Source organism: Eschscholzia californica, unplaced genomic scaffold, assembly GCF_041429995.1.
Source record: "Eschscholzia californica isolate CP2 unplaced genomic scaffold, dmEscCali1.0.p SCAF_2, whole genome shotgun sequence".
NCBI lineage: Eukaryota > Viridiplantae > Streptophyta > Magnoliopsida > Ranunculales > Papaveraceae > Eschscholzia > Eschscholzia californica.
Window position 1 is genome coordinate 20,632,562 of NW_028238309.1, and position 70,430 is coordinate 20,702,991.

The 70,430-nt window shown below is 37.9% G+C and overlaps 5 protein-coding genes and 2 long non-coding RNA genes across 12 annotated transcripts in view; 2 read left to right on the forward strand and 5 right to left on the reverse strand.

The window, feature by feature from the left end:
- Positions 1-5,470: 5,470 nt before the first annotated feature.
- On the forward strand, positions 5,471-9,670 carry LOC147556812 (putative protein phosphatase 2C 6). 3 transcript variants are annotated; one of them, XM_086657773.1, is made up of 6 exons: positions 5,471-5,766; positions 6,269-7,195; positions 7,312-7,539; positions 8,019-8,339; positions 8,433-8,538; positions 8,835-9,670. In XM_086657773.1, the coding sequence occupies exons 2-6, from the start codon at positions 7,181-7,183 to the stop codon at positions 9,167-9,169; spliced, it is 1,005 nt and encodes a 334-aa protein (XP_086513899.1). In that variant the 5' UTR covers positions 5,471-5,766; positions 6,269-7,180; the 3' UTR covers positions 9,170-9,670. The 3 variants fall into 3 exon arrangements, with proteins under 3 accessions (XP_086513899.1, XP_086513897.1, XP_086513898.1); XM_086657771.1 differs by having other exon boundaries at positions 5,509-5,766; positions 6,269-7,539; XM_086657772.1 differs by lacking the exon at positions 5,471-5,766 and having other exon boundaries at positions 5,824-7,539.
- A 392-nt stretch (positions 9,671-10,062) lies between these two features.
- Positions 10,063-15,412, reverse strand: LOC147556813 (mitogen-activated protein kinase kinase SIPKK-like). Of its 2 annotated transcripts, none has more exons than XM_086657774.1 (9): positions 15,155-15,412; positions 14,964-15,048; positions 14,213-14,347; positions 12,842-13,066; positions 12,563-12,745; positions 12,211-12,431; positions 11,724-11,769; positions 11,464-11,562; positions 10,063-10,415 (listed from the first exon to the last, which is right to left on the reverse strand). In XM_086657774.1, exons 1-8 carry the CDS (start codon positions 15,232-15,234, stop codon positions 11,473-11,475), a joined length of 1,065 nt encoding a protein of 354 aa, XP_086513900.1. In that variant the 5' UTR covers positions 15,235-15,412; the 3' UTR covers positions 10,063-10,415; positions 11,464-11,472. The 2 variants fall into 2 exon arrangements, with proteins under 2 accessions (XP_086513900.1, XP_086513901.1); XM_086657775.1 differs by having other exon boundaries at positions 14,964-15,088; positions 15,199-15,315.
- Positions 15,413-22,678: 7,266 nt separating this feature from the next.
- LOC147556814 (uncharacterized) lies at positions 22,679-23,850 on the reverse strand. The gene is made up of 4 exons (XR_015233606.1): positions 23,764-23,850; positions 23,348-23,399; positions 23,130-23,207; positions 22,679-22,730 (listed from the first exon to the last, which is right to left on the reverse strand). It is a non-coding gene; the product is annotated as an uncharacterized LOC147556814 (long non-coding RNA).
- A 1,746-nt stretch (positions 23,851-25,596) lies between these two features.
- LOC147556815 (large ribosomal subunit protein eL20z-like) lies at positions 25,597-28,390 on the forward strand. 3 transcript variants are annotated; one of them, XM_086657777.1, is made up of 6 exons: positions 25,597-26,062; positions 26,636-26,699; positions 27,449-27,559; positions 27,646-27,760; positions 27,863-27,977; positions 28,063-28,390. In XM_086657777.1, exons 2-6 carry the CDS (start codon positions 26,690-26,692, stop codon positions 28,117-28,119), a joined length of 408 nt encoding a protein of 135 aa, XP_086513903.1. In that variant the 5' UTR covers positions 25,597-26,062; positions 26,636-26,689; the 3' UTR covers positions 28,120-28,390. The 3 variants fall into 3 exon arrangements, with proteins under 3 accessions (XP_086513903.1, XP_086513905.1, XP_086513904.1); XM_086657779.1 differs by lacking the exon at positions 25,597-26,062 and adding an exon at positions 26,159-26,433; XM_086657778.1 differs by lacking the exon at positions 25,597-26,062 and adding an exon at positions 26,165-26,523.
- Positions 28,391-28,619: 229 nt separating this feature from the next.
- LOC147556816 (zinc ion binding protein) lies at positions 28,620-33,263 on the reverse strand. The gene is made up of 6 exons (XM_086657776.1): positions 32,864-33,263; positions 32,688-32,762; positions 32,316-32,449; positions 29,465-29,993; positions 29,205-29,318; positions 28,620-28,943 (listed from the first exon to the last, which is right to left on the reverse strand). The coding sequence occupies exons 1-6, from the start codon at positions 32,948-32,950 to the stop codon at positions 28,866-28,868; spliced, it is 1,017 nt and encodes a 338-aa protein (XP_086513902.1). The 5' UTR covers positions 32,951-33,263; the 3' UTR covers positions 28,620-28,865.
- A 26,807-nt stretch (positions 33,264-60,070) lies between these two features.
- LOC147556817 (uncharacterized) lies at positions 60,071-61,165 on the reverse strand. Its single transcript, XM_086664263.1, has 5 exons — positions 60,952-61,165; positions 60,792-60,881; positions 60,601-60,708; positions 60,170-60,517; positions 60,071-60,109 (listed from the first exon to the last, which is right to left on the reverse strand). The coding sequence occupies exons 1-5, from the start codon at positions 60,988-60,990 to the stop codon at positions 60,071-60,073; spliced, it is 624 nt and encodes a 207-aa protein (XP_086520389.1). The 5' UTR covers positions 60,991-61,165.
- A 61-nt stretch (positions 61,166-61,226) lies between these two features.
- Positions 61,227-70,430, reverse strand: part of LOC147556818 (uncharacterized) — a 9,737-nt gene continuing 533 nt past the window's right edge. Inside the window, exons 2-3 of the long non-coding RNA XR_015235453.1 lie at positions 63,018-63,090; positions 61,227-61,282 (exon numbers count right to left, since the gene is read on the reverse strand). This is a non-coding gene — a long non-coding RNA (uncharacterized LOC147556818). The remainder of the gene's footprint in view (positions 61,283-63,017; positions 63,091-70,430) is intronic.

The following is a 70,430-nucleotide window of genomic DNA, read 5'->3' on the forward strand; positions in this document are numbered from 1 at the left end:
CATCAACTACTCCAAATCTACCATCTTCTTCTCAAAAAACACCCACCCCAAGTTCAAACGCATGATCATTCGCACTCTCAAAGTGCACCAATCCTCCAACTTGGACAAGTATTTAGGCACTCACCTTTTCATTGGAGCTAACAAAAAACAAATCTTCTCCTCCCTGATTTCTCAAATCCAGAGTAAACTTTCGAAGTGGCATACCAACCTCCTCTCCCAAGCGGGCCGCTCGGTTGTGGTTTCCACCATAGCGGCGGCCGTTCCCCGATACCAAATGCAATGCTTTGCCATTCCCAAGGGTATAAGCAACCGCATCGAGACCTTACAAAGGTCTTTCTGGTGGGGAAAAGCTAAATCCATTCATACGATCAAATGGTCTCGAATTTGCAAACCCAGGAAAGAAGGAGGCCTGGGCTTCCGTCTACCTACTATTGATAACCAAGCATTCCTCAGTAAATTAGTGTGGCGGGCATTGAAAAATCCAGAAACGCCTTGGGCGAAGCTTCTGAAGAGTAAGTACTTTCCAAAACAGCCCCAACCCAGAGCAGTCAATCAAACCCACTCCTGGTTATGGAAATCAATATTCAAACATTATCATCAGGTGTCAAAGCTGATTTTCTGGGAGGTCCATAAAGGTACTAAGGTGAATATTTGGAATGACTTCTGGATTCCAAACTATCCTCCGCCTATAGCGAATAACCATAATAGCAAGCTGGAGACGGTATCTCAATTAATAATTAACAACCAATGGAACAAAAACATTATTATGCAAACATTTGAACCTAATATATGTAATGCTATTTTCGGTATTAACTTACAGGAATCAAACGAGGATATGATGAGATGGACACTGACAAAAACAGGTAATTTCTCTATACGATCAATGTACCATTTTATACGACAAAAAAACCAAAACGACCAGGATATGGAATTGATAAAATGGAATTTCATTTGGGACCTTAAAACTATCCCCCGAATTAAATTATTCTTATGGAAATGCTGCACAAATAGCTTACCGGTAAGGGATAGAATTAGGAAATATATAGGCAACATCACTACATGTACCTACTGTGATGAAGTAGAAACGTTATCTCACATTCTACTGAAGTGTGACTATGCTAGACAAATATGGTGTCAATTCCATGTACACTCCGATAAGATTGACAACTTAGACGAATGGATCATTCAATGGAAAGACTTAGAAGAAGAACAAATTATACTATTTACGAAAATTATCTACTTTATCTGGAAGGCAAGATGCGAAAATTTTTTTGCAGGAAGGGACCAATCCCCATTACAGGTTGTAGCAGTGATAAAAAACACAGTAGCAATGATGAAGCCACTTCCAAACACTAAGTACAAGGTCATAGATCAGACAGAGGCAGAACTGGAAGGTAATTATATGACAGTCAAAGTAGATGCATCTTTCACTACGGCCCAGGAACCAGCAGGTTATGGATGCGTATTGACCGATGAATGTTCCAACTTAGTGATGGCTTTAGCGGACCATATTCGAGGACAGAATTCTGAGGAATGTGAATGCCTTGCCATACTCAAAGCAATTCAATGGACGGTACACCTTCGAGTTAAAAGGATTCTCATACAAAGTGACAACCAGAACCTAATCAACATTCTTAATAGCAAACGAGCAACGATTCACTGGCAGTCTGAGAAGCATCTCGAGGAAATTGGTAAGCTCAGAAATAATTTCGACTTCATAGCCTTCCGACACATCTCGAGAGACAATAACAAAGAGGCCGATAAGCTCGCAAAATGGGGTAGAAGGAAGATGGAAAGAACATCATGGTCGTCGATTACTTTGATGGAGCTGGCTCGGTTGTAGTTTCGTTTTTTTCTTCTCCTTTTCTTTCATGTTTTCTCAACAAAAAAAAAAAAAAAAAAAAAGAACAGTTTTGAATATGTTTATCATAAGTAATTATTAAATGCTTTATAAATAACACTGACAATTATTTTGGAACATCTATAAATAGAATACGACCTAAAAAAATGAGAAGGAGAAGTATGGTCTAATAGTTAGTAGGTCCAAAATAACCAAATGGTAGTTACGTCAAAAATATTTGATGCTTCATTTTTATCATAATACCTAAAATGCTCCTTCTTATGTAAAAGAACAAAATTATGTGTTTTTTTCGCCCTATCAGCAGCTTCATTTTTATCTCCTCCTTTAACCTCCTGTAGATTTATCTCTCTCTTCTTTTTATTTGTCTCTTCATCCATTATTCCTCTCTTCTTTTAGATTTGTATGGTATTTAGTTATGGCTCCGCGACAACAAGTGTTTATTTGTGTTTTGATCCATAATTTGGTTCCAATGGTTTGTTGTCTTGGTTTGTATGTTCGATTTTCAGATCTATTTATCAACTGTGGTTTTCAGCTGACGAATTTTGGACTTGTGTGTTCGAATTTTCGTTCAAATAGTTTGATATGTTCAATTGGTGTTTGATTTTCAAGAACAAAGTGGAAAAGTTTCAAATAAGTTGGATTTCAAATATAAGTCGAGCTTTTTATCAGGATTTTAAGTTATGATTTGTTCAATTTTTCTCTAATTTGTTTGGTTTTTTTTTTTTTTTTTGCTCAAATGGAAGTTTTGTGCTCTAATATGTTCCATTTCAAATCAAATGGTTGTTTATTGCTCTTCTATATTTGATTTTCATAACAAAATTAGGTTTCTTATTCATCCCATCAGCCGCTTCATTTCTCTCTCCTCATTCATTCTCTCGCGGATACATCTCTCGCATCCTTCATTCTCTCGTTGAATAATCTCTCTCATAGTTTTTTCTCTCTTTTCATCCATTCTTCCTCCTTATTTCGGATATGTATAGTATTTAGGTAATGGCTTTACAACAACGTGAGATGTTTTTTAATTCTGTTTCGATCTAGAATTTTTGTTCAAACCGTTTCTCATTTTCGATTTATACATCTGTTTATCCAAATGTGGTTTTCAGCTAATGAATTATTGCAACTATTGGTTAATGCAAAGGGACATAACAAACTTGTGGTTTTCAAATTTTGTTCATTCGATTTTTTGTTCGATTTTCCATCCAAATAGCTTGTTATACTCCTTTGGTGTTTGATTTTCAGGAAGAAAGTGCACAAGTTTCAAATCAGTTCGATTGATGCTCTAATTTGTTTTTTCTCTCAGATGGCAGTGTTGTGCTTTAATATGTTTGACATCTGATCGAATCGTAGTTGAGTGTTCTTCTCAGTTCGATTTTTGCTCTAATTTGTTTGCTTTAAACGAGACTTCTTTGTCTTTTGATTTGGATTTGTGTTCTGATTTGTTTGATTTGATGTTTTGGTAGTAACGCAAATCGAACCAAATAAAATCGTTGTGTGTTTTGATCTGATTCTGTGTTCTAATATGGATTTGTGATTTAATCCACTTTTATGTTTTGGTTTTGATTTATGTCCCAATTTGTTTGTTTAGATTTATTCTCATCTTGACTTGTGTTTTTGAACTTGATATGCTATGATTTGTTTTGCTTCAAATTATCTTTTGTGATCTGTTTTGCATAATTCTTTCAATCACTTTTGAACAAAATTACTTTTTTTTTTTACATAAAATAGCGTGTTTTAGACAAAAAAATAAGTGAACAAAATAAATGAATGTATGGTAGAAAGACACTACTAATTTTTTTTAACATAAAATAGTATAGAGAGATATTTAGTGTTAGGGTCAAAGAAAAGTACTAACATTAACATTTAGGTCAAGAGTTTGCCTGCTATAGGATTTAGGTCACAGACTAAACGTTGACCCAATTGACTAGAGACGGTCGTTCACAATCGTTAGTTTGTGACCCAAATACTAATGCCGGTAGTTTTTCATTGGACCTAATACTAACTTTACCTTTTAATCATTTGAACATGGGCGTCTTAAGGGAGATTGGTCGAAGATGTGTGAGCTTCAGAGGTGTACAGATTTCGATGGCGAACTTGTCAGACGTAGAGCGGAACCTAATCTTAAGCTAGCTCTTCCACCATCATTAGCGCTGCGAAAGACACGAATTTTGGCTGACGAACCCGTCATTAGAGAGTCATGGACACCGACGACTTACCGTTGGTAGAAAAACTTGTTGTGTTAGCATAGGTCACTCTAATGAATCTACTGATGAGCATAGCCCCCTTCACTGTATCAAGTAAATAGTGGTAAGAACTCGTCCGATGAGATTCTCAAAGGGCAACTGTATCAAACGTCCGGAAAGAAAATTAAGTCCATGTGATATTTGTGAAATATATTTTTGAAAGTATAGAGAGTTACACGATATGAAAGACGAGTGCCACGAGAACAAAGATAAAGTGATCTAAACAATTTGTAGAGATAAAAATCTCATATTTTGAGGCACTGGTACAACAATTTTGCAGCAGAAAGACGCATCAATTTGAGAATGTGCATTAAGTGAAGAATAAAGCATGTTCCCTCAATGATCGACATATTGAATTCGATGAACATTTATTTATTTGAATTACATTAGAGTATTTCTTTTTCTTTCTCTTATAATCTCTAATGTTTCCTTCTCCAATCTTCATAAAAGAAATTTAAACTTTTGTAACCCTCTCTAACTTGTTATCATCTCCTCTCTCTAACTTGTTATCCTCTGTCATCTCTTTTCTTTTTTCCTCTTTATTCTCTCTTATCTCATTTATATCCTCTTCTCTCACCTCTTGAATGTCTAACTTCATTCGCAAAAGAATTATTGTCGTTGACTTAAATCAGAGATAAAATAAAAAGAGTAGAAAGAATGCATCGAGTCAAAAGAAAGTTAATTGGAATATTTGAGAAAATGAAGATGAAGGTAAAAGAAATGAATGCAAAATAAATTAGGAATGAGTAATTTTGAAAAGTAAAAAGCTTAACAAACTTCGTATAGAGAAACAAAAGAAGAAAAAAGGTCGATATTACGGGAAAATAAAGAAATTTTCTGTGGTCAAAGTTTTAGGTGGAAACAAAAAAAAATTAGAACTTTTTGTTTCCTCCAAACACCACAACCTCTTCTTCTTCCCTCTTCATCTTCTTCCACTACCACCAACAACTCCAACAATGTCCACCTCCAATCCCGACGACATCTCCACCCATCAACTCGCCAACACTTCTTCTCTCCTCTTCCCTCTTTCTTTTTCTCTCTTGTCTCTCCTTCTCTCACTGTGTTCCGGCGAAGGGGCCCTTCCCTTCACCGGAACTTACAGAGAAATGAGAGTATAGACTGGAGAGAGAAGAAAGAGAGGGAGAGAAAGAGAGATGAGAAGATGAAGAGTTCGTTGAGCTAGTTTCTCCGACCGATAACTATTTCGGCAACATAAATGAAGGGTGTGCTCTGAGTGAAATTTTTTGGTTTTCCATCTTTTGATATTTTTTTCTCTGAAAACTTTTTTTTATTCCCCAAAACATAAAAAAAAAAAAAAAAAAAAAAAAAAAAAAAAAAAAAAAAACAACTATTTGTGCATTCCAAAGATAAGAGACCAAACAAGAAACTAGTCAAAACCTAGGGTTTATATGCAAAAATAACCCAAAATAAAATGCATGAAAGAAATGGGTGTGGGGTGGGGGGGGGGGGGGGAACTGCTTTTATTATTCTCTCCTATTTGCACACCTGTCCTGGCAGTCTCTCTCTCTCTCTCTCTCTCTCTTTCTTTCTTTCTAGCTTCTCTCAGTTGGCTCTTGTAAGCTTCTCCAAGTTCAAGGAGAATTAAAAATTTGTGGGTGATGAAATCAAATCCGTGAGGAAACATAGTCGCAGTTGATGAAACTGGTAAGTAACTCACAATCTGTCTTACTCTTCATTACTATTCTTTGCTTTGGAGTTATTACTCTCATAGAATAGTGTATCTCTAAAAGTAGAGAGAGAGAGAGAGAAAGAGGTAGAGAGAGAAACATAGAGAGTGCTTAGGTGGGTCGTGACTCTTATTTTCATGTTGTGTTTTTTTCTTTACTTGTTCCCAACTCTGCTTGTTGGGTTTAATTGATTATTGAGAAGAGAGAGAGAGAGAGGCTAGTAGTTGCTTTCGATCCAGGGAACCCAAGTTTAATGTGAAAAGGGTTAAACTTTTTTAGTTTATACCTGTGATTCTTAAGAAAATTTTCCTCCCCCCTAGGTTTTTTCTCATGAATTTGATCCCTTTTGGTTTCTATCTTTCTTGTGCTTAAGAGATAAGGATTTTAATTCATTCTTGTTTCTGTTATTAAGATGTTGCCCTAGTTGGAGGATGAAGTGATTCTAATGTCTTCTCTTGTTGCTTTTATCTTCACAATAGTTTGATGAAGGATTAGCAGATTAACAAGTTGTTTCCAGTAATGGAGTTTGTTTCTGAGCTCTGAAGAGAATCTTGTGAAGACCAGAGGTGAAAGCTTTAGTATAAATTGAATTTTGGATTCAATTTTTCTTACCAGATCTGCCTACCCATTTCTTTTGCATCACAAGTTAGCTCAATCTGCTCTCATATAATCGGGTCTAATTACTTAATTTAATGCTTTAAGTTCTTTATGAATGATGGGTTTGAGTTTCTTAGGCATGGAAAGAAATTTGGTGATACCCATAACTCAGGGATTACAAAACTCAATCATAGTGGGAGAAGAAGTAAATCAATTAGTTGAACTATGATAGATTATCTATTTTTAGATTGTGTGGGAGGTTGCAATTACTGCTACTTCTGTTCAAATAGGGGAATTAATGGAGGAGATGTCTCTAGCTATTGCAATTTCATTTAGGTTAAGTAGTTCAATCTGTGATACATCTGGTATAGAAACCCATATTGAAATTTCGCGAGTCAAGCTCATAGCTAACACCACGAACTTGATGTCTGATCCCACATCAAAGCTGCCTCTTGAGTCTATTACAGATGGAGATGAAGCTAGTTTTAGTTACCCTCTGAGTGACGGTAGTATTATCGAAGAATCAGTAATAAACCAAGAAAATAAGGGAGGTGAAGGAGGTACTTCTGATAGTGTACCCAAAAGTGAAAATAGTTTTGTTTCTCATGATGCCATGATCCAAGAAGTTGAGGAAGATGATGACTTATGTCTTGGGGGTGATCAAACACTTGATGATTGTTCGTTGTCTGTTATTAGCAATACTGATATTATCTCCACTGAAGATATTTTAGCTTTGGAAACTGCTAGTGGGATATCAGCTCCAGTTTCTATGGAAGTCGAGAAGAGCATCGAAGATGTTCAATCTATTGGTAAGATCACTATTATTGAGAAACCAGTAGGTGATTTACTTCCCGTAGACACATCTGGCCTTAATTTGCAGATTGGAGATGGGTCTGAATCAGAATCGGCGACACTGGTTGTTCAGGTACCTCAGGGGAATAGGATTATTGGGGACTGCTTACCCCTCTGGGGATCGATATCTATTTGTGGGAGACGACCGGAGATGGAAGATGCTGTTGCAACAGTACCTCGATTTCTTCGAATTCCACTCGAAATGTTAATTGGTGAATCAATGGCGGATGGTCTGAAGAAGAGTTTGCCTTACACCACTGCTCATTTCTTTGGAGTGTATGATGGTCATGGTGGTTCTCAGGTATGCATTCATCCATGCAGTTTCTTCATCAACTAACTCTAACAAAGTATATTAATTTATACCATGGTACTATTATCTTTGTGAACATTTAACTAAACATCAATTCGAGATAAGTGGAAATGCCTAGATATTGTGTAGTATTTACGAGACTTCCTTTGGTCCATGTGAGACTATTATCATGCACCTTCTCACTTGTGGTATTGTGTGAGCCTATCACGTGTCTTTTTGTTGGGGGACTTGGAAACATGTAGTTAGGCCTCTCAAGTGTGGGCCGAGCTCTGTTACCATATTAAGTTTGTGGACGTCCAACTCAAAGCCAATTGACAATGAGTAGAGTGGTCCTAGATATTTTTTTTGCTGATTATGAGACTTCCCTTGGTCCATGTGGGACCGTTCTCACGCTTACTGTTATGCTGTTTGTGATTTCTCAGACTTTATAGAAAAAATCCCGAGCTTACAAATTTCAGTTGCAAGTGTAGGTTGCAAATTACTGTCGTGATCAAGTCCATTTGGCTCTGGTTGAGGAGATCGAAAAGATGAAAGGTCTCACGGTTGGAAGCTTCAAAGATAATTGGCATAGGGAATGGGAAAAAGCCTTCACTAGTTGTTTCGTGAAGGTTGATGCCGTAGTCGGAGGTAGTGTTGACGGAAGCTCGGAACCTGTTGCTCCAGAAACTGTAGGATCTACAGCTGTGGTTTCCGTTGTTTGTTCATCACACATTATTGTCGCAAATTGTGGTGATTCAAGGGCAGTTTTATGTCGTGGAAAATCACCTCTTGCATTATCTGTGGATCATAAAGTAAGGGGCATGTTCATATATTATCTTGTATTTGGGTAAAACTACATTGAAGCTATTGCTCTTAGAAATCTCATATTTGTTTAATTGATTCAGCCAAACCGTGAAGATGAATATGCGAGGATTGAAGCAGCCGGAGGCAAGGTTATTCAGTGGAATGGCCACCGTGTCTTTGGTGTTCTTGCAATGTCAAGATCAATTGGTAGGTTTTCTTTTCTTAACTTCACCGTAGTTATATTTTCCTTTTCTTTTGTACGTTATTTTCTTTAAATTGTTACATATGGGTATTTACAAGTAGAAGAGAGCATTTATCTAATGAGGTAGACTTACCCATGAAAATTGACATGGGTGGATGTGGGAGATCCTATCTTGGTCAGGACTTCCCTTTCTCCATGTGGGACTAGTCTTGCACATTTAAGAATTTAAGTGCAATATTAAGCAATAGAAAAACTTACACACACCCATAGTTTAATTTGTTCATTCCTTTGTGATGCTTAGGTGACAGGTACTTGAAACCATGGATTATCCCAGACCCTGAAGTCATGTTTGTTCCACGAGCCAAAGAAGACGAATGCCTTATTCTAGCTAGCGATGGGTTATGGGACGTTTTGACAAACGAAGAGGTCTGCGATGTCGCTCGAAGAAGGATCCTACTCTGGCACAAAAAGAATGGTGTTACACCTCTTCCAGAACGTGGGGTTGGACCTGATCCAGCAGCTCAAGCAGCAGCCGAATGCCTCTCAAAACTTGCTTTACAGAAGGGAAGTAAAGACAACATTTCCGTGATCGTTGTCGACTTGAAAGCACAGAGAAAATTTAAGACGAAAACCTAGAAAAGTAAGTTCACCCTTATTCAGATACAAAAGAAAATCTACAGATGAACGATAAAAACTGCATTTTATTCATTACGGTATGCTACTGTTGGAGCCAATCTGTTTTTCACCTGGGCTACGAACTGCTATGACAGTAGTTGTATTCTTTATGTACTATATAGGTTTTGTGCACCAAACGGGCACACGTTATTGTTCGAATCTTTCACATACTTGCCAGGTCTTGAAGCCAGTAATGTAAATTTTAATTTTGTTTTTAGGGTTAGGAAGTAGGAAGTTTATGTACTTTATGCTGACAGTGAAGTTGTATTTGTTTCCGCCTCCGAGTTCAAGGCTCTGTGAGGTATTTTAGTTTATATTATAGAACACTTAAAAGCTAGAACTAACAAACTTTATGTTCCTTTCAAGGTGATGAAGTTTTTTTTTCTCTTTTTGCGTTGGTCTTTGTTGTCGGAAATATATTGTATTAATTATGAATTATTCGATATCATCAATTTGGTTCAATCGGCTACACAATTGTTCTAGACCTTCATTTATCGAGCATAGTTCATAGATATGGATTCTAATAGGCATATTCTTATCCTATGACAGTTGACAACTTCTATCGAAGACTTCCATACTAATATCATTGTCCTCGGCCATTTTAGAATATATTTCTAGTTGTTAGAATGTTTGCTAAGATTTGATTATGACAGAAATGGTGTCAGGAAAGAATGTGTGGTTGAGTTAATCAGACATCTCATTATCATCAATGAAGGTAAATGCTTTAATCAGATCTCTTTTTTAAACAACTTTCTATTCACAATTTTAGTTTTGTGATTCTACTCTAATGTTATTTTGATTTAATCTTTTTAATAAGGTTGAAATAGAAGAGATTGGTAATAACATCTCAGATATTGATATCAAACTTATTTTATAGAAGATCTAAATCAGTGAAAAATGGTCCAATTGATGTCACAGAGTTTCTACAATAAATGCTTAGAATGGGAAACAATCTCCCACTAATACTAAAATAAAGTTTCTAGGACAGTGTTTATTACTATACGCGTTTTTTATATGTTTCCGCACTTATTTATTTGAGGGCTTAATCACTAATTAGCACCAGCAATTTCTTCTCATCTATTTCCTTCGTTCTCGGATACACTTCTTGATACTATTGAAATTGCAGAGAAGAATGCAAGCTTTTTATTGACTGGCTTGACTCTAATGTTCATCATGTTCAAATCCGTAGAGCACCTGCATTTTCCAACTGCAACAAAATGGAAAAGAGAGTGAGAAACTCATATGAATCAAGTTTCCTTGAACAATTAGACTAAGTAGTGATGTTTCTTTTCTAAATCGGATCTGAAATATGGCTTATAATGAAATTGACTCGAGTGAGATTTTAGAATGTTTGATTGTCTGGCAAGTGATGTCTGGCTCGTCCGAATGGCTAATTCGGGTTGGTTCTACGTCCATTTCAGTCCGACAATGTCAGATTCAGACACAAGGGAAAAAACACCAAGTAAAGGAAATCTCCATCACCAAGTGATTCCTTTTATCCTGTTAAACAGACACCTCGAGGACAGATAACTAGATACAAGAGCCATTGGACAATACCAGGGCCAGGTCGTGTATATGGTAGCTCAGAGTGTAGGGTCTTGGTTCTCATCTTGCAAATATAAACAACATGCACCTACTAAATTCACATTATTTTCGCTGAAACAATGAGCATCCAAATGAAATATCTTTGTTCATACGAGAAAAAGAAACACTAAAATCGAGTATCCAAGTCCCGGCTCGATACAAAAGAAAGTTGGTTGTTCTCAAATACGCCATGTTTATAAACTGAAGTTCTACAGGAACCCCTCAAACTACTAAGCCCAATCCTCCACCCTAAAGGTCAAACTGCTAAACCCAAACTCACCCTAAAGATGAATGAAACCCCCACCCTAAAGGTCAATCGGGTAAATCAAATTATATGGAGGTTAAATTTAGCAAAAACTGCCGTGCCTACATAAGGCTCACATGAAGAATAGCACTTGAAACAAAGTTTTAAGTTGCTCAAGCCAGACTTGCCCAACAGGTATGTCAGTCATCTGCATGGGGCTAATTGGTTGGAGATCAAATTCAAGATGAATGATATGGAGTATTTGAATCCGCGCATAGGATTACCAATTTACCACCTCAGCTTATGATGTTCCGATGGCACGAGGTTTATTTAATGAGACCAGCAACCAAACCAAAAAGAGCTTGTTTATTTACAATCAATACAATAGAGACTCTTGAGGTCTATGAAGAATAAGATCTGAACGTACCATAGTTATTCAAAAGGTGGCAAGGGGGGAGCCTGAATTGACGAAGTAAGATACAAGATCGACATCTAAATGCTCATACATGCTGATGAAAGGATGTTCCTATTCCACATAATCAAAAAGGTTATCAGTTCCCATATGTTTCAGTGACACAAAAGTGCAACCAGAAGAGTGTAGCATAAACACAAAACTAAATTCACGTGCTGACTGCATCTGCGTCGACACCATAAAGTTAAGTCATTAGAAGGATATTGTATCCATACCAGAAGATCGCGTGCTGACTGTCTATGTTTTGGATCTTTATGTGTACTGAAATAGAAGAAATAGTCGTGGGATGAGAAATGCTTTAAATATAAGGAAGGATTTCAGGCATTTGAAATAATCCAAATTCATCATAATTTCTATCTACAAAGAAATATAGAAGCATATACGTCAAATATGGTGAACCTGATCGTGCAAGTCATAAAGCTACAACTTTCAGCTTAGGATAACCTCCATGTTTCAAAGCAATTTTCTTATCGTTTCTAGTGCTGCAACTCTGTGTACTAATGGAGTTCAGTTTCTTTTAGTGTTTCACACATTACCACTTGATCCTCATTTATTCTTTCAAAACTTTGTTTTCATTCTATTTGACTAGAGTGAGACTAGTTCTATGAATTAACGTAAAGAAGAATCTTGAAGTAATGATGCATGAAAGAAGCTTGTTTGCATCTCAAGTGTTGAAAATGTAAGAAAATAATAAGCTTTTACCATGAATTAATAAACGAGCAGAACTCTGCCGAAAACTGTTCTGGAGGTGCAGATGGAGATGGATTTTCAACAATAGCTTGCAAAAGCTCAAAAAAATTACCCCATCCCTCTTCTTGTGGTGGGGAATAAGGAAATTCGCCTGTCGCACACTCTAGCAACAATAGTCCCAAGCTCCAAATATCACTCTTATAGCCATATGTTCCTCCACTAATTCTCTCTGGCTGTTAAACAAAAAGTAGGTGTTAAAATTTCTAGCAAATGCGGAGGGAGTTTAAGAATATTAAATGACCGACAATTCATCAGAAACTTTAAGGAAAACAGAAGAAAAGTAGATATCCAGAAGTTCACTCACAGACATATAGTTGAAGGTGCCTACGAAAGTGTCCCTTTGATCGGAAGTGCATGCTAGTATGGCACTTACACCAAAGTCCGTTATCTTTACTTCTCCTCTATGGTTAATCAATAAATTTGAGGGTTTCATGTCCCTGTGAACTATGTGTTTCTCATGATGGAGATACATCAAACCCTTGAGCACCTGCATTAAATGAAATACATTTCGAATTAGTAAGGTTATGCAATTCTTAATCCAAAGAATATCAAATTAACTTTGTTCACCATGTGCAATACTCGCCTGCTTACAGATGGCAGCAAGATAGGGTTCCGGAATTGTTTTCACTCTTATAAGAAAATCTGCAAGAGACCCACCATCCATGTATTCTAAGACTAGTGATATGACTCCGTTATCATAAAAAGACTGGTAATATATAACTATATAGGGACATTGTGCACATTGGTTAATCTTCAGTTCCTGGATAATCTGACCCCGGATATTCTCTTCGATAGTCATTTTAATTACCTGCATGTTTCATCTAAGTTAGAACTCCAAAATGGCAAAATATACAAGGAACTCCATAATGAACAAGTACAAGAATTAGTATCGATATACCAAGTGTACATCTAACATGATCGGTTAAGTAAAGCAAAAAGATGGTTATAGCTATAAAACATCATCTATTTTTGTAACTATAAAAATGAACTAATAGTGAACGAGTCAAACCAAGGGAGGTCTTCCTAGGTTCCGAAACCGTGAGTCATTCCAGACCCTTTGAGGTCTTCCTAGGTTCCGAAGTCGTGAGTCACTCCAGACCCTTTGAGGTCTCAGGTCTTCTTAAGTTCCGAAGTCGTGAGTCATTCCAAACTGTTAAGTTCGTGGTCATCCAATTGGCAATGAGTTTTTTTTTTTGAAACTTTGAATTAATATTAAACGAAAGGGGAACTATACAACAAGAAAAGGGAGGGCGGCATCCTCACGATATCCACGCCTCCCAATTATACACAACATCTGTAAACGAAATATTGCCAAACAAAGGTAAACTTCTAGCCCAGAGTTTTCATTAGCGTCCTTGAAGATCTTGTTATTACGATCCTTCCAAATACTCCACATTATAGCAGATGGGATTAAGTCCCAGATCTCCTTTTTTCCTCTTGGTTTAGGGACGTTCTCCCATTGTTCGAACATACTGGCCACCGACATAGCGTGGAGTGGACCTAGACATTATATTCTTGATTGTTGGAGTGTCCATTCCCAATGTAAGACTATTCTCGCACGCCCCTCACGTGTAGCATTCTTTGAGCCTGACACATGTTTTTTTCTTTTTCGGGTGACATGGAGCACGTGTGGCTTCTAAATCTATCACGTGCGGGCCTAACTCTGATACCATGTTAAGTTTGTGGTCATCCAACTCAAACCTAATTGGCAATGAGTGGAGTGGACCTAGACATTATATTTTTGGTTGTTAGAGTGCCAATTCCCAATGTGGGACTATTCTCACACAGACCCTTTGAGGTCTTACTAGGTTCCGAAGCCGCGAGTCATTCCAGACTAGGGCCAAGTAGTAGTAATGTTTACTAAGCTAGCTTATTCTGTATAGTCATAAGAATGAAGAACGAACAACGATAATGGAATAGGAGAACCGACGAATCAATGAAAAGGCTTGATTACCTTGAGCGCAAAAAACTGGCCAGTCCATTTGTGACGCACAAGGAAAACACTCCCACCACTACCTCTTCCAATTTCTTTAATTCTTTCAACATCTTCGAACTTCAATTGGTTGTCAGATGGTTTTATAGGTGGAGCCTGAAGAGCAATCATATATGAAAAGGACTAGAGCACAATCTATTACAACAAGCAATGGAAGTCTGTTAAGTTTGTGGTCATCTAACTCAAAATCAGTTGGCAATGAGTGGAGAAGACCTAGACATTATGTTCTTGGTTGCTAGATTGTCCTTATCTCATGTGGAGCTATTCTGTGTGGCGTTTTTTGAGCCTAACACGTGTTTTTTTTTTCTTTTTCGATGTCGTCGAGCACGTGTAGATTTTAAACCTATCACCATTTTAAATTTGTGGTCATCCAACTCAAAACCAATTGGCAATGAGTAGAGAGGACCTAGACATTATATTCTTGGTTGCTAGATCGCCCTTCTCCCATGTGGGACTATAATCACAAAGTCGGTAGAAGAAAAATGTCAACTAAAGGCTAAAGTTTGATTCAAAATATGCACAATAACATAGCAATTAGCCTCTTTCCATCAGTAAGAGGAAAATAAGCAAATAAAATGTGATCACAAGTGTTTGTGAAGTCAAAAAGGGTTCCAGGTCTTATTGAATGTTAATTATGCTGTTTTATCTATAAATTCTGCTAAAAAGAAGAAATTGAAGTTTAAATTTTGGAAATGATTATGAAGCTTCTTACAGCTTCATCTTCATTTCGGGGGACAATTCGAACTCCATCTTTGTTGACAAGCAGTTCATCTTCCTTAAACGTACCGTTTTGAGTCCTGTGGCAAGACATGAAGAAGCCATTTGTCAAATGTTTTCCTGAATTTAAAAACTTGCAAGTGATGTTAGAGAGAGAAAGAGAGAAAACAAAAGAGTGAGATTTACAGGAACTTAGTAATAGAAGATTCGTCAGTCGATGGAAGAGAAACCTTGAGCTTAGGGCTTGAGCTGTCTTTCCCTCTCATCGCCTTTAGCTTAGATCTCTCCCGCTTTACTTTTCTCTTTGAGAAATGCTACAATTGTTCTTTTTTCTCTCTCTATGTTACAAATACTCTCTCTCTCTATCTCTCTCTCTAAACTACAATGAAGTCTTCGAAAGTCAAGCGACGCGTGGAAATTGGTGGGAGTACAGTGGACAAAGATGGAGCGACTTTGGTTCTTTCCGTTTTGACAAAAATAGGGCACCAAGACACTAACTAAAGATGGGTCGGGTCAAACAAGGCAACCCAAGAAATCCGTACTTTGCAGACATAAGTCATAAGTGTGCTTCATAAACAGCAATAGTTATTTCAACAAGAAACAAAGGGCAATAATTGCTTGGAAAGGTCTTGCTTGGAAAGGTCTAGATATCTAGAACATATTTTGGGTTAACACCCAAAATTGCTCTTGGGGCTTCCGTTTGTAGGCGTGCACCCCGTACAAACGTGAAATTGTTTTTGGGGCATATGGGTGCACCCTCTCCACTCTTCTGCATTTCTCCTTCATTTCTTCATCATTCTCTCTCTTCAAAAATCTCGCGAGAAAAACTTAGCGATTGGAGCTTGAAAATCTGAATTTGCTTATGGATCTAAAACCTAGATTATTCGCCATTGTTTCTTTTCTTCTTCTTCTTTTTTACAACAAAAGGGTTTGATGCAATGGTCGGAGACTTATCTGGAATGGTTCGATGCAAGGTTTTCTTCTTCTTCGTTTCTAAGACCTAACTTGAAGGGTCTGAGACCCTCAGACTGGCCCCGCCCGAGGCCCCAAGCATTGTTTGAGAGTTGAGACTGGACAGTCTGATCACTCTCACTCAGACTGACCCAGTCTGAAGCAATGCTTTAGGCCTCAGATTTGTCAGTTCGAGAAGGGCGCCTATAGGCGTTGTGAGCCAATCTCTCAAATGAGCCCCCAAGAGCAATTTCAGGGTGTGCCATAGCCACACCCGTCTAACTAATGACATGAGTGGAAAATAGACGACCTTTTTTTCACCCTGTCTTATGTCGGGTATACATATGTTTATCCTTTTATTTCTCTTCCTTTTTCTGTGATTTCAAAACTCTAACCCTTTATTTCTTCTGTTATGTCAATTGAGGTTTAATGTGATCAATACGAGTAATCCAAGACAAGCAGTAAAGAACAATCAAGACAGAACACAAAGATTTACGTGGTTCGGTTGGTGAGACCTACTCCACGGCGACAACGGCGCGATGATTTCCACTATGATAAGCAAACAAGTTTACACAAGAGATTCCTGAGATTGTGTCTTATTGATATCTCCTTAGGGTTTAGTTTATATAGCCACTAAACCTTAATCCCACCGCCTCACCGACTCTCTGTACAACCGCCATTATACACAGATAACACTAATCACCGACATAAGCCTAGCTTCCGCATTCCAGCTCTGTCTCGGAGTCCAGCTCTGCCTCACAACCATACTTCGCATACCAGCTCTGTCTCAGTAATCAGCTCCCCTAACGGGTCCAGAATCTTGTAAACGGGTTGGCGGGTCGTAAACCAGGTTCGATACCAATCCATATTCGAGTCACTTCTAACATCTTCCAAATTATAGTAAAACATATGACATAATCAAAGAGAGGAACAACCAAGTTGGTTCTAGAGAAGGAAGGCTAGAGAAAAGATAAGTCTAAGGAGAAAGAATTCGACGGAGAAAAAAAGGGACAATGACTTATTGATTTAGCTTATAAATCAAAGATAACTTTCGTTATACCTAAGGTTTTTATAGTCTTTTCCAATTTCAAAACTAGTTTTGAATAGTCGAAACAACAAATAACTTTATGGTTCTAATATTCTAGGTTATCATCGATTTAGACACAGTGACTCCAAACAACAATACTGTAACTTAAACTACGAGGATCGAAGTAATTAGAGTGTTGATACACATCGAAATTAGTTAATAGTTGAAAATAAGTTATATATAATCATGTTACATATGTTGTAACTGTTGGTAATCATATATATGACATAGTATTAAGGGTTATTTCCCTAATGGCCCCCAACTTTGTGACCAGCTTCCCGCTTGGCCCCTACTTTACGAGAAATACCCATATGACCCCCTTCCGTTATAACACCGTCACTCTCTCTCCTCCATCATGTTTTCTCTCTCTGCCAACTCACGCCACATCATCTGTTACGCCACCTCATCACCTTCTCCGACAGAGGTCGCTGGCCGGCCAAATTTCCGGCCGGCGACCTTCAAACTAAATTTTTTTTTCACTCTCTTTAAAAAAAAAAATTCATTTCTCTCTCTCTCTAGAACAGATCTAGAGAGAGAGAAGATTTTTTTTTTTTTAGTTTGAAGGTCGCCGGCCGGAAATTTGGCCGGTCGGGCCGGAGAAGGTGATGAGGTGGTGTAACAGATGATGTGGCGTGAGTTGCAGAGAGAGAAAACATGATGGAGGAGAGAGTGACGGTGTTATAAAGGAAGGGGGCCATATGGGTATTTCTCGTAAAGTAGGGGGCCAAGCGGGAAGCTGGTCACAAAGTTGGAGGCCATTAGGGAAATAACCCTAGTATTAAGTATCGATAAACTCATACACAAACGTAACCTTACCTTAATGATTGATAAGGGTATTATGAGCTATATGTGATGATGTCAAAATTTGTCAATTTGTTTATCAGTTAGAAAAAACAGACTTGATGCTGGATCCTGCCTGGTTGATTAATTCTGGTCCATTGATTCCTTCCACAACCAATCATGCTCCCGCTCTAAGAAACCTGGGGGAAAAACCTGCAAGAAGCTCGGAAACCTCTCTGACGCTCAAGACAGCCAGGTTGCCTTTGTAGATAAAAGATTGAGTATTAATTGAATCTTTTGTGAGCGTACCTCTTCAAGGTGATTTGGTTACCTTTTGTAGACTACACTGGACCGATTGTTCATAGACGGTGATGATAAGGCGGTTGAGATCCACCGTGTTGTACTTGGACTACTCTTCGGTAGTTCAGAGATTTAGGGTTTTCCTCTTGAGTTTATCGTGTAACTTAGATATTTAGGAGTTCCTCTATTTTAGGATCTTCAATGGATATCTTTCCGAGTCTAGGAGATGTTTCCTCTTTCTAAGACTCTTGAAGCCTAAGTTAGGCAAACACTTAAGATCCTCAGCATCTGGGATCTTTGATTAGTTTTGGGTTTAAGTTGGTAAGCGTTTGACACTCTTCTGTCTTCCCATGTTTAGGGCTTAAGGCATCGATCTTGCTTACGTGGAATTTCTTAGCCTTCTCGCGAATCTAGGACAGACCTGGTCATATTTGAGTCAAGGCAGGGCTTATGCACAAAGGGCAATCGTGCCGACCCCCCAGTTTTGAGCTTAAGTGGCAGACCTTCTTTGGATTCAACCTCCCTTGCTGACTTGACGTGGGCTGACTCACGAGCTTTTGATCTTCTCTTGAATCATTGACCTTAGTCAAATAATGACCACTTTTTGTATCATCAGTGTGAACCAAATATGTGTGGATTATAATGTAGTTATGACTTATGTTTATGGTTTGTGACTCATATGATTGTACATGACATGTTTGTGAATTATATAAGCAATACATTGAATGTAAGCCTCACATTTAGACTGTGGGGTGTAACAAAGGAAAGATACTGACTTACTCAGCACGACGACGAAAGGTGAACAATTTGAGGTTGTCTCGACGAGAAATAAAGTCAATGAAAACATGGTTAACCAATACATTATAATGCTAACCAGTGAACCATAGTCTTGAATTTTAATAAGGATGGACATCGATTCTAATCCATTATTAATTGGTGGTTGGTTAGACATGTGAACCAATGCAAACAAAAGTGTGTTAGTGTGGTCTTATACTACCTTGTGGACCATGTTTTACTCATAGTTTAAGAAATAATTTACCAACTAAGGTTAGCTCAACTCTTGCTCATATGTGAAGAAGGTTCATGCTTGATTATTGGAGATTATAAATATAATGCACACACCGATGCCAAATGAAGCTATCTAATGGCCCTCGAAATTGGTTGTAATCAGATTAATTGCAAGAATCTCTTCATCCGTGTAACAGGTTGTTGTTGATATTGTTGGTTAAGAAGTGTTGATATCATTTGGATATATTGTCTCGTTTTTGCTCGAACATTGTTGTGTCGCTGGATTAGTTTATCGAGACCTTAGATATTGGGAAATCCACTTTCTCTAGCCTGTTATTATTATTATTTTACGGTGAGGGAGACCGGGTTTACTCCTGCTTGATTTTAGCCCAATCGCTTAAAGTTTTCTTTCATAGTTTTCGCCTCGAGATAGGTAGTTGTTTAAAGATTTTTCTAGGTTCTTAGTAATTCTGTTCAGTCTTCTTTATTAGATTGAAGTAATTAGCTACTTCAAAGTTCGAGACTTAATAAATCTTCGTTAGTTTTCATTTATTGATTCTTATGAGCTTCATGATTTATGTTGTTTGTCATGTCTTTGCCTTTTATGTTCATTCTATTTTGTGATTTCACGGCAGAGTGTCTTAATCTTGATTTTCATGGTGGTTGGCTTGGAAATCGAGATTCCAGGTGTTATATGGTACATCATTAATCAAGCCATGATGGGGTAACATTTTTGGATGTGACACTGTTGTTGATAATGTCGAAAAGTGGTATTCTCGGTTATCTTCTTGATGATTAAGATTCTTGTTCAGATGATGAATTTCCCACTTGCGGATTTGATGGAAAAGAGTCCGCAAAAAACTCAGAAACCATTATGACGCTTAAGTGTGTTAGGTACTTTTGCATTTTAAGAAAATTTTAAGAAAATGAATTTAAAGTTTGAGTTTAAAAATTGAACCTTCAATCTTTTTTATGGCAAGCATGATATGCTTATATAGGTTTGGTATCTTCCATGATGTTTGACTGAGATGATGCAGTGGTAATGCATTAGTGTTGATGAGATAGCCATGTGTCAATGGCCATTGGGAGGAAAATATCTAATGAGTCATATCTTCTGACAATATTTTGTGCATGAAGAGTGGGTCGTTGGAAATTCAGAGTTCCACCTCACTTTACTCTGTTTAGGTTGTGTTGGAGCTGGGAATGCCTGAGTTCTCCTTGGTTGATCTCTCTGTTTCGAGCGTCCGACAAGATTACGACTCAGGTTGGGTAAATCTCATCTTGGGTCCACCTTCCCGTGCCTCGAGACAATACGGGTCTCAAGTTACCAAGTTGATTCCCGTAGACTCCTTTGTTGTTCTAAGACTCATGGATGAGCTCTCTGTTCCGAACGACCATTGACATGTGGGCCGTTAGCTCTTCCCAGCCTTCCACGTCACTTTACTTTGTTTAGGTTGTGTTGAAACTCAGAATTATTGAGCTCTCCTTAAGTGATTTATCTGTTCTGAACGTCCGACTTGATCATAGTTCAGTTTGGGTAAATCTCATCTTGGATCCACCTTCCCATGCCTCGGGTAAATACATGGCTTAAGGTGCGGAGTTGATTCCCCCAGACCTCCATTACAAAAGCTAACCTAGTTTCTTCTCCTGGCTTGTCTCTCAACTAGAGCAGGGCTCACAACCCCTAGGAGACTCATGCCGACCTCCATGTTAGGGGTCAGGTGGTAGAGATTCATCGGATCCACCTCCCTACTGGCTTTAGCGAGGGATGCCCCATGTGTATTTAGACAATTTGTCGACTTCTTGATTTAATTAAAGTTGCCCCGTGTTTTGGTCTAAATTATTGAATGATATATGAATGAAAGAGTTTTGCTCTCTTTTTTACTCTTAAGTTCAGTATTCATTTAAACATTAGGACATGTATTTTCTATTTAATAAATTCCCAAGAGCAATTTATAATAACGAGGGATTAATTCATTCTAAAAAGTTATTATAAATTTTTCTTGCAGCATTATGACAACTTATCCTCCTTGGGAATTTTGGATTCCCCTTCTTACAAATCGCATTCCATTAAGAATGCAACTTCTATTTCATTTATTTGCACTCAGAACCATTTCAGAATGTTATTCATGCTAGTTTATTTTATGCTCGTTCCCTAAACGTGACTTTGTAGTTGTTATGCAGCGGCATGGGTGAGAAAAATGAGGCCCGTGCAAAGTTTTATTTAGTGCACTTCAATAATGTAAGATGTAATATCACTTTTTATACAGAAAATGGTAAACAAAATTTTCACTTTAGGTTACAAAATTATTTTTGTTATATTTTAGATTATATTTTGGACAAATGTGTGTGTATAATAATTATCTATTTGTTTGGTGCTTCAAAATACTTACGACCAAGCAATTTATTAACCGAATTACATTCTTTCACGAGACATAAAAAATAAATTCTTTCACGATTCCAACATATACAAGCTTAGAACTGCAGAAGCATATACTTGTAATTGACTACTTGGAAAAGAAAAAAAAAACTAAAACAGAAAATACTTAACTCGTGACTCTATTTTGTAAAACAACTAGGGTATATCCCGTGCCCTAGGGCACGGACACTTGTATCAATCAAATGTTATGAAATTTATTGTTATATTTTATTGAGGGAAAGAGAAATTTTTATTAGCTATTATTTTTTTTGTTTTCTTTTCTCTTAAATTAACATCCTATGTTTACAGTAACATCCTTTTCCTTATTAGCGTTTGGTTTTTCAAAGTAATTATGTATGTTTTAAAATAAGGATGTTTTCAGTAACATCCTTATTTAATTATTTATATGGAAAGCGTTTTATTTTTGTTATTGTTTTTTAAAATATTCGTATTCTTCTCAAGTAGATGAGACTATTGGATAGATCTGAAATTGGGGTTTGTTACATTGTTTCATTGAATGGGTGAACGAATTTTCATTTTCTTAGGTGGGTAATAGATCCAACCACCAAGATGCTATCAAAAACGCAACGAACGACCGGATTTGTCTTTCGACTTGTCCCAGTCAGCAAAAAACATTGCGTTTTATATAATAGATTATGTCGATACTTATATTGTTTTATCTCAAAAATTCACTCACAAATATTCATATAGTAGAAAGTTTATCATAAAGTCGTTAAGAAATTTTGCCATCTTTTTTTCTTTAAATACATGATTTTATTTCTAAGAAGGACTATATTTTAAATTTTGGGAAGGACTTCTAGACAATATCCTATAAATTGTAAAAAAAAATTCTTATAATATTCATACGAGAATTTGTATTTTGTGAAAGAGAAAGTAGGAAATAAACTACATGAGCTTCTCAATCTCAAAGTGTCATAACTAAAAGTCCTTCCACAGAAAAGCACATGAACAGAAACTCAAACAAGTCATTCTTGTGTTCTTGTTCAAATTTTGAATATTTCCTCTCTGAAAACATCAAAAGAAAACCAACAATGAAGTTAATATTTTGCTAAAGATATTTTGCTTGGGAATGTCAATGAAATGTGAAAATAAAGAAAATATTTTGTCACAGTTCCTCAAAATGAGATGGTTCTTGAGTTGATACCTTTGACGGAGATAAAACATTCCTCGTGAATGGACATGACAACCAATTTGAGCTTCAACATGGAGCAAACATTCACAACACGTTAAATTTTATTAGATTCGATATTTTAACAATATTCGTATGGAAACTCATGAAGGCACAAATTTATCATGGAGATTCGTCAAAATGAAGTAAAATATGCTCAAAGTGTACCATGAATTAGAGGATATATATTTTATAAGAATGAAGTTGCAAAAACAACAATTTTCAACAAACAAAATTAAGTAAAACTTTTTATGGTACGTTTCAGTGAAGAATCAAAATTACATTCAATAGAATCAGAGTAATGGAAGTACACATCATGAATTAGAGGATATTTCATAAGAATAACACATGAAAAGAACAACATTATAAAATTTCTTTATTACCATTTTTGAGAAGAATTCCAAATAGACATTTCATGAACACTTACATTCATAAAAATTTGTTAAATCTCTGTTTTTTGGGTTAATCGTGAAATGTTCTTGTTCAAACTTTGAATATTTTCTCCCTGAAAACATCAAAAGAAAAACAACAACAAAGTAAATATTTGGCTAAAGATATTTTGTTTGGGAATGTCCATGAAATGTGAAAATAAAGAAGATATTTTTTCATTGTTCCTCAAAATGAGATGGTTCTTGAGCTGTATACCTTTGATGGACATAAAATATTCCTCATGAATGGACATGACAACCAATTGGACCTAGAACATGGGGCAAACATTCACAACACATTAAATTTTTTTAGATTCGATATTTTAACAATATTCGTATGGAATTTCATGAAGACACATCAAAATTAAGTAAAATATGCTCATAGTGTGCCATGAATTAGAGGATATTTCATAAGAATGAACCTGCAAAAACAACAATTTTCAACAAACAAAATTAAATAAAACATGTTGTGGTACGTTTCGGTTAAGAATCAAAATCACATTCAATAGGAAATAGAGTAATGGAAGAACACATCATGAGTAATATAGGATATTTCATAAGAATAACACATAGAAAGAAAAACACTTCAAAATTTCTTTATTACTATTTTTCAGAAGTTTCATGAGCACTTACATTCATAAGCGGTCTCTCGATTGATTTCCCTTACTTTAGCCACTCAGAAATGGAGTCCTCTTTTTTTGGGTTAATCTTGAAATGAAATGATAAAGAAGATAATGGAAGAGAGTATAGAGAATAAATAAAATGACAAATTATTAAAAATAAATAAGAAAAATTGTAACTCCAGAATTGAATTTCAAACTGATTAGCATAATGAAATCTCTTGAAGAATAATAAATTAAAAAAACAAAACTGATAACTCCATAAAGATGAATAAATTTCTTAAAGAAGAATAAATAAAGAGGAATAAAAACGTATTCTTCTCAAGTAGATGAGACTATTGGATAGATCTGAAATTGGGGTTTGTTACATTGTTTCATTGAATGGGTGAACGAATTTTCATTTTCTTAGGTGGGTAATAGATCCAACCACCAAGATGCTATCGAAAACGCAACGAACGACCGGATTTGTCTTTCGACTTGTCCCAGTCAGCAAAAAACATTGCGTTTTATATAATAGATGTACTTATTGACTAAGCTGCAATCAGGTTCTTGCAATGATTTAAACATTCAAACATTTATACCTATTTCAACAAAAAAAAACATTTATACCTAAGTTAGTTATTTGAGGAGCATCTCGATTCTTCTACAATTTCCTATTTGCTTGAGAGAGACTGGTTTCGTCGCACCTATAGCAACCCATCTCCCATGCTCCTACCTAATTAAATTAGGGTTATCCTTCTAGGTTCTTCTTAGTCTATTTGTACACATCGAAAGTTTAAAATAACTTCTCATTTTAAGTTAATTTTATAGTGTACGATATAATGTACAAATTATTATTCATCGGGTACCGTCACGAGTTAATGATATTAAAAGGAAGTTTAAAAAAGTTCAGTAAAAAAAGTTTTAATGCAAGTATTATTTACTTTATAAAACAATCTAAACATTAAATAGGCAAAAATTCAACTCTTTTAGGCCTAGTTGAAATCATTTGTATAATTATTTATTACTTTAGTATTAACCAACTTTGTGATTAGTTTAAGGGTTATTTCTCTAATGGCCCCCAACTTTGTGACCAGCTTCCCGTCTGGCCCCTACTTTACGAGAAATACCCATATGCCCCCTTCCGTTATAACACCGTTACTCTCTCTCTTTCATTTCTTTTCTCTCTCCTCCAACATGTTTTCTCTCTCTGCCACCTCGTTAAAACCGTCAACTCATCATCTTCTCCGGGAAGGTTGCCGGCCGACCAATTTTCCGGCCGGCGACCTTCAAACTTGAAAAAAAAAAAAAAATTTATTTCATCTCTCCTCTCTCTCTCTCTCTCAAAAAAAAAATTTCTTTTTTTTCACCTCCACTCTCTCTCTCTCTCTAAACTCCGGCGAAGGGGGTTACCCTTCGCCGGAGTTTGGGAGACCTTAAAGGTCTGGTCTGTTCCGGCAGACCTTTAAGGTCTCCCGAACTCCGGCGAAGGGTAACCCCCTTCGCCGGAGTTTAGAGAAAGAGAGTGGAGGTGAAAATTTTTTTTTTTTGAGAGAGAGAGGAGAGATGAAATAAATTTTTGTTTTTTTTATAGGTTTGAAGGTTGCCGGCCGGAAAATTGGTCGGTCGGCGACCTTCCCGGAGAAGATGATGAGTTGGCTGGTTTTAACGAGGTGGCAGAGAGAGAAAACATGTTGGAGGAGAGAGAAAAGAAATGGAAGAGAGAGAGTAACGGTGTTATAACGGAAGGGAGCCATATGGATATTTCTCGTAAAGTAGGGGGCCAGGCGGGAAGCTGGTCACAAAGTTGGGGGCCATTAGGGAAATAACCCTTACTTTAAATTGTTTTCAAAGGAACCACTAGATTAAGACAAAGAAGGATTCCTAATGTATGATACGGTGTATGCGGGCCCTCACTTCATTGACTACTTACCACCTATTACGACCTTACGGCAATTGGAACCAGTCAACAAGGTTTATCCCTTTGCTTTCTTCCACGGCAAAGATCATCATTTTAGTGAAAATCTAACGGTTTCAGTTTGATTATTGTCCAAGACTGACAACTCCGAGATACAGTGAATCATAGGAAAGGAATTCATATCCCGTAATAAGTGTTACGGGTGGTGGGTGTGTTTCAATGACAAACCGGCTGCGGGGTCAGGCATTCAAATTCGACTTCTGAATTCTTAACACCCAAATCGGGGAAGTCCCAAGTAGTGAGAGAAAGTAGAGAGAGAGAGAGAGGAAGATTTCTTCTATTAGTCATAGTTGTTTTAGTGCGAGAGAGAGCTGATTTTTTTTCAATCTCTACCTAAGGAAGGAAAAATTAAGAGGCAAGTTTTTTTTTTTTAGTTGTCGGTTCTTCTACTTTAATTTAAATTAATTGCGGTATTTGATGATTCATCACTTTGCAATATTTTTTCTCTCTAATTCTTGTAGTGGTTTGGGAAATTATTGAATTATTTGAAGTTTGGTTTTGATGATTTTCGTTTTGGTTCAATTTGGATTGGACTTTTTCTTTTTTAATTGACCACTATATATTTGATTTGATGATTTAGCTAGTGGGTATTGATTTGATGTGTATAAATTTAGATGGGTATGTTTAGATTTCTTCATGTATTTAGGGATTGAGAGGAAAAGTTGATAAAATTGGAAATGGTTGGTGGATTATGGTAATTACTTACGGTTGAGAGTTTGTTACATAGTAAGTATTTGATGACTGCTTCTAAGTAAACACCTCTTTCTATTAGGGTTCTTAATTTCTTCTTGATGGATTTTGACTCATTTATTTGAGGTACCCTCATAGATATATCATTCTTGAATTGATTTAAATTCATAGGTGATTGTTTAATTATATCGAATTTTGTTTACTCGAAATGATAAATTGATGTATATGTTAAAAACAGGTACTTCAGCTGGTGACGAAGAGGCGAGGGAGTATAAAAATTAGCTCTAGAATAATGGATCAGAGTACTCACTTTACTCCACTACGTACTTTACTTCTATATCATCTAACTTGGTGTGATTTCTTAATTTTTGTTAATGGATCATTCTTGTGTATTCTACGTGAAAATACTGAAGTTTTGCAAATTATAAATGATTTCGTTTTTACCGGATGTTTTGTTGGCAAGAGTTGTAAAAATTTTTGTCTGCGTGATGTGTGTCAAACACTTAACCTCTTTGTCTAGTTTTGGTGACATTTCAATCTTTTTTCACCATAGAGTGGACAAGTAGACAACTACAGTACATGTCTTTCGTAACCTATTGTTGGTAATTTGTGTGACTTGTGCTTTTCTAAGTTTCCGACTAGCATTTCCAAACTAGACTTCCAGAGTGGTATTTGGCTTATTACTGAAAATGACGTCAGGGGAGGACTGCCTTATTTAGAAGTCATTCTGTACTCCTCGAGTACATTGTCGAGTGTCTCTTATATTGCTTATTCTATCTCATTTCTTTCATATGAAGAAGTTATTAATCTATTTGAGATCCTTGATAATCGAGTTTCTTTCCTTTTGTACTTATCGATTCTCTGTAATTAGACTGGAAATTCTGGACTAATTGCACATCCTGAGTTCTAGTCTTGCATTGACAACACTGGTTAAGGTTAAAGATGCCTTCAAAGTATGACTTAACCTGCAATATATATAAGCAATAGTAAGACATAGATGATGAATATTTATTGTCCTAATAATTATGGATATGTCATCTTCGTTTTGCAGATGCCACTGAGGAAACAAAAGCGTTGAAGAATGGGGTTGAGTTGGTGAGAACAGGTTCAGATAAGCATATTGAACTTTTGAGACCATCAGCTCGATATATTGCATCTAAAGGTAGTAGTCTTTATAAATTTATAAGCTTTTATAATCCTACAGTACATGATTTCTAACGTTTTTGTTGCTTTCGTTTGAGATGACAGACTACAGTGATCGTGAGAAAGGAAAGTATACCTTAATCAGAGATGTTGAAGACCACCCTCTAGGATTATATGACAAACCCCTTCCGTGTTTCGGATGTGGAATTGGGTGGTTCACGTAAGTATCCATAACCATCAATATCGACCTTCTTAAGTTACAGTATGCTAACATTTCAAGCACGTATATATATGTTTATCTCATTCTTGCACCTTCTTCCAGTTTCCTACTGGGGTTTTTGATACCAATCCTTTGGTACTATGCAACATTCCTCTACTTCTGGAATTATCGAAAGGATCCAAGGGAACGGGCAGGTCTCGCTGCCTCTGCTATTGCCGTGAGTACCTCCTTTCACATCACTATCGTTTCTGGTATTCTTAGTAGTGGTTCATTTCTAATTGTATGGTTTGGGTTATTTGCAGGCTTTGATATGCACCGTTGGTGCTTTGATTATAGGACTTGTTCTTATGTTTCATTAAGGGCTTGTTGCTGCTCTTCACTTCGTTTCTGTTTGTTTTCACCCTTATTGCTGAGAAACTCTGATGGGAGCAAGGCTAGGTGGTGTACTTGTTTTTTTTTTCTTCTCTTCTTTGTACTATTTTTATGGTGAAAAATGGAAGGAATGGTTATACAACAAAAGTGGTTGCAACACCCTTACATTTATCTCAGGGTTCAGTTAAACTTGTTCAATGAAATGTAAAGATCTAAAAGAAACTGTAAATGATATTAAAATCGTGATTGTCATTTGTTTATCTCTCTCCCCAAATAATCTTACCAAAAAACTCGGAGGGAATTCGAATTTCGGAATATGAGTCACCAGTGATAAAGACACCATGTTAATTTGTGGAGTTAATTTGTAAAATTATTATAATTTAGTTGTATGGATAGGGCTCTCGTAATTTGTATGGATACAAACTGGCCTATGCATCATACATTCCAAGAAATTATCTTCCACCGATCAATCCGACAATCACCTTAATTTCAAGCCTGAAACAAATGTAAATAAATGCATTGTAAAAGCTTTTGTTCCTCAATAATATGCCTTACCGATACATTTCCTCTATCAAACACTCACTACAAAAAGAAGAGAATACAAAAATAATTAACATTGTTCATTTCAAAAATGTGTTATTTGCTCAGACTTAGGTTTTGTTTGTTCCCAATGAACAAGGCAAGAATGGATCAGCAGACACAATAACAGCTTCATGCTCATTTCGCTGAAAAATCAATCTTTAAGTTTTTGTTTTTCGGCTAAACAAACCCTTCCCTTCTCATCAAATGCAAATCTTGAACTAGAGTTGATCTGCATCATGAAACAAGTTGTGTGAGAATAATCTGACATGTATCAAGGAACGTTTCACAGTAAACAACAAAATATCTACGGCCTCCTTTCTCATTGCTAATAGGCTCACACGTGATAGGCCCCAACAGTCACGTGTCCCATGTCACCCAACAAAAAAACATGTGTTAGGATAAAATAATATCACATTGACGGGGACGGGAAGTGTGAGAATATTCATGGACCAATGGGCTCTCATAACAAACATTAGAATATTCAAATTACCTTGTTCATACACATCTCCTTGAGCTCTTTTGTACTTTCAGTCGGGCATGATTCCTTTGCCGCTTTCACGACAAGCTTTTGCAGCTTCCGCTTTTCTAAAGCACCTTCAGGGTCCTGCTTTCAATGAAAGATGAATGATAAGTTGCAGAACTCAGTATCAACATCAACAAATGAGTTGAAAACAAATATGAAAAGAAACATGATCTAACCCAATCGAAATTATGTGTGTGATCAGTTAATGTACTTGAAAAGAAGCATACCGCTTTCAAGACTGAGGTAATCAGTTTTTTAAGCTTGATTTTCCCTTTACCAACTTCCTTTGTATGACCAGCTTTGTCCACATCAAAATCTCCAGCTTTCTTAACCGTGTCTGTCGACTCTTCTTTCTTATGTTTTTTAGCTTGAATTACTTCACCATTTTCAGATGCAGCTAGAAGCTCTCTCTTTTTCTTTGATTTTTTCACTTTTTTCCCATTTTCCTCTGTTGATTCATTATCAACAACATCTTTGGGTCGATTTTCTTCTTTTAGCTCCTCATCTGTATTAGAAAGTAATTCTTCCTTTGGAGCGTCTTTATTGCCAAGTGGCTCTTCCTTTGGGATTCCATTATTAGCAAGAGGCTCTTCCATTGGAGTGTTAACATCAGAACCTGTGATATTTGGAGTGGCTTCTTCAGCTGGCTTAGGTGGCTGTTTGGAAGCGTGGAAAGCTCGAGCCTTTGACCTGTGTTTCTTTCCTTCCGCATGAAGCAACAAGGTCTGTCTACTTGTAGCATTGGTATTGCAGAGGCTATATGTGCATCAAGAGAAACAAAAGTTACACAACCAAGTACCAAATTCCAAATCAGATAAAGATTTTAGCAACACTAAACGGACTGCCAGTTCGAATTTAGGTAGGTAAACCTTGACTGTTCTATCATTTTCTTTAATATGTTTGTCTTCCTTATATCTCAGTCATGCCATACATTGAGTTCTAATAGTCTAACATCATCACATATAATAAGATGTAAAAGTCTTTAAGGAGAATTTTGGTTTCCCTCTAGGTTCTCTGACCAATGTCTTTGAATATGTTTTTTCGCCTCAAGACGGTTTGCTATCACAAAGGCGAGGCGGTTCCGCGAGGCGTACGCTTCGATGCGTAAAAGGTGTAAACTATTGTTTTTAAAGAACAGAAAAATGACGTCAAATCATGGAAAAACGAAACAAAACATAGTCTTTTGGACTTTACTACCACAATATAAAGTCTCAAGTGAGAATAAAAATACTAATGTTTTTTGTTTTGTCCAATAACTAAAAAACTAACAATGCAAAGCAAACAAAAAATTTCAAAAGAGATTTTTGTTCTTAATAGTCAAGTACGTACTCCTAGGCACCAAGCGACCGCCTAGCCTCCAGATGCGCCTTGAGTCGTACACCTCGAACGTTTTCTAGAACATTGTCTTTGACATTCACCAATGTTGTATTATTCTCAAAGTAAAAGATTATGCAATTCAACATCCACAGACTCTTATATAGCAAAGAAAAACGTGGTGCTTTGAGTAATTTTACTTTAAATTTTGTATTTTGTGGTTGTTTCATGTAAGTATAGACATCAAAATGTCCACCAATAAATCTTATTTTTAACCTCTTATACAACACCTATTACAATGGAAAAACTATTTTTTTTTTCATTAAGTCAACACACTGTTGATGCTGGAAAATGGAGAAGAGAGAGATAAAACAGAATAGAAACGAAAGGTATAACTCACCACTCGAAGGAATCGACCTAGGAGAAACAAGTCCTCAAACAGATTCAAGACTAGATAAACAAAGTCTATAGACTTCAACTATTCTTCTATTCAAATAAAACTGGCCTGCCTTAAAACATATTACAACTCACTATTTATAAAGTTGGAACAACCCTTCAACTTTAAGGGAGTCTTCAACTTCCTAGCTTATACATATTACTTCCAGAGCCGTGTTTAAGGGGAGAGGGGGGCGGACAAGGCATCTGCACTGGGCCCCCACCACAAAAGGGCCCATTTCCTATAAAGGGCCACAATTAAGTTCTATATATATCTACAATACGTCAATACCCACTTGAAGATGTAACGACTAGTAGCTCTACTGGTAGTCTTGGGCCTCCATACAAGTGACTCGGGTTCGAGTCCTGTTGCCACATCTTGTAGTTGTTTTTTTTTATGAAGTATAATTGCTAAATCAATATTTGTTTCTGCTCCACTACACTTTTTCTTGACCATTTTGTTATCTTTGGTGTATTTCATTCATTTTTGAAGTGTTTCTTAAGAAATAGAAAGCTAAGCGTTTTTTTTCAAAAAAAAAATCCAATAATACATAAATACACATGTGTATCATCCTAAATTTTGTTCAATTATTTGCTCGTAATTTGTTTTTGTACGAAACGCCCACAATTAAATTTTGCCCGGGGCCCTCAAATTCTCAGCCACGGCTCTGATTACTTCGACACACATGTAAGACTCTAGATATACTTAGAATACTTCAGAATACTAATAACATTAACCTTAATGTAGAAACCAAGTGAACTGGCTAGATTTGTACTTAGTTTTGAAGACTGTTTTGACACCTTACAGGAAAATGGCAACAACCCCTAGGAAACTCTTATTGATGCACCGTTAAAGCATTGGAAAGTAGACACAGAGATCTTTTTTTTTTTGAATTGTCAGCGCTCCTCGAACTCTTGACCTCTAAAGTGGAAGACCAAACCTCTTACCACTCCAACCAAGGTTTGTTGGCAAACAACCATATAAGGTACATTCTCAAACTCGGCCTAATTAATACAAGACAAATTTTGAACTTGACTCGAAAACTGACCTCTATGATTACATTGATGATGAACAAGCTTTGGGAATATAACGAGTGTATATTCTCCGGATTAACTGTAACTATTTTCCCTTTCACTGAGAAATTCATTTCTAGCCGTCAACAATCACCATGATATTTCTTAAGTAGAAAGGAAGAGAGACACAACTATACGCCACAACTTTCCAGTTTTTCTGCTATAATGTCATGGAGTGATACCGTTACATAAATACTGATTGAACAAGTCTAAACAAAAATATAAAGAAAAAAAATCATGCAATGCAAAACTCACCTACAATACCAAGGAGCACGAGAAGATAAACCGACATTTATATCGACTTCAGGTTTTCCATTCGACTGGTTCTTTGCCTTAGCTGGTGTAGAATTTAGAGGTTTTCCTCCTTGACCTTTTGGACCATATTTCTCCTAAAACCATTTAACAACATCATCCAACATATCTCAGAATTCAATCTTCAGACGCTTTTTTTGTTTATCAAGTAGAATTCAAAATTAAATGCTATGAGCCTATGATGTTAACGTCTAAACCAAATTTTTCGTAAAAAAATGATTTTTGTTTCGATTTGGCAGATTGAAATTTGAGAAAACAAGATCCACGATTACAAATGCCACAAAGAAATTGATTCAATAAAATAAAGAAACAAACCGCTTCAGTAATGCATTGATTATGAGCTTGAACACTTTGTTGCCCAAATGTTTCTCCACAATCTATGCACGAAAGCTGCAAAAAGAAGACGATAGTGGGTTTGATTTGCACAATAGAAGTAACTGAAATCTAAAACCCTAATTAGGGTTTTAATAAGAGGAGAAAAAAGGAGAGACCTTAAAAGCAGAGCACATCCTGAAATGATTAGGTAACTTTGGCTTCTTCAAGTTCTCCCCGCAGTCTTCACACTGAAACCAAACCATTCTGATTCCCTCTTCTGTCTCTCTCTCTCTCTCTCTCTCTCTCCCTCTCTCTAGATGCAAGCCAGAAACTCTACAACAATGGAAGAAGAAACGGAGATTAGCTGGTTTAGCTTACAAAAAGGGTTTTAGGGTTTATGTGGGAGTTTATTCAGATCGCTAACCACGGTAACGCAACCCCGACTGACCCGAAAATAGAGACCGGGTAATCTATGGGCGTGGTTTTTATCAAGAGAGCAGTCCTTCAACAAAAAAAAAAAGACAAGAGTTAAGTTAAGCTAGAGCCCACATTAATCCAACTACAGTTTTAATAGCACTCCCATTATCTTTTTTTTTTTTGGAAACCCCGACACCATATTTCATTCATAAGTGATACAATCACAAATTTACAGAGATAAAATGTTATTCCTCTCGGCCAGATACTTGAGAGTTACATAAGTAAGTTCGCAGAACTTCGAATGTAAAGTGCCTCATGTATTGAAAGAAATTGACTAGATACTGACGAAAATAAGAAAGATGAAAGATGAAAGGATCCTAAAGATCACAGATTAAAAGACCCTATAGGTCAACAAAATAACAGGAAAAAACTTAAAGAACCACCGTCGTTGTCGCCTGAAAACCGTCGTCGTCACTGGAAAACCGAGCACCGCCAAAAACTTGAATCCTTCTGTTTAGACCTCCAATTCTCCAACTCTGTCTCTCCATATATAACCTTTTTTTTGTTAAGGATTCTCCATATGTAACCTATAAGAATAAACTTCAATGAAGAAAACAGTTTATCATTACTTATCATCGTCGTCTTCTTCATCTGATGCTGAAGATCTCGAATCTATTCCTTCCGGTATGTATTGTATTTGGACATCAATGGCCAATCCTACTTCATCATGAAGTGAGGCGAAACAATAACGATTGAAATCTGATTAATCGAATTAAAAAACGTCAATAATTTCCCCATCTTCTTCATTAATAACTTCTTCATCACATAAGATTAATAAGAAATCAATGGCGTCATAACATGTTATTCATTACTGGAAGAACAAATTTATATTGAAAGAAGGAAGGAGGAAAAATCTATGGTGGATAACAACCCGGAAAATCATTTCGGATAAAGCAATTCTCAATATTGAAGACCCTAGATACTATTAATGGAGGGAAAACAAACTACAATAGAAAGATAAACGGATTCCGACGAAGGGATGACCCTTCGCCGGTGGAAAACTCAGATCTGTAACCGGTTAGAGAAATTCTAAAGAGAGGGAGAAAGGAGAGAAAATAGTTAGAGAAATTCTAGAGAGAGGAACCCGTTTATTATTTGTTCCCCTATCCACTTGAAATGTGTGGATATGAAATGAGATTTCGTATAGCACTCCCATTATCAATTTAAGCTTTTAATCTATTCTATTTCAAAGTCTTGTATTGATACAAAAGGGGGATTTTAAAAGCAATGCCCAAAGTTATTAAAGACTGTGTTTTTCAACGAAGACTTGGTCAAAACAAGTTGATTTAGTATGGTTAGAGACAATGCCCATCTTCTTTCTTTTCCGACAACAGAGCAAGCTTCGACAACAAGTTTGTTCCCCCTTCACCAGAATCTGGTCTGCATCTAGAGTTTGTAACCCTAGATCCAGATCCCAGACCCACAAACCCTAAATCAAGATCCCAGACCAAGAAACCCTTTGTCTGCGAGAAACTAACCACCTTACGGAAAGCTCTGGTATACGATAAAGCTTCAATAGAAAATTCGGTCCCTTCAAATTGAAGCAACAACTAAACCACCAGACATTGGACATGGAATCTCTCTCTCTCCATTGATTACTTCACTCTATAGAGAAGATAACAGGAAACTCTGAACTCCCAATCGCCCTCATCTAGCAGGGGAGTAATCTCTAAACCCTAAACTTCTAGTAGTACTAACATGCAATTTCTATGGTTCACCCTTAGTATCTGGTTTGTTTTCACTCCCTATCTATTAATTGAGACTGATTTATAGATCTGGGCAGTTAGAATCCTAGAAATTTTCTGATAGGTGAAATTTTCTTTCATTTGAGCTTCACTTTAGATTCAACTGATGAATCTGATAATTTGGTCTTTCATCACCTGTCTTCTATCTGACTACAATTCAGTCGGTCGTCCGGTCATGCTGAACCTTTATGCATACTTAGTTCACAATACTAACCTTCGTTACAATATGTTAGCACATAGTCAATCTACTTGCGATCGTTTTGATCGGGTTTCCAAATTGGTTTCATCAATCATTAACAGTAATCACTCTAGAATCACTAATCGAACAGTTGCTGGCCACTTTGGCCTCTGGATCAGCCGAATGACAAATAGAATACATCTCAACTTTCCTTTCGACCCTGGTCGACACCACATTTTGAATATAATTCTCCATTTAAGTCATGCAGCTTATATCGCTTATCTTCCAGCTCACTTTTTGTTAATAACTTTTGTCGTTGATTTTCATATAGATTTAACTCTTAAACCAACCTCCGTAACATGTTCACTTCCACCCTTAATCGCAATTTTATTGCGTGCATTTGTCGAAGTAGCGGGGTATTTATACTCGGGCTATGACGGCGATCCCAATTTCCAGGTATCTGACAGGTTTCTACTTTGTAGAATTCGAATAGATATGGTCTCTTTATATGGAGAATACTGGCGGGATACCCAGGAATCATTGTTTGATTCCATCTTGCAAACATCTCTATTTCTTCAAGAAATTTTAGATGTATGCTTAATCCATCTCAAGTGTTACAGGAAGTTAGGAAAAAGTTTCATCTTTAAATCATTCAGACGGAAGCTCAAGAACAAATATCATATCATACTAAAGAAGAGCTGCCAGCTTAGCAAGCTACAGAATGAAGACAGTTCGACAAATCGAAGATATTTTGTGCACTTCTTTAATTCTGTTATTTTGTTTTACTACTTAATATACTGTAATTTTATTTTTCTTCGTAGTTTGTTGTAAAACTCTCTTTATATTAATGTATTACCTTTCAACAAAAAAAAAAAACTTATATTCATTATTAATAGATTTATACCCATTCTTCAAAAAAAAAAAAAAAAATAGAATTAAACCCAAAACAAAAGGGTTGAATTTTTACTGTAGTTTTCTGGTATATGAGAAACAACGGGAGTAGTACAAAAGGTTGGGTTAGGTTTCTTAGAAAATGAAGGAAATGGAAAGAGATGAATAATGGATTGTTGATAATTAAGTTAAACGAAAACTTACAAATAGAACTGAGTGTGATAACTGATTTAACTAAAAGTCTTGAAACACTTCGAGGAATAGATCATCCTGAAGGTTAAAGGAAGCATTTTCTATCATCTTGAGTTGGTTCTTCATTAAGGTGTTTTCTTGAGATATGTTTATGTTAGGATTTAGTATTTGAAAGGGTGGGTTGTTTTTCCCATGTGACTAAATAGGTTTTGAAACCTCTAGATTCACTCCCATGGCTGGTGAAAGAAAAAATGAGAGAGAAGAAGAAGAAGGAAGAGGAACAAGAAAAAAATAATGGCGGGTTTAGGGTCGTCGGTCGAAGGTTGCCGACCGACGATCTATTGACAGAGACAAGGAAGATGGGCGTTGCCTTCAACAGACCAAATTGCCTCTAACTATTTGAGGAATTGCCTTTAGAGAGATTGTCTTTAACAACTTTGGGCATTGCCTATAAAATCTCTCTTGATACAATAAGCTTACAACAATGATCTAACAGATTCCAATCAGGTGTTCTGAGTACAAATAGTTATTGTAAAATATTTATATAAATAATTTTTTCTTTTTGATTCTTTGTTCCTCCTATTACTACTTCGACAGGATCATTTTGTTTCCCATCTAACTATCTACTACTTATTTCAACGAAAAAAACTAACAACTACTTATTTTTTTTTAAATACCAACTACTACTTACCTCATTAACTTGATATTTTTGAAATACCAACTACTACTTACCTCATTAACTTGATATTCTATTAGACTCTAACCACTAACTAGGGGTTATTGTATTCTTTGTGTGAAAGCTAAGTTCCAACTAATTTATAAGGAAATGCAACTAATTGACAATTTCAATCAGAGTGAGTATCAAAATATTTTTTAAGAGAAAAATGATGATCCTAGATTCGAAAATGTAAACCTTAAATTCATTTTTTTTAATGAACATAAACCTTAAATTCATTAGGACAGCGACTTCCAGAGGAAAAGTCTTCTAGATAATAAAAAAAACTAAAAATTCACGAATAGACCAACAAAAGATATAATCCCTAAACAAAAAAGTAAACCAGATCCCAAAGTACAATAGCTAGAAATTTTATTTTTTCTTCACTATTGCTAGAGATATGACTCCAACTCTTAAAAATAGTGGAAGCAAGTAATTTGATGACCTACTACAGGTAAAGTTGGTTTAAAGTTAATAAAAGATTATTGAATAGCCAGAAGATTATTGAATAGCAAGAACATCGAATAAACACCAACTAAGAGTTAATATTTAACATTCGACTAAGGTTGTTAGTTTTAATTCAGATTACAGTCGTTCAAGACGTACCCTTACTCTAAATATGAGTTGCAAAGTGCTACGTGTTGTGTAATAGATGAGTGCTGTAATCGAGTGATGTAGTGAGGTGTGTTGTACCCTATCATGATGAGATACATAGTATCATAACCGAAAGGTTGTTAGGAATCAGGTAAGTTGGTTAAGAGTTTGTTATACTGTAACTTATAAATTGAGTTATAACCTCTTTTTGATTAATGAGAATTCGATTGTCATTATGGTATCAGAGCTCAACTTTTTCTTTTTCTCTTTCTCTCTCTAACAATCGTCTTCAACCTCAACTTGATTTTCTTTCTCTACAACTTCTCAATTTTCTGTTTCTCTCTCTAAACGAACAATGGAAACACCTAAAATCTCTTCTCTTTCGATTAATTCGATGGGAAATGCTATCCCAATCAAGCTTCAATCAGATAACTATCTAGCTTGGAAGTCCCTTTTTCTTCCAATTTTAAAGAAATACAATGTTTTAAGGTTAGTTGATGGAACTAATCCCTGTCCTAACAAATATATTGATGAAGCGAAGGAAATCATCAATCTAGCTGATCTTGAATGCATTGATGAAGATCAAAACACTTCTGATCAGGATAAACTCCACATTATCTGATTCAGTTGTTTCTTATGTTGTTGGTGTGACTTCTTCAGCACAATTGTGGCAAATTCTTGAGGAATCTTTTGCTATCTCATCAACTGCTCATGTTCTTCAACTCGAAAGACAACTTCGAGATTGTAAGAAAGATAATGGTTCAATCTCTGAATTTCTCTCAAAGATCAAGAAGATCTGTGATAATTTGGCTGCGGCGGACAGTCAGCCTCATCAAAAGAGGTAATTGTGAGTATTCTTGATGGCTTACCATCTGAATTTGATGCTTTCTCCACGTCTATTCGAATTCGATATCCACCAGTTCGATTAGTGAACTTCATAATCTTCTCTTGAGTGAAGAAATCACAATTAATGAGAAGATGAAGAAGCATCTGATATTTTCTGATAGCAATGTTCTTCTAGCTTCTTCAAACAGTAACAATTCTCATAACAAGAACAAATATTATGGAAATCAATCTTCTTCTTCCTCTCGAAATCAATCTTCTTTCTCCAATAATTCTAACAGAAGCTTTTATCCTTCAAGAGGAGGAGGAGGTGGTAATTCTGGTCAAAGTTCAGAAAGAGGCAATTTTAATAGATCCTCATTTTGAATCAATCTAGCAATGATTCAAATCGACCTATTTGTCAAATTTGAAACAAAGTTGGTCATACTGTTATGTAATGCTATCATAGGATGAATTTTTCATATCAAGGAAGATCTCCCCAAAATAACATTGCTGCTATGCTTGCTACAACCAATGTGTTTGGCCATAATCCATGGTATGCTGATTCATGTGCAACTAATCACATTACACCTGACTTATCTCAGCTAGCTTCTTCTTCTGGTTTTAATGGTAGAGAGAGAATCAATGCTGCTAATGGTCAAGGTATGATCATTACTCACGCTGGTAATACTTCTTTCACTAAGAATCGTAGAAAATTCATGCTAAACAATGTTTTTAGAGTTCCTCAGGCATCACACAACTTACTGTCTGTTCATAAGTTTACTACTGATAATAATTGTTCCTTAACATTTGATCCTTTTGGATACTATGTGAAGGACCTCCTCTCGACTCAGACTCTTTTCCAAGGGCCAACTGAAGATGGTCTTTATCCTATCTCTTTTCCTCACAATAAGCCAGCCACAACTCTTGCTCTTTCTGCTCAAAGTACAGATATGCATTTGTGGCATAAAAGACTTGGTCATCCCTCTTTTCAGTCATTTCAGAGACTTAAACCTCTTCTGTTTCATCATAATGTTTCCATGAAGCCTATATTTTGCAATGAATGTCAATTGGGCAGGAGTAAGAAACTCCCTTTTCATGTTTCAGTAACTTGTCCTACTAAACCTTTAGAGTTACTTCATGTTGATCTCTGGGGTCCTTCTCATTTACCTTCAGTTAGTGGATTTAGATACTATGCTAATATAGTTGATGATTTCTCTAAGTCATGTTGGATTCTTCCTCTACATAATAAATCAGATTTCAAACATGCTTTCTCTACTTTTAAAACTAATAGTGAAACACAGTTGGAACTCAAAGTTAAGGTTTTAAGAACTAATGGAGATGGAGAATTTCTTCATTCCTCTTTTAAAGAGGTGCTTCAAGCTGCAGGTATAACCCATCAAATGTCTTGTCCTCATACCCCTGAACAAAATGGGGTAGCTGAATCAAAACATAAACATCTACTTGATGTAACCAGGCACTTCTTATACAGTCCCATCTCCCACCAATCTATTGGCTTGAGTCTTTGTACACTGCCAACTTTCTCATTAACAGGCTTCCTACCAAGTCTATTAGTTTTAAAACTCCATTTGAACTTTTGTTTCATGAGTCTCCTAACTATGGTTTCCTTAAAGTCTTTGGTTGCTCTTGTTATCCCTGACTTAGGCCTTATGCTGCTAATAAGCTTTCTCCTAGGAGTAAAGAGTGTGTTTTCATTTGATACACCAATGATTATAAGTGTTTGGAAATTACCACTGGTCGGGTTTTTATTTCTAGACATGTGGTATTCAATGAGTCTTCTTTTCCCTACCTAGTTTTGTCTTCTTCCTCTTCACCACCATCACCATCACCACCTATTCTGTCAGTACCACCTCATCATGTTCATGCTTCAACATTTCCTGCACCACCATCACCTGCTCAAGCTCCACCATCCCCAATTCATGCACCACTATCCCTAATTTCTACTCCACCATCTCCACATGTGCCTCAGGCACCTCAGCCTTCTCATCATATGCAAACAAGATCCAAGTCAGGTGTTTTTAAGCCCAAATCCATGTTCTTTGCTGCTAAATATCCCATTTCTCCTATTCTCTTAGCTAGTTCTCTTCATTCTACTCCTTCCTTCTTCAGGCAGGCTAACAAAGATCCTAAGTGGAGAGCAACAATGAGTGAGGAGTTTAATGTCCTTCAAAGAGCTGGGACTTGGTCATTAGTTCCTTCCCATCGTAGTCAAAATCTTGTGGGATGTAAGTGGGTGTACAAAATTAAGCAGAACTCGGATGGGTTTATTGAGAGGTACAAGGCCAGGTTTGTCGCCAAAGCCTTTCATCAGCGAGAGGGTATTTGACTTTACTGAGACATTCAGTCCAGTGGCTAAACCCACTACTATTAGAGTGCTTTTGAATTTGGTTGTTCAAAATGACTGGGGAATTAAGCAGTAAGATGTTAGCAATGATTTCCTTCATGGTAATTTGAAAGAAACTGTGTTTATGTCTCAGCCTTCTAGTTTTCAGGACCCTACTATCCCAACTATGTGTGTAAGCTTCACAAATCCCTCTATGGCTTGAAACAAGCTCCAAAAGCTTGGTATGAGGAATTGGTTGACTCTCTTCTCAGTTTGGGTTTTCAGAAATCAAATGCTGATTCTTCTTTATTTGTCTATAAGAATGGTAGCCATCTGGTGTATATGCTGATTTATGTGGATGATATCCTCATCACTGGGTTTTCTTCCACTCTTTGTCAAAAATTTATATCTGAATTAAGCACCAGGTTCTCTATGAAGCATCTTGGTTCTCTTCGCTATTTCTTGGGTCCTGAGGCTACTAGAGATGCTACTGGTCTTTATCTTACTCAGACTAAGTATGTGTTCGATCTCTTAGAGAAGTTTCAGCTTACTGGTGTTAAGCCTTGCTCCACACCTACGGCTGCTAAGACAAGATTGCTTCCTAATGATGGCACTGTTTTAAATTATCCCACTTCCTATAGAAGCATGGTTGGTGCCTTACAATATCTCACTTGGACCAGACCAGACATTAACTTTGCAGTAAGTCAGGTGTGTCAATTTCTGCACAAACCTACTGATGTCCATCTCATGGCAGCCAAGAGGATTCCGAGATACCTTAAGGGTTCTATTTCTCATGGTATTCGAATTTCTAAATCAGCCTCTTTTGGAATTTATGCATATGCAGATGCTGATTGGGCTGGTAGTCCCTATGATAGTCGCTCCATGGGAGGTTATGTCATCTTTCTGCTAGGATTTCAGTTGGTCGGCTAAGAAACAACCAACAGTTTCACGCTCTAGCACAGAGGCATATCGAGCTCTCGGTCAATCTGCTGCTGAAGTCATTTGGATTTTTCCCTTCTAAGGGATTTACATTGCTCCCTCTCGACTCCTCCAAGTTAATATTGTGATAACGTCTATGTTATTGCTTTAGCCTCCAATCCAGTATCTCATTCAAAAATCAAACATCTTGCTCTTGATTTTCACTTCATAAGGGAGTTGTTAGCTTCTAAGTCCATTCGACTTCATCACATCTCCACAGTAGATCAACCAACAGACTCTCTCACTAAGGCTTTACCTTGCCCTCGATTTCGGTTTTTAATTGGCAAATTGAAGGCTTGTTCATCAAATCCTTCTATTTGAGGGCTTGCAATCGAGTGATGTAGTTGTTGGGAATCGGTGGTGTCTACTAATGTCGTTTAGAGAAATCTCAGACATCACATGTCTAACATTAGTATCCCAGGATCATATGCATAAACTAATGATTAACTAAGAGTCTAGAAGATTACCTTAATCGCTAGTTTTCCCTCGAACCTTTCTAATCGCTTTAGAAGACCAAGAGATCTAATTGTAACTCCTCTACTTGGGACACCGAATGGTCTACTTAATCTCCCACCTTGAAAGCTAGGCAGAACTCCAATGGTAGTTTGATAATAAGAAGAACTACTTCTTCTTTATTTGACTAGTTGATAGCTTTTTAGGAATTAGCTCACTTTCTCCTCTCTACTTGATGTTGTAGAGTAAGAAAGCTTTTAGAGAAATTCCAAACCTTATTCACTTCCCTAAGGGTAATTATATAGAACCCTAATAAGAGACCACCTCCAATTTGGTTTCCTAAAAGATCCTTTGAATAAGATTAAGGAAATAGTCGAAAATAGCAACTAGTTGATATTTTCTCAATTCCTTGAGGAGGTGACGTCCAAACCAAGCCAAAATTGGCATATTTGGTCTTCCCTATTAGGGGAACCGACCCTCCAATTTTTAGCCCAATCCAAACCCTAAAAGTCCCTCTTTGGCTCTAGACCCAAAACCCCATTTTCAGGCCTTTTTGCTATCTTTGCCTAAACTTGTTTTAGGACTATGAGATATATTTATGGGACTCTCACTAGTCATATCATCCGATTAAATAACCATTCTTATTTGTAACCCGTTGTAGGATCCAATCGAAGTTAGCCGCGAATTACTTCGTAATTCGACGATCGTAGTTGATTTCTAGCTAAACACTACGACCCCCTAAATCAACCGGACTTGATGATCTTCTTCATCAATTTTCCTGTCCGACAAATTGCTCGCATTGCATCTTTGGTCGAAGGACATCTCCTTCAGATTTCCACTTGTACTTAGAACAAGTGCAATTCTCGATTCCCGTGTCAATTTGTATCTTATCTGATACGTCACGTCATTCAGACTTTCTTGATACCGAGCATAACTGTCAACGACAAATGATTAATTTCTTAACCCGTTTGAGCGCGGCCACGCATTTTCAGTTGTTACTCATCAAGCGACCTTAAGACACTTTTCCTAATAGAATTAGGTAGACACAATTCATTCTTGTACTCCCACTTAACTTCATGTCTATCCTGTCCTTCCCAGTATTCGCCTTTATAACCTCCTTTTACGGCGCGGCGTTTAACGGAACCAAAGTCGGACATTCCTTACATAAGATGAGTGGAACACTCATGTTTTGAGGAATCTCTCTAATTTTGTCAATGAGAAGCGTTTGACGTTCATCACGAGCGATGTATTTCTCATTTGAGGGTTATCCAGTGTATAACCCTTATTACACACCCACGTAATCGAATCGAATATTCCTATTCCTATAGCCCATGAAACTGCGGTATCTCATCAACCTCACGTGCTAGTCTTCCTCAGTCGTTATTGTCCATGCAAGGATCTGGACTAGGGAGATGATAACAAATATTCTAAGTTCACTTAATAGGGTTTCATTCATCAGATCACGTATCTGACAAACCTATTCGTAATGTTTTATTATCTATGAACTGTCATTTAAATACTAAACTAAATTTAGACGACTATGAAATAACTAATTTATTTTCAATAACGAGAGTTTGTAAATTTGAGCCTCTTCCGTAAAACTCCTTTTACCTACTCAATTTACTTGTCAAGGTTTATTCAAAATATACCTCTTGCCTTAGACTTGTGTATGAGTCTCATACTTTGTCTTAGGTGACAGTTTAGTTTGACTACGGATGTAGTCCGTTTAAACTTTGCTAATTATCAAATAATTTGAAGATCGCTCTCTTCAACCTTGATAATTACTAGTAATCTTTACTAGTATTTGATGTGACACGAAAATGTCACATTTGGAGAGCCTAACTTAGACTAATTAGTCCTTATCGAGTGTTATCAATAATATTTTATGTGTTTTTCTTGTTAGGTATCATTTTTGGAGATAAACATGTAAACTGGAATAAAAGGAACGAATTGTCACTATCATTTCATGTGCCAAAAACAGTAGAAAAAGATTTCAATCAAATCATATGCCAAGTGGAGTCAATGACGAGTCCGACGGTGAAAACGGAATTCAATTCGGAGTTCGGACGGGAAAGATATGAATGAAAGAAGCCAAAGTCTTTTCTTGAAGGCACTCTCCTTTGTTTCTAGTTGGGAATCAAAGTCAAACCCAAAGAAAAACCAAAAGGCAACAAAGAAAAGGATTAGAGATTTTAGAGACACCTCTTTAGGGTCCAAGGTGAAATGGTCTAAAGACTTGGTCAAACTTTGACTAAGTCTAGGGTTTGACTCAAGTTATAGAAAAGGGGCCAAAGACACTATTCATCATCTTCGAGCTTGGAAGGAGGCAAGAGAAAAAAAGAGGCTAGAACTTGAAGGTTCTTGGTGTTCTTGAAGGAGCTTGAGAGAGAGAAAAAGAGAGAAGGAAGAAGGAGGTCACGGCCAAGCTCGGCCGGCCGGCACTCAAGGCCGGCCAAGCTTGGCCGGTCATCATAGAGTTCGGGTAAGACAGCTGCCGGTACGGGCTGAAGCTTCAAGGGACAGCTGCTCGGGTGCAAGAAGCAGCCTTCATCACCAGCTCGGGACACAGCAGCAACAACAAGCTCGGGTAAGCTTCTTGAAGCTCGGGTTGCTGCTGTTCTTGCCGGCACAGTGGTTGCGAACTCGGGACAGCAGCTCGGCTGCATTTCAAGAGCACGGGACGGCAAGGAAGCTACTCGAAACGGCCGCATCTAGCTCGGATATGCACGGGACATCATCCTTTGGTCCGGATCTAAGTATTTTGGCCGGATTTTGCCTCTTTTGGCTGGATTTGTGCTCAATTTAGGCCGGATTTTCAAGGGTTTTCCGGCCACCTTCTTGGCCGGAAACCTTAGGGCTTTTACTCCCCATGTTGTTGGCTAACTACCCATGTGATTTGATTTGATTTTGGGCTACAAATTTCTAGAGACAGAAAGATAGGGTTAGCTTTAATGGAGGTTGTGTTCTAAATGGAGAAGATGATGGTGGTCGCTATGGGGAACCCAGAAAATTGCTAAGGGGAGATCAGCTGCAACTAAAAACTCATATTTTTCGACGATCTTAGCCTCGAACCATCATCGAAAAAGGGGGATTCGCTCACCATTTCCTTTCCATTTCTTATTCAATCACCATGTTTAGCTAACTTTAGTGTGTCGATTATATGAGATGAAATGTGATGAATTCGTGATTATGTTTAATATGATTTGATGTTTTGATTATAAATTGATGTTCATTTATTTAGATTATCGTTTTGATCGTATTTTCATGTGTCTTGTCAAACACTTCGCATAGTTAATAGACGAAACGAAGTATTTGATATCGATCGTAGTCTAAGTCATAATTTCATGTGTCTTGTCATGCACTTCACATAGTTAGGCGACTAGACAACACCTTCGATGACTCGGGATTAACCGAATTAGGCGTTTGTTTGACTAAGTATGATCTCCGGATATACGTAGTACTTAGAAACATCTACTTTAGGAGTCGAACATCGATTATACATCGACACATTAGATTGGATCATACGTAGTCGTAGGTTTATCATTATGGATTCCCGGACTTCGACACCTCTCTCGCTTATTTGTTGCCCGAATCGAGTCTTACCGTCTCCCGACTCTTGTTCCTCCAAACTCTTCTCTCGAATCTCTCTCCCCCGTTTTACTTATATTGTTTAGTTAGTTTTGATTGTTTTCTTGTTTTGTTACTCATTCAATCTAAACCCCCTCATTTATCTTTGTTCCTTTCCTTTTTAGTCTAAGTTAGCTTGTAATATCTAGACCGAGGGATAAGACCCTTCGATATCCAAATTGTCTTCCTATCCTTGGATCGATCCCGGCTTTGCCGGATTACTACTTGATACCTCCGCTTGGGTGTGCAACCTTTTCGGGTGCATCTGTATTAAGGCTTTATTTCTTTTGTAGAATTTACAACAGTTCTCGACTAACACTCTCAGCCTACTTTCCTTCCATGTTTGGAAGTTTGCTACGATGACTTGTTCAACTTTAGTACTACTTCATCCTACAGCCTTCTAGGATGCTCTTAAGTAGTGTTTCAAATTCTTCAATTCGAATTTGGATATTGACATCAGTGCTCTGGATGTCTAAGTGCTAATCATGTCCTACATGACCGACTTTATGTTTTGTACATAAATGTCTCTCTCATGCGTGCTTGCTCATCGGTGTCTTCAAGACTCCGAGTCTTGCAACGCTCTCTGTCATGAGATTTTGGGTCGAAGTTCTCATAGACTTTTCCGAGTCATGGACCTTCGAGTTTGGACTTCAAGAATCTTTGGCGTACCAAGGATTTTTAATCCTGTCATCTAATCGATCTATACTTATAGACCTTTGATGCCCAAAATGGCATTTTATCCTTTTGTGTGTGGTCCTTTATTGAGTCAGTTCCTTACTATTTTATCAACATTTCTATGTTATACTCAATCTTTTGTATGTATTCTGCATACGGACCTGGAAAGTTTGTTACTCCCACTTACTTTCTTGAAATCTCGTGATTCAAGATTTTCTTCATTCCTCAGGAAGCAAACTACTTTGATTACTTCTATGAATCGAAGATTCCAACTCTTGCGTGCTTCAATCCATTGATGGATTCTTGAAGCATGTGTATGGACATAACTGGAGTTAGAAGAATCTTTATTCTTCTTGTCTAGTTTTGGGAAACTCTAAGGTTTACATCCTTCTCAGTTTTCTTATCATGGAAAACTAATTTAAGTTTTCCGTTGACTTAAATTATCAAGCTTCATGGCTTGATGAGATATGGATTCCATATTTTTCGGCTTCTGGCCAAAAAGCTAGAGTCGGTTTCCGTCTCTGCGCAGGTCTTTTATCTCTACAGAAAGAACTTAATCTTCTGAGTTCTTGAGATGAACTTTTGACCTTAAGGGATTTTGAGCAACTATTTGGATTACTCTCAACTACTTGAGAGTTTTCCTACGAATTGCATTCGCAATGTATGGTAGGTATGTAAATTCCATCTTTACCTTTTATTTCCTTTCGTGAGGAACCGCGGTTAACTGTCTTTTAACAGTTTTGTTGCTCTTGGTCGAACTTATTCGGCCTGTACAATTTTCATGATTGTTCCTCATGACTTTTCTCATGGTAGAATTAAATCGACTTGTTCTCTGATCGATTGTGGAAAAAGCCCAAATTTCTAAAGAAATTGCGTCAGACTTTTAGCTAATTTTTTTGTATCCTTGTAAAATGTTCTACATAGGCTTAGCTTTTGGACGAATTTTTGGTAATATGTGGGAAGCTATGTCTAGACTTAGTGGATTTTGGAGAACAGGGGTTGACTTGTATTCTTCATTTTTATCCTTTTGGACACTCCAAATTGGATAGATTAAAAGTATGACGACGATCATCCCCTGTTTCTGACTCAACATCCTCTTTCTTGTCAGTCGATTCAACGCTTTCTTAAGCCTTCTTGGTCATATTGGACATCCCTTTTTCATTGAGATGAGTCTGTTATGAGAGTCTCATGTCTCTTTGCAGATTTAACTAAGTTTAGAATCTTTCGATATAATTTGTTAATTTAGCACTCTTATAACATCTCAATATAGAAATAAACTTCTTTATTGATTATCCATAATACTTAGTACAGATATGATGTTAAACTAGAAAAATACTTAATCTAGATTAATGCTTAAAAGAAGACTTCGATCCCTTTCAGCGTCCTAAGCAGTCTAGGCTTCTGCTCCCTCTTGGATCTTATCTCCTTTATCCAAATACTCAGTTCCCAGCTGCTCCTGTACATTCACAATGATAGGGCATTTTAGGTATCTTATACGAAAATTTGTGAATTTTCAGTATTTGATAAATTAACTGTTAATACCTGAACCGGAAACTACTATTTCGTTTTCTTGTCCTCCAAGAACTTAGGGCAGTTTCTCTTCCAGTGGCCCTTGCCACCACAGTAGAAACACTTGGTGTCAGGAGGAGTCCCTTTGTCTTTGGATTTGGTAGCCCGTTTGCGTTTTCCTTTTGACGCAGGTTTCTTCTTCTGCTTTCCACCTTTCTTGAACCCTTTGTACCATAAGAACATCCTTCCTATGTTCCACTATTGCTACGTCTTGTTCGGCTGTCTGAAGCATCGCATGAAGTTCCTCCAACGTTTTATCCCATTCATGTTGTAATTCATATTAAACTGATTGAAACCACTATGGAGGGAGTGAAGGATAGTGTCGGTAGCCGCCTGTTGGCTATAAGGAAAGCCCAGTTTAGCCAGCTTGCCAATGAGCCTGATCATCTGACGAACATGAGGCGCAACTGGTTTTCCTTTCTCGAGGCGCATGTCCAGAAGTGCTCTAGAGGTTTCAAACCTCTCCAATCTCGACTGTTTCTAGAACATTTCCCGAAGTTGTCAAATCATGGAGTAAGCATCCATGTCTATGAAATGCTCTTGAAGAGTAGGTTCCATGGTTGCCAACCTCAAGCACATAACTGGCTCTGCCCTCTTCCGAACATTCTTTTCATGCTCCTTTTCTTCAGCTTGCCTTCCATCCTGAGAACTATGCTGAGGTTCCTCTCCCATTCGAGGAAGTTGTGCTCATTCAGAATTCTCCTTGTCGAGAAGTGAGCGGAAGTTGAAATTCTCTTTCGTCATCTTAAAACTACATAAAAGAATGGCAGAGTTTTAAACTCATTATCGTTTTTGGAAAAATTCAGTTTTCCCATATTATTCAATATAAAACTGTCCCCGATTGAATAACCTAATTCCAAGATCCCAGTTCTTCGGAGTAAAACGGACTAGCGCCCAACCCTCGACTCCGTCGTTCCAGGTGAGCGAACTACTTCACTGATCATACCTTTATGACTCTTAGTTGATAGATTTCATTGATGAATGACTAATCTATCCTTTTGCCTCGTGTATCCAAAACTCTTTTGCTGATCTCGTTGAGTGGAACCATTTAGACATGTAGGCCTCTGTCGTAGGCCTGCCCGCATTGTCCCGAGGTAGAGATGGTACTCTGCGAAGGCAGGCCCACCATCACGAACAAGGGCGCAACGAGTGTCTTAATCTGGATAGGCACTTCACTCAAAATTACTTTTGGGGACTTTTACGCTAGTATGGCGTGTGTTATAGTGAACTATTTAGCCTAACTAACATCCACGACATAAAGCATAAATAAGTAAGTAAATGGGCGCGAGGAAGTCAATCGAGCAGACATAGATCCTAGTATGACCCCTAACATAGAAGATCTAATCTCCTTTGGTTTCTTCTTGTTTTATCTTTGGTTCGCCTTAGATCGCCATCTTTGAACCGCCATTGATTTCTCCCACTCGCCTTAGGATCTCATCCTCGAGCTTCTTCAATGGACTCATAGACCTTAAACTCTAATTACAAGACTCTAATGACACGCAGATCGTATAAACTTGAAATTAAAATTAATTATAAATTTGCACCCATCCGTGCTTAAAACAAGAAATAAAAGAAACAATTTCTATGGCCGTACTAGTTTCCCGCATTCACATCACATGCATTCATATAATTTATAAAGGCTAAGAATTATATATGCATGATAATCCGGGAGATACTTTTGTCGACATCCCATGTCACATTATGTACCTTAATAAATTCAAAGAATTCGACTAATGGTGCGTTCCGGTTTGTCTTTTATGATTATTAAAATTAATTTTAAGAAAAACTCCGTCTTGGGTTTGTGAAAGCCCAGGTCAATTTCGGAAAAAATTGGTTTGATTCTTAATGATTTCCCAAATCAATTTTAAGAAAAACCTGTTTCGGGCCCTTGGGTGGTCCGAGACTATTTCGGTAAAATTTGGGTGGAATCGGGAGAAAATTTTAACTTTCGTCGGAAAAACTCCCACTCGGTCAAGCCCGTAAAACTTCGGCCCGTGGACCGAGGTCAAACTCGGAAAGGCCCGGGACAACCCTTGGTCAAGGCCCAAGACCCTAAGGTCAAGGTCCAACAAGGTGGCCGGGCCAAAGATCCCTAGGAAGTGCATAGGCCCATGCACCATTCGGCCCAAGGCCAGCTACTCGGGCCGTGCCTAGCATGGTTTGGGCCGAGACTAGGTGCGTCTTGGCCCGAGCGAGACGCATCCTTGCTCTCGGCCCAGGCATAGGACACGTCCTGGGACTAGGCCAGGACGTCAGCCTAGGCCCAGACGCATCCTAGACGCGTCTGGCCTAAAGCTGGGCCTTAGGGTTTGTCTCAGGCTAAGTCCGAGACCCCTAGGCCGTCCCAGGCGCATCCCAGACGCGTCTGGCCATGGCCGCAGCTGCTGGCCATCTCAGACCTAGTCCGAGATGCCGAGAGTACTCCAGACGCATCCTCATGCATCTGGAGGAAGCTTTTGTACGTCTCGGATCAAGTCCGAGACACTTTCGGATGTCTGGGGCGCGTCCCAGACGCGCCCTTAGCAATCGCGGACGCGATCGACTCGGATATGCAATCCGAGTCGGTCTCGGTCAGCAGACCGAGACATGTCTGCGTCTGCTCTGGTCGAGACGCGTCTCCGGGACGCGTCCAGGCAGCAACACCCACGCAACTCTAATTTTTAGAAACTTTCAATTTTTTTTTCTTTTTGCTTCTCAAGCATCAAATTCCAATTTTTAGAAACTACTAAAATCCCAAACTTTTGAATATACTTCAATTAGTCAAAATAAATGAAAATTAAAGTTTTGAAAACACTTTTCAATACCGAAATCAATCAAAATCGAATCTTTTGAAAACACGTCAATCTTGAAAATCAATTTGAAATTTTTTAAATCACATTCAAGACATTCAAATTGGATGTCTAAAACACTCTTAGACAAGACTATCAAGCTAATCAATCATGTATTAGTCCAAAACTTAGTAAAAATTAGTTATTTGCAAGAGGCTCTGATACCACTATTAGAAATTAGTGGTGTCTACTGTAGATGGTGAGAAGTCTACGGGTCGGAAGTTAAAAGGTCGGAAGCGGAAACGTAATCTGGAATTCCAAACATCGAGTTCTTGATTGATGGGCACCAGCAACGTGTGGAAGAAACCTGCAAAAGAAGGTGAACAGACACGAACAAACCCGTGAAGACTTGGGGGACACCGGGATGGTGCCTGCCATGGGCCCTCCGACGGTCAAGTCAGCAAAGTATTACAATGAATAATAAACGACATGCCTGAGGATGTAACCGTTTACGTGTAATCGGAGAGTGACTAGGCTCGTAGAATGGCCGGAGCTCGAGACTACGGGAGTGAAATGATCAAAAGTGTAAGAGTAGATGTTATCAGCAGCGTCGAGTGAGTGAGAAGTTGTAACCTCCTTGATGCTTTCTGGAAGCGTCGAGAAGGCTTTAGTATCTTTGACGATCACTGGAAGCGTCGAGCAAGGAGAAGCTTCAACACCCTTGAGGCGTCTAGTAGTGGTGTATGTCCAGAACCAGGTGAACTCGTATGTCAGTTTCTCAAGAACAATCGAAGAACAGAGAGCGAGTGGAGAAGAAGAAGTAGTGGTTGCTTTGCTCTGCTTTCGATGTGTTTTTTTCCTCCTTGTGAAGTGGAAGAGCTCCTCTTTATATAGGCGTGAGGAATGATCCGTTGGGAGGAGTAAAGGCTGACCGTTATGGAGTAAATGCATGGCAAGATACCTGGGATATGGTGACGTGTACACTAGCTGTACATGCACAACGGTTGTGCATGTTCTCTGGCAACTACTCTGATTGTGCATGTGCATGGTCTCACATTTATGTGAGACGTTACCATGTTATGCATGTCATGCATGTCATTAATGGGGGATAATTGTCTCTGGAGTTACGTTGACCAAGCTTGAGATCTATGTCATTATGGGCATATGTGACATGTCGAGGATCTCATCGTCAAGTGATCTTTAACACGTGGTGCGTGGAGATCTAGACGTGTCAAGCGCCAGACGTGTGGAGACTCAGGCGTGTGGAGTTCTGTGCACGTAGAGACTCTTTGCACGTGGTTGGGCTCGACACGAGTTTTTGGGTCTAGGCGACGAGGGCCCATTAAGAGACTTCTAGGCTGGGCCCGAGAGTGTTGCGCTGGGCTTGACGTCTTAATGGGCGCTTTTAGTGTCGAAGGCCCTGGTGTGGATTTTGGTCAACACAGTTTGTCTGCCACTCTCTAATTAAATATTTTATTTTCTTAGAGAGTAGATGTGTTTCCGAAGAGGTGACCTTGTAAGTCGGATAGATCCCGTGTTAGTCGCATGGGCTCAGATAACAATATGGCACTGCTTTGTGCGGGTCAGTTCATGAACTTTACCCGGAGTTAGCGAACGCAGTGTGGGTCCTCTGTGCGACGAACTGGGGTCGAAGACTTCTCCATACTGTTGGGTAGTGTGGAGGCTATTTTCGCGCTGCCGGACAGCGTGGGGGTCTCTTCACGCTGCCTGGGTAGCGTGGGAAATTTGTCCACGCTTCCTGGCAGCGTGGGGATCCCTTCCCGCTGGCTGGGCAACGTGGGGATCTCTTCACGCTGCCTGGCCATCGTGGTGAACTCCTCCACGCGGTCTGGCAGTGTGGGGGTCTTTTTCACGCTGCCTGGGCAGCGTGGGGATCTTCTTCATGCTGCCTGGGCAGCGTGGAGGTTATCTTCCGTTCGTTAGGAGGTCACGAGGTTGGTCCATTTGTTGCTCTGGGATGCGGTGTTGCCCGAGCGGAGTTGGATCTGAGCCAATGATGTAAGGAGGCAAGGGAGGTCGACATTTTCGTGGCGTCAGCTTGTGTCGGAACTCTATCTGTACTTGTCAGAGCATGCAGAGTATACCTTCTGTCGTTCCTTGGTGTCGAAAGTTCTTTGAATTTGACAACTTGGCAAAGTTGCGACATGTGGATGAACCCGTTATTTCATGTTTGTCTTTCCGCTTAATATGTTTTTTCGATACTAAGACTTGTAGATCTTGATATGTGTACTACTTTTCTTATCCATGTGAACATGTAAACTTGTAGTATACGTAGGTGCACACGTGAACTTGGAGTACACGTACACTGGTAATGCGCGTAGATGCACACGTAGACTTGGAGTACACGTAGGTGCACGCATAGACTTGGAGTACACGTAAGTGGACGCGTAGACTTGTAATGCGCGTAGATGTACACGTAGACTTGGAGTAAACGTAGGTGTACGCGTAGACTTGGGGTACACATAAGTGTACGCGTAGACTTGTAATGTGCGTAGAGGTGTACACGTACTCACAAGGAGGATGCGTGTATGATCCCTGGTAGGCGTTTTGTGTGCGTATACCTATGGTTGGTGGGAGTTGTGTAGTCGCTTACATATGAATGTCGCTGGTCATTTGCTTCTTTTCACAAATGAGAAAAACTTATTCAACCTTTAAGTAGTATAAAAAATACCTTAAGTTAATGCGGTTCGTCTGTACGTGTTCTTGTTTTGTTAAGAGGGATGTTGTGTTTACTCCACGCGAGTATGGGAATGTTCCGTTCAAATGACAGGATGCTAGTGAATGTTGTTTGTATGATCAGTTTGTCTCCACATGTTTATCTCCACATGCTTGTCTTTACATGTTTCACATGTTCAGCTCCACATGTTCGTCTTCACATGTTTGGCTTCACATGTTTCACATGCTTGTCTTCACATGTTTGGCTTCATATGATGTAAACTCGTAGTACGCGTAGGTGTACACTTGTAGGTGTACACGTAAATAAACTTGTAGTGCGCGTAGGTGTACACATAAATAAACTTGTAGTACGCGTTGGTGTACACGTAAACTTGTAGTACGCGTTAGTGTACACGTAAACTTGTAGTACGCGTACGTAGACTTTTGAATGAAGTACTTCATTTATTCTTATGTTGCATATACAAGTCATGTATATGTTTTTTGGTACGAGCAATTGGGTTGCTTCTTGCAAGACGTGTCGACTCGCGTTTTGTAGATGTAAACGTGCACACATAAGTGGGTTAACACCTCAAAAAATCATTTGTTGAGACAAGCGAATTTTTTTCGTATACCAATATGAGTACAAGACAATCAGGTTGTCACACGTAAACCTTGTATAAGAAGAGAGGCAATCGGATTGGCTAGTACATGTAAAAACAAGTGGGCAATCGGGTTGCCGAGTACATGTAAAAACAAGTTGACAATCGGGTTGCCGAGTACATGTAAAAACAAGTGGGCAATCGGGTTACCGAGTACATGTAAAACAAGTGGGCTATCGGGTTGCCGAGTACATGTAAAAACAAGTGGGCAATCGGGTTACCGAGTACATGTAAAACAAGTGAGTAATCATGTTGCCAAGTACAAGGTGAGAAGAGGCAATCGGGTTGTCGTCCTGTCGATGCTTGCGAATACAGGTAGAGAGACAAGCGGGTTGCCCAAGTTTCACATGGCTTCTGTTATTTCTTCATGTGTATTACTGCTTCTTCATCTATTGCTTCTTCTTACAATCTTGCATGCACTCTGTTGTATTTTTGTCTGTGTTTGTTTTTTCGTTGCATGTCTACCTGCTTGTTTCGTGAGAGTATCTCTAGAGTATGCCCCCCAGCCTGAACTTTGTGCTAGACTTAGGTTGTTTTATCGTTCTTGCGAGAGGTGTCTTCGTTTTCCTGTGGAAGAAGTAACAAATGGTCAATGGCATAGCCATTGACCCTCCGACGCTCAAGTTAGTCGAGTACCAAAAAGATAAGTGAAAAGGAAAACTATTTGGGTCAAGTCACGAAAGTTACTTCCCAACTGTTATCGACATGCTCCTGAAAGCGTGAAACGTCTACTTGTCTTAAGGCGTTTTCTACCTGCATACTTTCTGTTGTGGGACTATAGTCGGTGGGAGTCCCACCGACTCTCAGATGCTCAAGTTAGTACATGTATAAGCAGAAGAAAATGAAGAAGTATTAGTAGAGTTTAGAAGTGATACAGCTTGAGGTGGATGGCATTCCAACTGTTGTTTATGTCGCGTCCATCTCGTGCTTAAATTTTGTACGCTGATGAGACATGAAAATGTCTCATCTGAATCTCTTAACTCGGGTTAGTTAGTCCAGTTCGAGCGGTTACTCTGATGATTTGTTTGATTTTCTTTCTCAGGTCTCATTTACGGAGCTCGATGCGGAAACATCATGATAAAGACATACTTGAGGGGCATTTTGGTCATTTTAATGACAAGGGTATTTTGGTCAATATTAGTGCTCATGTGAAAGTAGAGTCCAATACGAACCTATCGGCGAAAGCGGAACTAGAATCGGAGTCCGGATCAGGGAGATAGTCCAAGTCAAAGTTGGAGTCAAAATCATTTGACCAAGTCATCTCAGAGCATTCAAAGACACGTGGCGAACAATCTGGCCGTGAGGGATAAATTCTTGGTACACCAGTGGGCAGTTAGGATATTTTCGGGAATCAGTCCAGTGCTTTGCGATGCTATACACTCCGATGGTCCCGGAAAAATCCATTGATCCCTACGCGACACGCCCGAACATCTCTATCCGACGGCCTTCACACATTGGTACAGTTTAACCCTATACGCCGCTATACACTGAATCACTCCAATCTTGACAGCCAGCAAGCAAAGACCCGTGACCAAATTCAATCTTTCTCTCTTATGTTCTCCAGTTTTTTTGGAAAGATACTTCTTTCTTTTTAAGAAAGAGACCGAGAACAGATTTGATGGAGGGAGAGAGACCGAGAGTTTTAGAAAGATTGGATTGAAGATTGAGAAGGATAGCTGGAGATCTTTGTAGATTGGGTTGTTTTTCTTAGATGAAGAACCGAGAAGGAAATAACCGAGATTAATAAAAGAGATGGAATGAAATCAGCTTAGGAGAGATTGAGGAAGGAAAGAGTAATCTCTGGATTTGAAGATAGAGTGATAGAAGGAAAGAATCGTGTGGGCTAGAGACAAGATATTTGAGAGAGAGAGAAAGTGTCTCGGTTATGATTTTTTAGACAGAGAGAGAACATTAACTCTCGGTTTAGAGAGAGAGGGAAACAAAAACCGAAACCAAGAATCATCATCATCTCTAGCTCATTTTCGATTTTTATTATTTTGTAGTCTCCCTTTTTGTGAGAAGAAAGAAAAGTTACAGAGAGAGAAAGAGAGTGTTGGACATTAGAGGTATAGATACTTCAATACACTCAAATAAACTCAAAAAATTCAGATCAACATACTTTCATATAACAAAGCTTCTTTAGATCTACACAATCTCATAAAACAAGAGACACAAAGTTTTGTCACAATATTAAACTAGATATTGAAGTTAGTTCTTACCTTAAACATAATATTCATACTAGATCTATGTCTTCTTCTCCAAGTTTCTTGTATACTATTCTCCTTTTTCTTTCTCTCTCTAGATTGTTCTTGAACTTGACTAAGAAAAGAACTCTCTACACCCTTTTAATTAATTTCATGAGGCTTTTACTTTTTTACCCCTTCTAGTTTGGTAAACCATTTACTCAAACCCACACTTTTATATTGGGTCCAAATCCAAATTTGGTTTAAAAGCCCCCTTTTCAACATCCCCCCTTAAACCAAATTTCCATAGCTTCTCATACCTAGCATCCACTTCAATCTCTCAAAGACATCATGCTTCAAGGGCTTCGTAAATATATCCGCTATTTGATCTTGAGACTTGCAATACATCACTTCAATATCACCTTCCTTAACATGTTCACGAATAAAATGGTAGCGTGTATCAATGTGCTTGCTTCTTTCATGACAAACGGGATTCTTGGCTAAAGCAATAGCCGATTTGTTATCAAGGAACACTTCGGTTGGACCAACTTGAGGGCATTGAAGATGCTTCAACATATTTCTTAACCAAATTGCATGACAAACCATAGAGCTAGCGGCGACATATTCCGCCTCACAAGTAGATAAAGTCACAATGGGTTGTTTTTTAGAAGACCAAGTAAATGCCGTGTAACCCATAAAAAATACAAACCCCGATGTACTCTTTCTTTCATCTAAGTCTCTACCCCAATCACTATCGGAATAACCGATAAGCTTAAAATCTTGTTCATAAGAGAAAAATAAACCATCATTAAGCGTACCTTTAATATATCGAAGGAGCCTCTTTGCAACATTAAGATGAGATTCATCCGGTGTCTCCATGTACCTACTCACTAGCCCAACTCCATAAAGAATATCCGGTCTTGTACATGTAAGATAACGTAGACTTCCAATCAAACTTTTGAAATATGTAGGATCGACATCACTTCTTCTTGAGCATTTTCTCAACTCCACTCCACTTTCAAGAGGGGTGTTTACCGGATTACATGACTCCATTTTAAACCTTTTAAGAACTTCCTTAGCATATCCACTTTGAGAAATAAATATGCCATTTTCCATTTGCTTCACTTCAATACCAAGGAAATGACCCATCAACCCAATATCGGTCATATCAAATTCCTTAATCATGCTCTTCTTGAACTCATCAAATAGTCTTGAATCATTACCGGTGAATATCAAATCATCAACATAGAGACAAACAAATAACATACCTCCACCTTCTTTCACTTTCATATATAAAGTGTGCTCATGAGGACACTTTTCAAATCCATTTTCTTGAAAATACTTATCAATTCTTGCATTCCATGCACGTGGAGCTTGCTTTAACCCATAAAGGGCCTTCTTCAACTTATAAACTTTATCTTCTTTGCCCTTTCTAACATACCCTAAAGGTTGTTCAACATATATCTCCTCCTCAAGGATACCATTCAAGAATGCCGACTTGACATCAAGTTGATAAATTTTCCATGAATATTGAGCCGCTATAGAGATTAACAATCTAATTGTTTCCATACGAGCAACGGGAGCAAATACCTCACTATAATCAATGCCGGCTCTTTGCTTGTAACCTTTAGCTACAAGTATTGCTTTGTATCTTTGGACTTCTCCACTTGCATTCTTCTTTGTCTTATACACCCACTTCACACCAATAGGTTTGTATCCTTTTGGCAAATTTGTCAACTCCCAAGTATCATTTTTTTCAATTGCATTAATTTCTTCATTCATAGCATTTTCCCATTTTTCTTCTTGGATGGCTTCTTCATAACTAATAGGATCACAATCCATGAGAAAACAACACAAATTTAATTCTTCTTCATTATCCACAACTTCATATATCTCTCTCAAACTTCTTGTTTTCATTGGCCCTTCATTAGAACTTCCCCCCGATGATGAGGATGATGGAGATGAGGACGATGGTGTTTGTGGGTCTCTTTGAAATTCTCTTGGTGGCACATCTTCTCCTTCAAGTCTAAGTTCAACTTGAACAATTTCTTTTCCTTTCCATTCCCATGCCAAATCTTCTTCAAATACCACATCCCTACTAAATAGAACTTTATTGACAATTGGATTAAACAACTTGTAACATTTCATTTGCTCATTATACCCAAGAAAGATACATTTCTCACCTTTGTCATCAAGTTTTGTTCTTCTTGCTTCCGGTATCTTTGCATAAGCAATACATCCAAATATCTTTAAATGAGATACACTAGGCTTGTAATAACCCCATGCCTCTTGTGGGGTCTTCATATAGACACTTTTAGTGGGACATCTATTTAACAAGTATACGGCACATGCAACGGCTTCACCCCAAAATTCTCTAGGCAAACTTTTTTCTTTCAACATGCTTCTTGCCATGTCTAATATGGTGCGATTTTTTCTTTCGGCAACTCCATTTAGTTGTGGTGTGTATGACGGAGTAAGTTCATGAACAATTCTATGTTCTCTACAAAACATATCAAATGCTCTTGAGGTATATTCTCCACCTCTATCGGACCTTAGTTTCTTTATCATAAAACCACTTTGTTTCTCAACCATGTTCTTAAACTCTTTGAATGCCTCAAATACTTCGGATTTATTTTTTAGGAAATAAACCCATGTTTTTCTACTAAAATCATCAATAAAAGTGAGAAAGTAATTATTACCTCCATTTGTCATTGGCTTCAATGGACCACAAACATCGGTATGCACAAGCTCCAATATATTAGATGCTCTCCACCTCCCTTCTTTAGAAAAACTTGTGCGATGATGCTTGCCAAAGATACACCCTTCACACACTTTGTTTGGGTGATCAATACATGGTAAACCCCTTACCATATTCTTGCTTGCCAAGGTCTTCATCCCATCAAAGTTTAGATGCCCAAGTCTCAAGTGCCACAACCAAGATTCATCTTTCACAATAGAGTTTAAGCATTTTGCATCACCATGTTGAATGTTCAAGGGAAATAATATATTCTTTGCCATCTTAACCTTAGCAATTAGAGGTCCACTTCTATCTCTTAATGTGAGATGAAGATCCTTCAATCTTATATCATAACCTTTTTCTAAAAGTTGTCCCAAACTCAAAATATTATTTTTCATTGCGGGAACATAATAGACATCGGAAATATAGTTATGTTTTCCATTTTTTAGTTGAATGAGGATATTACCTTTCCCTAGCACCGGTATCTTTGAGGAGTCACCGAACTTTACACACCCTTTCACACTTTCATTCACTTCAACAAACAATTCTCTTTTTCCACAAATATGATTACTTGCACCGGTGTCGAAATACCAAGTGTTTGTTTGTGATTCGTCAAGACCCACTACAAAAAAACAGCTTATTACCGACGGTTTTATTCCGTCACTAATAGTGAAAATTCGTCGCCAAATGTATTCCCGACGACAGTAAAACCGTCGGTACAAGTGGCGTCGGCGACACTTTTACCGACGGACTTTGCGACGGTTTCTACTCATACCGTCGCTGATGTTTTGGGCATTTACGAGGTTTTTTTTTTAATACCGTCGTTGTAGTTTGATTCTTGGCAACGTTAATTTTCTTTATTTTAAACATCAACGACGGGAAAAAACCGTTAGTAATACTTATTACCGACAATGTATATACCGTTTCTAATAATATTACTTACGGTTCTTGTCGTCGCTAATGTTTTAAATCTTTTTCCAATATCTCCCCTGTTTTTTAACTGGCAGAATGCCTAACCCTCAAGATAATTCCTTCAAAGACACAAAAAGCAACAATAATTCACATCCATTGAACAAAACGAACATTAACACTAATATATCTCAAAATGTGAACACAAACATATCCCAAAATGTCGACACCTGAAAAGAAACAACATTTAAATTGTATTCAAATATGCGAAACACATAAAAAGTGCATACTTTAGTGTCTACTACTTTTTGATTAAAAAGCTTAAGAGCCCACACCTTTTGAGTGTTGCTGCCACCAGAACGATCATTTTCAAGTTGTTCCAACCTCTCTAATGCACTTTTGAGTTGATCTTGTAAATCCTTTATTTGTTGATTTTTTTCAACATCATCTGATCTTCTCTTCTTTCTTGAATTTAAAGTATCTCTGTCCCAAAACTGCTTTGGCTTTACTGGACCATAACAACGAACTCGACCGCCTCTATCACGTCCCATCACTTGAGCGAAAATATCGTTCGGACCTGAATCAACAAATTCTCCATCTTCCTGAGTCATTTGATGTTGTAGTTTTTCCATTTTATCCTGTCAATGCAACCACATCTAATAAGTTAGAATTAAATCATATAGTAAATATAATATATCATATATATAAATGAAATAATTACAATCTTCTCTGCTGCCAATTCGTTTACTGGAGCAAGATTTCTTTTCCGTGTATGAGTCCTTTTGTATACTGTTGTCCGAGGAGGGGATGCATTAAGCTCTTTTCTTAACTGTTAAAGCAATTACTGAAAGAGTTAAACACAAAATTTATTGAATATTATGATTTGATATGAATGAGACGAAAGTAATTTACCTCATCAGCATATTTGGCATGGGACTTTGAACCTCCTGTATGCGGAATTTGCTGAAGAGCCTTATTTTTTGCATTTTGACGACTTTGTTTCTATATTAAATAATCAAAATTACTAAAATATACACTATAAATAGAGCTAGTGTTTACTATAAGTAACTACCTTCGCATCTTCTGAATTCCAGTAATCAACAACATTCATCCATTCGCTCGGTTCAATCCCATCGGGTGGATTAGCAAGGCACTCGTCTAGGTTGTCATATGACGAAAAGTGTTCCTTTTTCACGGTGCATTTGTGATCTTTCCATCTTGCATTCAACCTCTCCGATAGAAATTTGTTACATTCAAAAGGAATCTCGAATATTTGCTTGTAAAAAGAAAATAGTAAACAATAATTAAGACACATCCATCAATAAAAGTTCAGATGAAGAAGAGTAATACCTGAGCACTAAAAATAAGAATACCCTCCGAAAGATTTCAATATGAAAAACCCCCTGTGAGAAAAAATTCAAGAAATGCATAGAAGTAGTTATTATTTGTACATCACAAAATAATAACATAGAGTAAATTGGGTAAGATGGACGTAATGGGACACTACGTTACCCCAAAAATAGCATCTCAATATTAGGAACGTCCCTAAACACGATTAAACATGTCAAGTTCCTTCTCTTAGACCAACTACGTACCAATACCAAGGTGAACAACAACCTTGATTGACACTGTCAAAATCCACCATTACGCCCTTGAAGCGCACTTTTAACGAGAACGAGAGACCTCTTGTGTGCAAATTAGTTTGGTAACTTTCAGTATTCTAGTGAACCAGTCATACAAAAAATGGAATACTTCCTTTTAATGAATATTCCTCTATAACACAAATTGCCCTGACCTTATGTGCATAGTTGGAGCAAGGTGAGTCAACTTAGAGGGATTTCTAGTTATTTATTTCTAAGAATCAGCAAGTTTAGATAGGCCTAAATGTAATCAAGATTGTAAGCATGATCCACTCCTAGCTGCTTGAATACCAGATGGCAATCTATAGATTTCCATCTCTTTTTACATACCAAATTATATAATCAACTCCCGTTGTCGTCCCTATTAGCAATAAGGATGCGGCATCACCCACAAAAATGATAACAAGTTTCACGACACGAGAAATAAATGGTCCAGATTTAGATGCCCCATATCTCAAATATTTATGAGAAAAAGATATGACATGATCTTCAAATAAACTCGCGGCATAAATTGCTAAGATTGTGCTTTCGAGTAGCCTATCTATACGAATATAGTTCATGTGGGGATACTTACATAGACAACATCAAAGCAAATTTAAGCACAAATTCGAAAGCCAATGAGCATATGAGGTAGATCTAACTAAACTAAATTCCTGTCTCGTTTCAAACATTAGGTGTTCATTTACTCTTTTCTCTACCTTCAACGATACATAATGGGTGCTAAATCGTGAAGGTCACTAATTTTGTACATTTACTCATTTTGATTGGAAACAAGAAGCTAGGAGCCAAACCCTAAAATCCAAATTAAATTAAACATATAAACAATCGGTGACTTGAAGCAACTTCGAGAAAAGATCAAAGACTTCAACTTGGTTTTCTAAATCACCTCAATGTCACAACAGATGAATCCAATAAGATTGAAATAGGTCAATTAAGTGTTCACTGATCAGCAACATCATGAATTCAATATCGAAAGCTTGAAAAAGAATGATACGTTTCGAGTAGTCCAATTACCTGAAAAATTCTGGCGAAATTTTCCCCCTTTTCAAGCAATTGACTGACAGCTAAACCAGGAATAAAATCAGCCAATCTCTCGTAATCAGTCAATAAGCCCCAAACAGTCTCAAGGCTTGCATAGAAGTAGTTAAATACTGTTGTAAAGTAAGATTAGCCACTACTTAATTATCATCTAGAATAGGCAAACTTCATATTCCAAAATTAAAGATAAGCGAATTAGACTCGTAAAAACCAGAAGCGATGTTCCGATTCAGAAGAAAAATTGTAAAACAGGGGTATAACATTGACGAGTAGAGCTTACCGTTCACGAAGACTTCCAATGATGCCAAGTGATGGAGGTATCTCTCCAACCAACTGATTATTCTCTAAATGCCTATATGAATCAGCAAATCTAAATGAGATAGATGAATGGTTTGACTGGTAATGTGACTGGTTTTTAGCTTAATGTGCATAAGAGAAAGAGGAGAGATAGAGTGCTTACAACGTCTTCAGATTCTTTAACGAGCTAAGATCGGGAATCGATCCTGACAAACTATTAATTACTCCCAAGCCGTCTGTCATCAACAATTTGAGATTGTTAGTCATATTATCATATGTTTTCTAATCAAACGAAACTTCAAAAACAACACATCCGACACAAATCCCATTAGCTAGTTCAAAAAATTACACAACCACTAGTTCAAACAAATTACAGGTTTGTTGGAGGCCTGTATTATAGCATGTGTGGTTGTTATTAGGTGGAGTGGTATTAGTTTACTTGATGGAGAAGATTTAGGTCATGTGAGGTATGCACAGCCTTGACATTGTCATGAAAATTAAATGCATCATATGGGTGTGGGATAATAATCAAAGATTGTTCTATATATAATTCATATGCAAGTGGGAGTGTAATGAAGCCAATCGGACAAGAAAGGCCACAGATAAACACAAGTAGATGAAGAAATATGACAAGAAAATAGAGAGAACTTAAGATTTCATAACATAAACTTTCTTCCCATAAGTCATACTCCATTACTAAACACAAGTCACAAAGACAACATTAGACAAAAGAAACAAAACACTCCCCAAAAGATCAACAAAACTACATATTTATCCCAATTCACCACCCTCAACTTTGAATCCCTATTAAGGGCTAGAACCAGATTCAAGCAATTTGAACATGAATAGTCTTGGGTTTCTTTGGTTGAGGAGGAGGCAATTTCTTAACAGTAATAGTCAAAACCCCATCTTGGCAAACAGCTGAAATTCCATCTTCAACATTTGCATTTTCAGGAAGTACAAATTTCCTCATGAACATACAAATCCTTCTCTCCATTCTCAAATACTTAACCCCCTCTTCCTTTTCTTCTTCTCTCTTTTTACGATCGCCACTTATCACAAGTACATTATTATCTTCAACTTGAACTTTGATCTCTTCTGATTTTAAACCAGGCATATCTAGAATGAACAAATGGATACTTGTACAACAATAGGAAGACAGCCTAGATGAGACGTGGATACATCCACAGAAACCTCAAAGGGATACAAAAAACAAGTGTAACTAGTCCAGATGAAAGATCGATTACAAAATAAAGGATGGGGAGTAGATTTTCCAAGTCAGATATTGATGGTTAGGCATATATAGAGAGTTTTTACAGAAAGGTAACAGAAGATAACTTCCCTCAAGATTGAGTCTTCTACATTAATAAATTTAATCAAATTAATGACAAACAGTTTTGATCTTACACATAACTGGATACCATCATCTACTTTGGGATGTTATGGCCTTTTAGTTAGACTAGTTAGAGGCAATGGCAGAACCGCAACCCTGGGTGACGTCGTGCCTACTAATGAGGACAATCTGATAGAGATGAATGGCAGGAACAACCACAAAAGGTGTATCGGAGGCGTCAAAAGAAAGATTCTAAGGCCCAAATTCTGATTTGGCATGTCTTAGATGAAGGACCCACCTGGAATCTTGAATAATGTGGGCCTAATCCAAAATGGTTCCACCTTGTTCAATGTTTAATGCCTTTTAGTGTCTCTTTAATGTCTTTAATGTCTTATAGTGTCTCTTTAATGTCTTAAATGTCCTTTATAATGTCTTTTAGTGCTCTAGGAGTTTAGAAGTTCAATAGTCTACAAGTAAAGATGGCAAAGGTGGGTTTTAGGCCTATATAAGGCATGTAATTCTGCTGTTTGAGACGGACAGAGAGTATTCCAGCAGCTAGTTAAGCTTTATGTGTTTGTGTGATGCAAATACCCCAAAGGTGTGATGCCTAAGGGCTCTAGGAGTGATTCCTAGTTTGTACTGGTGTGATACTAGTGCGTTATTTCTTATATCTATAATATAATCTAGCTATTTTCTTCCTTATTTCCAACTTCCCATTTCTGTCCTACATCATTTTGGTATCAGAGCGAGGTTACGTATGGCAAATAGATCTGGAAGAAATTTGCGAGGAAGAATAACTGATGACCAGCGTGACGAGATCCTTTTCCGAATTGTAGATACTCTCAATGATATTGAAATCAGACTAGGAGAGATGGAAATTCGAACACGCCATCCAGGTAATAATTCTGAAACTGCGGGACAAGATGACCAAGTTGGTAACGATGAGGAGGAAAATCAAGACGATCAGCCCCAAAACAGTCCCCCAAGACGTAGGACTCGTGTTTTTGAACCACTAAGAAACATGAGGGTACCAGAACATGATGCAGCTGGTGATATTACAAAGAAAGTAAGGATTGAAGTACCAGATTTTGAAGGTAAGGTTGATCCAACTCTATTTTCAGATTGGCTTACATCAATCGAAGAGTACTTTGATTGGTTTGATATGACTGACGAGCGAAGAGTTAGATTTGCTAAGATGAAATTGGTGGGCTTAGCAAAAGTGTGGTGGAATGGTGTTGAAGGAGACATCAGACGAAAGGGACTGCCATCAATTGACACATGGCAAGAAATGAAGATTAAACTACAAGAGAAATACATGCCAGCAAACTATCATGACAAATTGTGTGATCAACTTATTAACTTAAAGCAAGGCAGCATGTCAGTGATACAATACATGCAGAAATTTGATGAGCTTAAAACTAGGAGTGAAGTGGTGGAAGATCCTCGACAAGCCCTTGCTCGATTTAAAGCAGGCCTAAGAGCTGATATAAGAAGGGAATTACTTCGACATCCAATCTACAATCTGGAACATGCTTTCCAACTTGCGTTGGACATGGATGAGTACCTAAGCTACCCTATAACAAAGAAGTTTGGGAGTCAAACCATGGAAACAGCAAATCGGAGGTCTAATGATGCTAATTATGGAGTTCGGACAGCAACAAATCAACAGGCCAACAAATCTCAAGTTTTTAGGGGTTCTTCGGCAAGAGATAACGCCAACGGCAAACCCTTTTCAGCAAATAAGTGCTTCAAATGTGGGGAGACTGGTCATTTGGCATACCAATGCCCTAAGAAGAACTTACATATTGGTATAGAAGACGAAACGGAGGCCGGTATACAAGGAGATGAGGAGAATCAAAATTTGTTTGATTACGGGACATATAACCCCGATGACTTAGAAGAAGATGAAGAAGATACGTCTCATTTATCTGTTGTTAGGCGCATCCTAGCATCTCCAAAAGTTGAGAAAGAAGATTGGCGACGTACTTCAATCTTCCAAATGTTGGTTCGTTGTGGTGACCAAGCTAAAAAGCTAATTATCGATGGTGGGAGCTGCATGAATGTTGTTTCAGCAACCACAGTTGAACACCTTAAGCTTGCTGCCCAACCGCGCCCACATCCTTATAAAGTGGCATGGATAGACAATACCTCAATACCGGTAAGTCATCGCTGCCTCGTTTCACTTTCTTGTGGTACTTATAGTGATTCGATTTGGTGTGATGTGATTCCTATGAAAGTTGCCCACATAATTCTTGGGCGCCCATGGCTTTATGATCGTGATGTGCACCATCACGGGAAGGAGAACACATACAGCTTCACATTCAACAACAAAAACGTTGTTTTGAAGCCTATGAGTACAGCTGAAATTGAAAAATACAAGGAAAAGAAGCCCAAAACTGTTGTTGCAAGCAATAAAAAGTCCCTTCACATGATTACCAGGAAGGAATTTGAATTAGACAGCAAAGAATCGGGATTTGTGTATATTGTAGTGCAGAAAGAAGTTGATAAAACTGCTGCTGTCCATGCCCCTTCGATTCCCTCGGAAGTGTCGAAGTTATTGGCTGATTTTTCTGATGTGGCACCTGAAGAACTACCTGATGAACTGCCTCCTATGCGTACTATTCAACATGCAATAGACCTGGTTCCGGGATCACAACTACCTAATCTTCCAGCTTATCGCATGAATCCAAGTGAGCATACTGAGTTACAACGGCAGGTTAAAGAGTTGTTAACCAAGGGTTTTATTCGTGAAAGTTTAAGCCCTTGTGCTGTCCCCGCGTTGCTCACACCAAAGAAAGACGGTACTTGGCGTATGTGTGTTGATAGTCGTGCTATCAATAAGATTACCATCAAGTATCGTTTTCCAATACCTAGACTTGATGATCTATTAGACATGATGGCTGGTTCTCTAATATTTTCCAAGATAGATCTCAAAAGTGGCTACCATCAAATACGCATCAGGCCCGGGGATGAATGGAAGACTGCATTTAAGACGAGGGATGGTCTATATGAATGGCTAGTCATGCCTTTTGGCTTGTCTAACGCCCCTAGCACATTCATGCGCTTCATGACTCAGGTATTACAACCCTTTATTGGTCAATTTTTGGTTGTTTACTTTGACGATATCCTTATATACAGCAAAACAAAAGAGGAGCACCTTGTCCATTTGCAACGAGTTATGAGGCTTTTACGCCAAGAGAAGCTCTATGTTAACCTGAAGAAGTGTTCCTTCATGAGCACACATGTTGTTTTCCTAGGCTTTGTTGTTTCAGCGAAAGGTGTACAGGTCGATCCGGATAAGGTAAAAGCTATCACAAATTGGCCAACTCCGAGTACGGTACATGATGTACGAAGCTTTCATGGTTTGGCAACATTCTATAGGCGTTTTATCAAGAATTTTAGTACTGTCATGGCACCTATAACTAATTGCTTGAAGAACGGGCAATTTGTATGGACGAAGGCAGCATCAATAGCTTTTGACGAGATAAAGAAAAGGATGACGGAAGCTCCTGTTTTGCACCTTCCTGACTTCTCAAAGGTGTTTGAAGTGACATGTGATGCATCACATGTGGGAATTGGAGGTGTTTTAAGTCAAGAAGGACATCCAGTCGCATTTTTCAGCGAAAAACTGAATGAGGCAAAGCAAAAGTATTCCACGTATGACAAGGAATTTTATGCTGTTGTTCAAGCCCTTCGTTATTGGCGGACTTATCTTATTTTTCAAGAGTTTGTGCTATTCTCTGACCATGAGGCTCTCAAATACATAAACTCTCAAAAGAATTTAAATCGTCGTCATGGTAAGTGGGTTTCTTTCTTACAAGAATATGCTTTTGTTATCAAGCACAAGGCAGGTACTGAAAACAAGGTTGCTGATGCTTTAAGTCGAGTAGTTCATATCCTCTCTTCCATGCAAGTCCAAGTTGTCGGTTTTGATTTACTAAAAAAGGACTACCCCTCTTGTAAAGATTTCAGCATCATCTATGCTGATTTGTTGGCTGGACAGCAAGGAGTACATACTGAATTTTCTATACACGATGGCTACCTGTTCAAGGGGACTCAACTTTGTTTACCCGACACGTCTCTTAGAGAGCAAGTAATATGGGAATTACATGCAGGAGGAGCAGCAGGTCACTTTGGAAGAGATAAGACTATTGTGATGGTTGAAGATCGATTTTATTGGCCAGGCTTGAAAAGAGATGTTGCCAAAGTCGTTTCTCGTTGTCGAACTTGTCAAACAGCAAAAGGAAGGCGGAAAAATACCGGCTTATATATGCCATTACTTGTCCCTCATGAACCATGGCAAGACCTAAGCATGGACTTTATCCTTGGGTTACCAAAAACCCTAAGAGGCCATGATTCCATATATGTGGTTGTGGACCGATTTTCGAAAATGGCACATTTTATTCCGTGTACAAAGACTGTTGATGCTGTCTCTGTTGCTAAGCTCTTCTTTAAAGAAGTGGTTCGACTTCACGGGTTGCCTACAACCATTGTCTCGGATCGTGATGTGAAGTTTATGAGTTATTTTTGGCGTACTCTATGGAAAATGCTGAATACAAAGCTGAAGTTTTCTTCTTCTTTTCACCCACAGACGGATGGTCAAACAGAAGTTGTTAATCGAAGTTTGGGTGATTTACTTCGCTGCCTAGTCGGTGACCATGCTCCTAGCTGGGATCTAGTCATCCCTATGGCTGAATTTGCTTACAATAGTTCAGTGAACAGATCTACTGGTCGCAGCCCCTTTGAAATAGTAACTGGTATACTGCCAAAGAAGCCTATTGATTTGGTTCCTTTACCAATTGAAGCACACCCTAGTGCTGAAGCAGATGCTTTTAGTAAGCACATTCGGGACATACATGATGAGGTAAGGCGAAAGATTGCAATCAGCAATCAAAATTATAAAGCACATGCTGATTTGAGGAGGAAGTTTATCGAGTTTAACGAGGGAGACATGGTTATGGTACGAATCAGACCCGAAAGGTACCCAAAAGGTACTTTTAAGAAACTTCACTCTAGAAGTGCTGGTCCATATATGGTTCTTAAGAAGATCAGCTCTAATGCATATGTTCTCGACTTACCCAAAGATACGGGCATAAGTAATGTGTTCAACATTGAGGATCTTACTTTGTACCATGAACACGACAGCTATGTAGTTGACAAGGATCCTGTCATTCGCCTACCACCAGCCCCACATTCAAAAGAAGAAATTGAAGACGTTGTGGATCATTAAATTGTTTCTACTAGGGCAGGTGGTTATCAAAAGTATTTGATTAAATGGAGGGGACGCCCACTTTCGGATTGTACTTGGATTAGAGATGATGAGTTTCAAAGACTCGACCAAGACCTTTATGAGAAGTTTCATGCAATTAACTCGCCGGGGTCGAGTTTTCTCAAGCCAGGGAGAGTTGATAGAGATGAATGGCAGCAACAACCACAAAAGGTGTATCGGAGGCGTCAAAAGAAAGATTCTAAGGCCCAAATTCTGATTTGGCATGTCTTAGATGAAGGACCCACCTGGAATCTTGAATAATGTGGGCCTAATCCAAAATGGTTCCACCTTGTTCAATGTTTAATGCCTTTTAGTGTCTCTTTAATGTCTTTAATGTCTTATAGTGTCTCTTTAATGTCTTAAATGTTCTTTATAATGTCTTTTAGTGCTCTAGGAGTTTAGAAGTTCAATAGTCTACAAGTAAAGATGGCAAAGGTGGGTTTTAGGCCTATATAAGGCATGTAATTCTGCTGTTTGAGACGGACAGAGAGTATTCCAGCAGCTAGTTAAGCTTTATGTGTTTGTGTGATGCAAATACCCCAAAGGTGTGATGCCTAAGGGCTCTAGGAGTGATTCCTAGTTTGTACTGGTGTGATACTAGTGCGTTATTTCTTATATCTATAATATAATCTAGCTATTTTCTTCCTTATTTCCAACTTCCCATTTCTGTCCTACATCACAATCCCCAGCTTCTTCTCTTTTTGTTATGAACTCGACGAATAGAACAGAAGAATACATCTTTCACTGTTCCGAATGTAATTGAAACCTAATCTTCACTTAGAAATCACCAAAAGAAGAGTTCGAGTATAAAGTATTATTTCTCCATCCATGTTTCACTATCCCTGAGCTACTACAGGTATAATGGGATATTCTACCAAGCAAATTAGTGCTATTACCATGTTATGCTAATGTCTAACTTTATTAATTTTATGAACATAACTATCTTGCATAAGACAATTATGAAATAGGGTTGG

Bases quoted from the DNA above. Each gene is read 5' to 3' on its own strand.
- LOC147556813 (XM_086657774.1), bottom strand. From the start codon at position 15,234: ATGAGAGGGAAAGACAGCTCAAGCCCTAAGCTCAAGGTTTCTCTTCCA. The intron at 14,348-14,963 runs GTAAGAAGCTTC...ATTGCTCTTCAG, and splicing joins CCCGAAATGAAGATGAAGCT to GCTCCACCTATAAAACCATC. The intron at 11,770-12,210 runs GTAAAAGCTTAT...CTTCTATTTCAG, and splicing joins TGCTCGTTTATTAATTCATG to TACACATAAAGATCCAAAAC.
- LOC147556816 (XM_086657776.1), bottom strand. From the start codon at position 32,950: ATGGTTTGGTTTCAGTGTGAAGACTGCGGGGAGAACTTGAAGAAGCCA. The intron at 29,994-32,315 runs GTGAGTTTTGCA...ATGCACATATAG, and splicing joins CGTGCTCCTTGGTATTGTAG to CCTCTGCAATACCAATGCTA. The intron at 29,319-29,464 runs GTATGCTTCTTT...CATTGAAAGCAG, and splicing joins TTACCTCAGTCTTGAAAGCG to GACCCTGAAGGTGCTTTAGA.
- LOC147556817 (XM_086664263.1), bottom strand. From the start codon at position 60,990: ATGAATGTTGTTGATTACTGGAATTCAGAAGATGCGAAG. The intron at 60,882-60,951 runs GTAGTTACTTAT...TATTTAATATAG, and splicing joins GGAATTCAGAAGATGCGAAG to AAACAAAGTCGTCAAAATGC. The intron at 60,709-60,791 runs GTAAATTACTTT...TTGCTTTAACAG, and splicing joins ATGCCAAATATGCTGATGAG to TTAAGAAAAGAGCTTAATGC.
- LOC147556812 (XM_086657771.1), top strand. From the start codon at position 6,685: ATGGAGGAGATGTCTCTAGCTATTGCAATTTCATTTAGGTTAAGTAGT. The intron at 8,340-8,432 runs GTAAGGGGCATG...TAATTGATTCAG, and splicing joins CATTATCTGTGGATCATAAA to CCAAACCGTGAAGATGAATA. The intron at 8,539-8,834 runs GTAGGTTTTCTT...TGTGATGCTTAG, and splicing joins TGCAATGTCAAGATCAATTG to GTGACAGGTACTTGAAACCA.
- LOC147556815 (XM_086657777.1), top strand. The intron at 27,560-27,645 runs GTAGTAGTCTTT...TTGAGATGACAG, and splicing joins TCGATATATTGCATCTAAAG to ACTACAGTGATCGTGAGAAA. The intron at 27,978-28,062 runs GTGAGTACCTCC...GGTTATTTGCAG, and splicing joins TCGCTGCCTCTGCTATTGCC to GCTTTGATATGCACCGTTGG.